The following is a 59,230-nucleotide window of genomic DNA, read 5'->3' on the forward strand; positions in this document are numbered from 1 at the left end:
GCCGGTTTACGAAATAACGAATTTATTCCTTTCATTTGCACCATACTGTCGGTGGAAAATAGTGTCGCGCACGCTTGATTAGCAATTAAAAAACAAAGAAGTTTTGAATATTGTATTGCAAAAAACTCTTAGGGATTTCATCAATCGATGTTTAAAGAATATCTACCTACCTTGGCAACATTCAAATTTTCAGTTTTTCACATAGTTTTTGAGGACTAAAAATGACCGATTTCGCAATTTTTCAATTTTTATTCGCTTATATGTCAAAAACTATCATTTTTAGAGAAAAGTCACCAAAGACCTTTTCTGTTTGAAATGATCCAAAAAACCTAAAAAAACTTTTTTCCATGCAAAAAAAATAATTTTAGGAAAAAAACAAAAAAAACGTTTAAAAAATTTTTGACCACCTTTTGGTCCTGGCAACATGCAAATTTGTTAAAAGGAGTCCTTTTTGAGTAAGATTGTGCAAAAAATACGAATTAGAATATTTTCCCTAGCGGATGCGCAGTGGCTTTCTGGACTATTGTGAAAATTAGTAGATTTATTATTTAAAGTTTCAATTTAAGTCCGTATTTTTTTGTTGTTTAGTGAAAACAGGACGCGCCACAAGGAATTTGACCCGCAATGAGTGTGTTCAATCAGTGATCTGACATAGCGAAGGACTTATTATTATTATCTTATATCGGTAACAATTTTTTGCTAATGCACGAAAGTGCAACACCTCACGTTCACAAACTGTAATTGAATATTTATAACAGATAAATCTTCGGACTTTGAATTGGCCATCGCATAGTCCAGATCTTAACTCGATCGAACATATGTGTGACGTAATTGGCACAAGACTATGACTATTTGCCACCTCCTAGAACCTTACAAGAAGTAGAAACAGTAGCTCTCGAGATTTGAAATGATATTGATCAAGACAAACAAACAAAATATTAAGGCCATCGGTACATAATTCGCAAATATTTTACGGGTATCCCTACTTTTTCTGTCTTTACACGGCAAATTACGTATAGTAAAATTCACACTAGTATGGATAGGTAAACATTACTAGAATGTCATTCTACTTGAAAATGTCATCATTAATTTAAAGAGATGGCTTTTGAATGTTTTTGGATAACTGTTATTTTTATAATTGCAAATTATTAATTCAGTTAATAAATGCGATAATTTTTTCACTAACTATGTATTCAGTGATTGTAATAATTTATATGTACAACAAAAACTAAAACTCAGTCCAGAAAAGAGGAAAAGTGTTAAAGTGATTTTGTAATAATATATTGTTACTATGGAACGCTTACAATATTGAACATCTTTAACAACATAATACTTGGATCACAGAATATGTATTATCCTGATATATTTTCTGCTTGGATCTTCCACAAATAATACACAATAAATAACTTTTTATTAAGTTCACGTCTTAAATCAATTATTTATGAAATGCACTATATATCAATATTATTTAATCTTACTTACTTACTTACTTAATCCAGAACTCGCCTACCTTTCGGTGTGAGTTGTTACGGAGTTAGGTTCTCCGTCGTTTTCTTCCACATTTCCTTCCATTTCCTTCTATCCATGGCCAATGCTTTTGCTTCCTCCCATTTTATTCCTCTTTTGTCGGCCGCTTCCCTCACTTTTTCTGTCCACGTCTTTCTTGGTCGTCCTCTCTTCTTTCTTCCCATATCTCTCGCTTCATATATCTGTCTTACTATTTTTTCTTCTCCTCTTCTCAGTACATGTCCGAGCCATCTAAGTTGTCCTTGTTCGATAGTTGTTGTAACTGGGTGTATTTTCAGATTTTGTCTAAAGGTTTGATTTCTAATTTTATCTTTCCTTGTTTTTCTCTCTATTGTTCTCAAAAATCTCATTTTTGTGCTTATTAGTCTATTCTTTTGCCTTTTTGTTAATGCCCAAGATTCACAGGCATAGGTTAGAATGGGTTTCACAATCTTTTTTACTATTTCGGTTTTTATATTCTTAGGTATTTCTTTCTTTTTTAAAAAGTTACTCATATACTATTGTACAGCTTACCAGTCTCTCCAATTCTTTCATTTATATCATCTTCTAATTTTCCATTCCGGCTTATGATTACCCCCAAATACTTATATCTGTCTACCTGTTCAAGTTGCTTGCCATCTACTTCTATTTTGTGTTTTCCGTTTTGTCTTCCAATTATCATTGTTTTTGATTTTTCTTTGTTTATTTTCATGTTTCTAATTTTTAGCTCTTCATACAATATGTTTATATTTTCTTGCAATTGTTTTTCTGACTCCCCAATGATCACCAGTTCGTCTGCGTAGCATAGTTCTGTCACTTGTATCATTCTTAACTTCCAATATCCTACATTATATTTTCTCCATTTATGTTTGCAGTTTTTTATTACGTCATCTCTTACTAGGTTAAATAGTAGTGGACTCAGGACACAACCCTGTTTTAATCCAATGTTGCTGTCGAATACTTTTGATTTTTCATTTCTTGTCCTTACATAGCTTTTCGTTTTTTCATATATAAACTCTGGATGCATCCTATTAGACCTTGTTCAATTTTTCTCTTCTCTAGTATTTTCTAAATATCTTCTCTTTTAATTCTGTCGAGAGCTTTTTCCATATCTATGAAACATGCATGTATTTCTTTTTCTGTTTTAAGAGCTTTTTCTATTATTTGTCTGATTTTGAAAATCTGATCATTCGTCCCTCTTTCTTTTCTGAAACCACTCTGGCTCTCCTCAAATGTGTTCTCTAGTTTTTCTCTTAGCCTGTTTTCTACTATACTAGCATAAAGTTTTCCTACTGTGCTTCCTAGTGCTATTCCTCTATAGTTTGAGCATTCTTTGCTATCTCCTTTTTTATACAATGGTGTTATAATGCCTATCTGCCAGTCTAGTGGTACTTTCTTTTCTTTCTTAGCTTGGTTCATGATGTTTAATAATTCTTGTTGTCTTTCTTCATTTATGTATTTGACCATTTCTGCAGTTATATCGTCATGTTCTGGTGCTTTTCCCAGCTTGATTTTGTTGATTGCATTTGTTAATTCTTTTTGTGTTATATTTTCTATCTGTTCCTGTTGCTCTTGTGGGGTGTGTTGATTTTTGTTTTGTTCTAACCTATTTCCTTCTACTTGTTCCACTTCCAAGAGTTCTTCAAAGTATCCTCTCCACCTCTCCATAATCTCATTATCTTCTGTGAGTATGGTTCCATTCTTATCCTTCACGTTTTTCAATGTATTTGGTTTTGGTTTTCTCATGCTCTTAAGTGTGTTATAGAACAATTTCTGGTTTTCACCGAAAGCTTCTGTTAATTTATTTCCAAATTCTACCCACGTTCTATCTTTGTTATTTTTAACCATCTGTTTAACTTCTGTTCTTTTCTCTTTGTACTTGTCATGTCATAGCTCTCTTGCTTTCTGTCTGTTAAGTATTTTTTCCACAGTTGTTTCTTTTCTTGTACTATTTTTTTTAAGTCTTTTGTCCACCATGTCGTGCGTTTTTTGGGGTTATTACTTATTTTTGTTACTCCACAGCTCTCTTTTGCAGCTACTAACAGCCTATGTTTATAATCTTTCCATCTTTTTTCTATATTTTGGTACTTATTTTCTCTTTTCTTATGTTCCTCTAGAAAGTTCTGGTATCTATTTTTAACTTCTATTTCTTTCAGTTTGTGGCTTCTGATTTTTTCTTTTATTATTTTTCTCTTTTTGTCATTTTGTATGTCTTTTATTATATTATTTAATCAACAACTCAAAATATTCCCGATGCCATGTCAAATATTTAAAATTGTCACTGATTGTCACTGTCTGACTAACAGTATGCTGACAATATTCTATTCGTCTGAGTGCGTTGTATGACAAAGATAGATTTGGAAATGTGTGTTCATTTTTTTTCGAATCCTGAAAAAACCAATAAAATATTTTTGAAAAATTCAAACACAGAATGAAACACTATATCTATTATTACCGAGGGCCGAAAGTCCCTTAGAATAAATAAAAAGTTTATTTTGAATGATATATTTTAAATTAAATATCACACTAAATTTTCTCTTAGTTTTTCACCCCTGTAACTTATTAAAATAAACATTATAGAAGTTCTCAGGGACTTTCGCGGCCCTCGCCAATAACGTAATCTTTCATTCTGCGTTTAAATTTTTCAAAAATATTAGTTTTCTCAGGATTCGAAAAAAATGAATCCCCATTTGAATAGCATTGCAGCCGAAAATACGTACCCATCCTCTTAAGAAAGCCTAAGGCAACAATTGAATTTTAATTTCAATATTTTATATTTACTAAAATATTTCACAGGGTGTTCCTAACTTTAAGGGAAGAAAACAGTATGATTGTTATACACTCGGTATAAAATGGCACTTACCTGTCTCGCAACAATATCATTACATCGATTTTCTTAAATAATAAGGCTATACCATACTAAAAAAATCACTCAAATCGGACAACAGGTTTAGGAAATTCGAGACATCTAACATGTCGCATTTTTAAGATGTTCCGCTAATTTTGCAGCTGTGTGTATATTTACCTATAATAAAAATAAGTAATAATAACGATTAAAGTAGATACTCGCATTATTTTAGACCATTGTATCTTAAAACAGTAACAAAATTTTGTATCCAATATTTTATTCCTAAAAATTAAATCCCATCCTATTTAGTACATCCATATGAAACACGTTAAATTGAACACTGTAGGCGAAAAAAGTAGGATGGAAATATGAGTCAGCTGACCTAGACCGAGCAAGAGGTGTAAAACCAAATAAAGAATTTTCAAGGACAGACAATTTCTCTTTAATTTTAATCGATCCAATTTTGTAGGTAAGTAGATACACTCGCGGAAATAAGGCCAAATTAAGACACCAATCGATTCAACAAAAAGAAAAGGAAATATAAATACAGGATCGATCATTAATTAGTGAAATAAGTTAACTGCTCATATTTTGTCTTGTCGTATATATAGGTACTTGTAATATAAGAGAGAAAATTTTGCAGGCAATATTTTCGACTGGGAAAGTTTGTTGCCTGACAATGTTCGCGAATTATATTTTGACAGTTAAATCACGAGACGTCACTAGAAAGATTTTGTCAAAATTTCGTAAGCGAAAATTGCCAAAAGGCAACAAACTTGAATAAAACCAGAAGAAAATTTTTCCGGTAAATAATTTTCTCTCGAATGATATTCGACAAGACTATTTCACGAACAATTAATACACCATATCAAACATAATATTTATTTATTTGTTAACAATATTAAATATACCATTATTATAAGCAATAGTAGTTTGCTCATTCTTTTTTACCAAAGCATGATTTTGTGTATTATTGACCTGTAGCATTTGGGAACTCGAAGGTCCAGCTTCATTGGTTGTTCTGAGATTTTCGATCAATTTCTGGGGTGACTGGAATCCAGCTGCAGATATGGTTTTAGAGAGCTTGCATTTGAGAGACCCAATTAACTCCTGTTCAGAAACACCTTCCTTGAACAAGGCTGACACAGCTGAATATCGATGAGAATGGTTTGTTATTTTATGTTTCTTTATGTACCTATATTCCAATTTTTTCAGCTGACATTTTTGTCCACTTAGATACGGTGTTGATTCCAAGTGGACAGTTTTTGAACCAAGATCCATCCTTCCAGTTAGGGTGAACGGTAAGAAAGAGTCTGTCTGATAAAACCTTTGGTCCCTTTCTTTCCATTAATTTCAAAAATAATCTAACTGGGCATAAATTTTCGTTTGATGAATTTCTTACCAGCCATTTGCTGCTTGCCAAATTTTCGAACCGCCTTAATTTGTTTTGGAAAAATGCTGTTGTATTCAATTCGGCCCGTAAATTCTCCGATAACATCAAGTTCTTTCTGGAAAAGTTAGTCCAGGGTAATAAGCTAGAAATAGACCATGTTCGGGACACTCAAAAATCCAGGTAGCTGACTACTTTTTTATTTATTATAGACCTATAGGAAGAAAACCTACCTGTTTCCTGCCTAGAGTTCGCGTCCGTTTTTTAATTATTAACAATTTAGTGCAAAAATCGCGATTTTTTCGATTCTTTGCACCCCATTCAAAAGCTAAACAGTTGACATAAAACTACAAAATTTAATTTTTTAGAACATTGAAAAACCTTCAAAAAGCCGATTTTTGAAAGTTAAAAAGTTAATTTGTTGCTACGCAAACTGTTATTTTTTAATAAGTTTTACTAAAACTACTTTAGAATTTTAGTGTTTCACCCAAAGTTGTGTATTGGGGTACTTAACAAACCCTCAAAATTTGAGACCGACCCATTAATTAGTTTAAAAGTTATTCTATTTGTTTATCCCAAAGACCTTTATTTTGCAATAACGTAAGACAGAAAATAATGAAGATAAGGCAATTCTGCGTATGTTAAATAAAAGTAGAACAGTGATACTATCAAAATGTACTAAAAAAAGATAAAAAAATTATCTCATATAGTCAAAAATACTAATGCCAAATTTTTGAAATATTGTAGTTTAAAAACATTTAGAACAACTTTAAAAATAGTGTCCGTAGAAAAATCATTTTACATATTCGAAAAGTTGGTATTTTACACGAATTTTAAAAAATGTTGTTCAGTTGGTGACTAGTCGTGGTAAGTGAAGAAGGAGCTGGGAGCCGACAAATGCACGAGTTCAAAAACTAAAAAAGGCAACTTAAAACTACTATCATTTTCTATATCTCGGGATCTGCTGAATATATTTTGACCTTTTTTTTTTTTAATTTGTATGTAATTTTTCTGTACATTACAAATATGTAATGCGTCTATTTGCAATTTGACATTTATTAATTAATAAAAGTTTAATTTGTTTAAACAATTTTTGAAAAAATATTTTTTCCCAAAAATCCATGTTTTTAATCAGACTATCATTATTAATGATACAAAAATTTAAGGTATACTTTAAAAATAAATTATCTTCAATAAACAATTATCTAATAAAAATATTTTATTTATTAAAGTGAACTTTAACTTTTTGTATAATTATTAATGATACTATAATTAAAAAAATAGATTTTTGTAAAAAATATTTTTTCAAGTATTGTTTAAACAAATTAGACTGATTAATAATTAATAAATTTATAAACTAATTGCATATTTGTAATGTACGTAGAAATTACATACAAATTAAAAAAAGAAAGATGAAAATCCATTGAGTTGATCCGGAGATACAGAAAATTGTATTAGTTTGAAATTGCTTTTTCGGTATTTTAACTAGGTGGATCTCCTAATAGAAACCGTTTGAACTACAATTTTAAAAAATCGTAGAGGGTGCTGTGAAAATACAATGTTTATGCAAATTTTTTACAAAAAATACAAATCCCATTATTTAAAATGGCATCAATGAAATTCCTTAATTATTATAAACAAATTAGCTGTGAATTTAAAAAAAAAGACATGGCTAACTTTGTCCCTAATGAACCAAGGCTAAATTTTTTATTTGAAAATTCGTGTTAAAATACTAGCTTTTCGAATATACAGGGTGTCCAGAAACTCTACCGACAAACGAAGACAGGAGATTCCTCAGATAATTTTAAGACAATTTAACCCAATTCACCTAGTTCGAAAATGCTTCTGAAGGGAGCTAGAGCTCTTTGAAGATGGCGTCATGAAATTAGTTTTTCTTAAATAACTCCAGAAGGCTTCTATTTAGAAAAACGAAAATTGGTATGCTTATTTACTTTTCAGAGATGAATCGATTCCATCGATTGCAAATTTCTAGTACCGGTCATAGGCGTCCGTTTTGGGTAGAGCAACGGGTATTTTATCGTATTACTTTTTTGTCCTTAACTTTTATGCATTTTTGACACCGGATTATTAAATTGTGAGGTATTCTAGTACTAAAAGGTACTCTTGCTTTAAGTCGGTAGGATGCACCGTTTTCTAGAAAAATCGATTTGAAAGTTTTTCGTTTTTGGAATTTGAAAAAAAAATTGAAAGAACTTTTCAACAAAAAACGAAGTATTTTACCAACATAAAGTAAGAGTAACTGTTAGTACTCGAATACCTCATAATTTTAACAATATAGTGTCAAACATGCTCGAAAATTCAAGACAAAAACATTATGCTATAAAATAACTGTTGACCTACCCAAAACGGACGCCTATGACCAGTACTAGAAATTCGCAATTAATGAAATCGATTTATCTCTGGAATATAAATAAATGTACCAGTTTTCGTCTTTCTAAACAGTTTTTTTTTGAAATTTTTTTTTTGTAATTCAGAAAGTGAAAAATTTTCAAATCGATTTTTCTAGAAAACGGTGTGCCCTACCGATTTAAAACAAGAGTACCTTTTAGTACTAGAATACTTCACAATTTAATAATCCAGTGTCAGAAATGCATAAAAGTTAAAGATAAAAAAGTTATGCGATAAAATAACCGTTGCCCTACCAAAAACGGAGGCCTATGATCGGTACTAGAAATTTGCAATATATGGATTAGATTTATATCTTGAAGATAAATACGCGTACCAATTTCTGTTTTTCTAAATAGAAGCGTTCTGGAGGTATTTAAGAAAAACTAATTACAAGACGCCATCTTCAAAGAGCTCTAGCTCCCTTAAGAAGCATTTTCGGACTAAGTGAATTGAGTTAAATTATCTTAAATTTACCTGAGGAATCTCCTGTCTTCGTTTGTCGGTAGGGTTTCTGGACACCCTGTATAAAAAGACTGTTCCTAAGGACAATATTTGTAAAGTTATTCTAAATGTTTATAAACTAAAAAATTTCAAAAATTTGGCATTAGGATTTTTGATTATATTTATTAATTTTTTTATCTTTTTTTAATACATTTTGATACTATCACTCTTCTACTTTCATTTGGCATACTCAGAATTGGCCAATCTTCATTATTTTCTGTTTTATGTTATTGCAAAATAAAGGTCTCTGGGATAAACAAATAGAATAACTCTTAAAATTATTACTGGATCGGTCTCAAATTTTAAAAGTTTGTTAAGTACCATAATACCCAACTTTGGGTGAAATACTAAAGTTGTAAGATAGTTTTGGTAAAAGTTATTAACAAATAACGATTTTCATTATTTTGCAGTTTGCGTAGCAACAAATTAACTTTTTAACTTTCATAAATCGGCATTTTAAAGGTTTTTCAATGTTCTAAAAAAATAAATTTTGTAGTTTTATGTCAACTATTTAGCTTTTTAATGGGGTGCAAAAAATCGAAAAAATCGCGATTTTTGCACTAAATTGTTAATAATTAAGAAACGGACGCGAACTCTAGGCAGGAAACTGGTAGGTTTTCTTCCAATATGTCTACAATAACTAAAAAAGTAGTCAGCTACCTGGATCTTTGAGTGTCCCGAGAAAATCCTTGTTACCCTGGACTAAGTGAATCTTGCAGTTTACGGCCTCATTGTCTCTCCAAGCAAGTTCAAATAAGCAAAGGTGAAAAAACTTTTTTTGTGCTCCATCGGGGGTTTCCTCGTCGTAGCTTCGGTTGATTTTTAATAGTTCTTCGGTGGATAATACTTTTGAACTGAGTTTTCTTTTTTCTTGAACACTTTGAAGCTGCTTCCGCTTGTTATATCTGGCCAATCTTGCACATTTGAAATATATATCTGTGAAAGGGTCGGTTTTATGCCGTACTCCGTAATAGCTATTTGTATAACAAGGGAGGAAAGTGTAACTTTTCCTCCCGAGAATGAAGTTTACTGCCCGACGCGTAGCGGAGGGCAGTAATCATTCAAGGGAGGAAAAGGCACTTTACTCCCATGTTATACATATGGGTTTTCCACCTTCCTCAAATAACAAGTCATTTTTTCATTTTTACTTAATTTATTTATGTAACTAACCAACAAAATTTATTAGAACTAAAACAACAAGTAGGTACAATATAACTGTCAACTGTCAAATATAAGTCAAATTATTAATGTAAACATTGTTAAATCAAAATAACAATTTACTGTTTTTTACCATTCTGCAGAATACTGGATGTTTTATAAATAAACGTTAAAATGTCTAGATACTTCGTAATAGAAAATAGATATTATACAGGGCGTCAATAAGTTATATTTCATGAATGAAATACCATGACGTCACTTTTACTTTTCCTCCCTAGGGAGGAAAAATATTTTCCTCCCTAGGGAGGAAAAGTACAACTTTGCTCCCTACAATCAGGTCCGGAAAAGTATACTTTCGGTAGAGGTAGGTGGAAAAATATTTTTCTTGTATCATTTTTGCTGTAGTATTCCACATTGACTTTACAAACGACTTTTTATAGTCTTCGCCATTGCCTTTTTTCATGTTAAAGGCATAATCCTCGAGAATTTTTGCTAGTTCCGTTATGGTAGTACATCTTTCAAGCGTAAAATTTCTCACCCGTAGGAACAATGAAAATTGGGTCTAAATAGAGCTTCTGGACCTCTACGTGTTCAACGGGACCAATTTTTTTATTTCTTCACCTGACTGGCATCCAAATCTTAATTTATCGTCTGGATTCATTACCTCTGTCCAAAATTGATTTCGTTTCAATGACGTTTGTCAAACTGACAACAATAGAATTACCAGATACCTTCGTGACGGATCTGTCATAATTTTGTCGCTGAGAAATCACGGGCACTCACGGGCAGGAAGGAGTTTTGTCAGTATGTAGGGAACGTGGCGTTGCTAATGTTTTATCAAAGGTAATACCACGAGTCCTCTAAATTTTATCGATAAATTTTTTTGTTTTCACGAAAACTTCTTTATTTGGTAAAATTACGAAAACAAACCGAATGATAAAATCACGAGTCCGAAGGACGAGTGATTTTATCCATTTCGGTTTGTTTGAGTGATTTTACCCTAAATAAAGAAGTTTAAGTATGAAAACGAAAAAATTTATCAAGCAAAATTTAGAGGACGAGTGGTATTTGAAAAGATTATTTTGTGAACCAATATGTATTATTAGTAAATACGGGCATCTGTGAAATATTTTTAAGACAACTAGGATCAATGTCTTCAGTACGTTATAGATAAATTATTTTATGATTTAAAAATGAACCAATTTAGTTATTATATTGTTAATACATAAAAAACTGTTTAAATCGAAAATGTACAATTATTAAAAACACAATTTTTATAACTAATATGAAATTTTCCAATGTCGTTCGTAACGTATTATGTAAAATTTAGGGTACCTTAAGTTTTATCAGGGAAGAGACTGTTTTATCAAGGAAGAGGCTGTTTTATCAGTATTACACTCAATGATTGGCTAGAACGACGTGTGGTGATTGGCTGAAAAAGCAAAAACGTCAGAATTTGACAGGTGAAAAAAATAATAAGTTAAAAATAGTCTAGTGAGATAGTCAGAAAAATAAATAGATAACCCATTAAATGAACGGGAAATATGGCGATACCGTGTAATTTTCAGGGTCAACTCCGAATGGCATGAAAATTGGGATTTAGGTTCTACTGACCCTCCACTTCAAAGTTGAACTTGTGCCGTTGGTTGCTTTTACTTGGGTGGTGACAGTCACCTCTTCTCGGTAGTGAAAAAACGCGTATTTAAAATTAGTCCGGAAATACATAAATTGACCAATTCTAAGCAACTTTCGTTCTATAGAGTTTTTAAAAAAATTTAATAATTTTCCAGTTATCTGCGATTTAAAATGTTTATTTTTCGACAAAAAAAAACGTTTTCAAGCGGTTTTTCGCAAATAACTCAATAAGTAGTTTGTCGAAAAAAATATTCTTAGCAAAAATATAGCATAGAAAAAAATTAAAAAAATTGTGTAGGTATTCGTGAAGTCTGTAGAGCCAGTAAAAGCAAAATTGTAGCTCACGAACAATACGTTCTTATTCGTCAAATTCCAAATCTAATATTTCAACGTGAAATATCCAAAAAATGAAGCACATTTCGGCTTCATTTCGAAAGGGTTTTTTAAAGCGTTTGAAAAAAAGCCTTATTGTTATTTTTGACAAATGTTTCTATCATCAAAACTAAGCGAATTACGCTCAAAATAAAGTTGACTTCTATCTTTTTGGTAAAGAAAATCATGAAAATCTCTTAATATTTAGCACCCCACATGAAATTAATCGTGACCGCTTTACAAACAATTTACTTTAGTTATGTATTTTTTATATGATCTGTAAGTTTCACCGGTTTAAAGTGCTATTTTTTGAAAAGGTTATAGTTGAAAGGGCTTGAACGAGTCACTAATCACGAGTGTATGCAAACTTTGAACAGCCATATCTTAACAAATTTTTGTCTATCAGGAAACAAAATGAAACTAGCATACATATTTATAAAAGCAAAACCTACATGTGTTTTACTCTTAGGGATTTTTCGTGTTGCTAATACTTTTTAAGTTATTTTGAAAAAAATTTTTTCAAAACTTTTTTTCAAAACAACATTTTTTCAAAAAAACTATTTTTTTACTATAAAACCAATTTTTATCAAAAATAAGCACTTCGAACCGGTCAGACTTACACAAACTTATAAACAATACACGTATATAAAAAGTAAATGGTAAAGCAGTAACGATTATTTTTATTTAGGGTGTTAAATAGGGGGAGATTTTCACGATTTTTTTTACCAAAAAAGGGTCTAACTTTATTTTGAGCGTAACTCGCTTAGTTTGGATGCTGAATACTTTTATAAAAATATAAGTAAAACTTTTCTTAAAATTATAATAGATTTTTCCCGAAAATTGCTTCATGTTTTTATTTCACGTTGTAATATTCGATTTGGAATTTGACGAATAATGAAGGTTTTTTTCATGAGCTACAACTTTGCTTTTACTGGGTTTATATTCTTCATTAATATACTTTTTGAGTTATATGCGAAAAACCACCTGAAACCGTGGTTTTTTTGTTGAAAGATACACATTTTCACTCGCAAATAACTCGAAAAGTATTAACTTAGTTTAATTCAGACTCTATGGAACAAAAGATACTTAGAATTAATCAATTTATCCATTTCCGGACTTATCTTGAACGAGATATTTTTCACCCAAGAGAAGGAGTGACTTTCACCCCCCAAGTAAAAAACAACAAGGGCACAAGTTCAACTTTGAACTGGAGGGTATATAGAACCTAAAACAAATTTTCATGCAATTCGGAGTTGACTTTGGAAATTACACTCCAAAACGGTTATTTACTGGACTAAGGTAGGTATCTGTTGTTACTAATGGAAGATTCTTCTTTAGGTTTAAAACAGAATAAAATATTTATTTAATACTAACTTATTATTATCATTTGCTACAGTATTTCGCACCATGGAACATTAGGCAAAGCCTTGAAAGAGAGAAATACGTCAGGTAGAAAAGCCATCACAATGTTAAATAGAATTTTATGGGACTAATCCATCAGCAAAGAAAGTAAAAAGAGGATATATGAGACTATAATAGTAAAAAGTATCACTCTATAGAGCTTTGAGGTATGGCCACTGAAAGAAAGAACACTGGCAACGCTGAGAGCAACGGAAATGGACTTTAAGAGAAGAGCAGCAGGAAAATCTAGAAGAGAAAGTATTACCAATGAACGCATTAGAGAAATAATGGGAATCAAACGAACAATCATGGATGACTTATCAACAAAATAACTTATCTGGTTCGGACACATACAAAGAACGGATGGACAACGAATACCAAAGGAAATACTAAAATGGCAACCATACGGAAAAGAAAAAACGAGGTAGACCGAGAAAAAGTTGTAACGAAGGAATTAGTGGAGTCAATGAAGGTGGATATGAGTTATTACCTCAGATTTCGTTGAACCTCCATCGATTTTCATAAAAATTGGTGAGTGGTTAAAGGATACATCAAGGAACAAAGGTGACATAGCGCTAACTTGCGCTTTTTGCATTTTAGGGGTGAAATACACCCCTTTTTTAAAAATTATTTTTTAGATTTCTGAAAGTGCAGTCACTGTAGGTTTTCACTTCCTATTTTGTTGAACCTTCATCGATTTCCATGAAAATCAGTAAATAGTTAGAGGATATCTCAAGCAATAAAAAATATATAGCATCACCTTGCGATTTTGCATTTTAGGGGTGTAATATACCCCTACTTTTTAAATTGTAAAAAATGCAGATTTCCGCATTATGGCGCAAGTAATCTCGTTTAATTAAGAAAAATAAATATTTTTTTTATATTTATGTGCATGAATTACATTTTTTTTTTTATTTTTTAAACCTTATAGCAACCAAAAATCCGAAAATTAACAAGTCGAAAATCACGAAAACCTTATTCTTCTATATTTCTGAAAGTGTAGTCACTGAATGTTTTCACCCACGATTTCTTTGAACCTTCATCGATTTTCATGAAAATTGTTTAGTTAGAGGATACTTCAAAAAACAAAAGTGATATGGCACCAAGTTGCGCTTTCTGCATTTTAGCGGTGAAATCCACCTTTTTTTTTATGATAAAAATGCAGATTTCAGCATTCTGGCTCGAGCAATCTCGTTTAATTAAGTAAAATAAATATTTTTTTACATTTATGTGCATGATTTAAAATTTTTATTAATTTTTTAAACCTTATAGCAACCAAAAATAAGAAAATTAGCAAATCGACAATCACGAAAAAAATTTATCTTTTATATTTCCAAAAAGACAGTCACTGAAGGTTTTCACTCCTGATTTCGTTGAACCTCCATCAATTTTCATGAAAATTGGTAAGTAGTTAGAGGATACCTCAAGAAACAAAAATGATGTGGTACCAACTTGCGCTTTTATCCTGGGGGTGGATGTTACCCCTTCTCATGGGTGAACACTATTTTATTAAAAATAACCCCATAATTTGATAGAGGAGTAAATTCTAAGCAAACTTTCTTTTATCAAGTTTATAAATTTTTTATTTAAATAATATTTCATAATTTAATAAAATATTATTGGTACAGTAAAACCTGACAATAACGGCCACTAAAAATAGAAAACAAATTTCCTTTTCCACAAATACATAAAATATAATTGAAAATTTATTTATTTTAGTAATTAAAGCAAATCTAATTAAATATAATTCTACAAACAAACGGAACATACTAAAACTAAATTCAATTTACTACAGTATAAAACAATATCTATACGAAAAAACAACTACAAGAAAAACAGAATTTTTGTTTGTTTTACATTTTTTTAGATAAACGAAACATACTAAAACTAATTTAATATAGGTAATACATAATATAAAACAACATACTATAGCTACTACGAAAAATACGCTTATCACTAAAGTATCGTCGTGCTTCCATGCTATATTCAACAAAACCAACTTGGTAGGGCCTTTAATTAGATATCGCAAATCGCTTTGGCTGATTTTGTCTGCATATATATTATGTTTGAGGAATCCCTTTTTTTGTGAGACTGGATATAGGACATTTCTCAAGTATGAATTCACATTCATGGTATATCGTTGCTATACAGGGATAATAATCTATGCAATGTTATGGTACAGGCTACGTTAAATATGAAGTAAATGTGGAAGATATACACTGGTTATTCATTTCAATTTAATTTAATTGTTTTTTAATCGTTTACAATAATATTTAAAATAATTAAAGACATAAAGTTAGGGATTTCAAAAATAAATTCAGTTCTCACTGGCAGGGTGGGAAATAATAAAGTGCCATACAATAGCATTTCATTACAATGCTCATTACAGGCATTACAGGCTGCTCCGTTTAAGAAAACTCATACTCTCAAACTTTGAGAAAACACTCATTCAGTTTCGACCAACCCTGTATTAGCTAAAATTAAACGTCTGGCTAGATTAATAATTTTTTAACAATAATAGATTATATTAAAAATCACCTGAACATAAATTGATTTTCTGATGTCAAATCACTACAATCGTACAGGGGGTGAATATTGCTATGAAATTTGAAAATAAAAACGTAATTATCTTTTAAACTACTTCGTATAACATCACAAAACCTGATATTTTAAGAAATAAAACATAGAGGAGAAACCAACAATGTAAAAATTTACAGGGTGTTCATTTAAACAAAAGATAATTTTGTTTCACCCTGTCAATATGGGTGGCCCTGTATATTTGGAAATGTATTTAAATTCTTATATTATCTATGCTCGAATCTCACCTAAATAAACTTTTTTCGTATCTCCTACAACAAACGACTAATTGGACTTCCCACAACCTGTATACATACAAAATCTCCGCTATAGAATTTTTTCAAAGAAAATGTTATTGATTTTTTTTTAAAAATAACTCCGTTAAATTTTACAATATGAGATTTATCCAAAAACCATTACAAAGCTAAGTAAAAGTTCTATAACACTGTATTAAACATAATTTTCTAAATCCTTCATTTTTTTTTAAATACAAGGTGAAAGGGCCCCTGTTACATGGTTCTCGCAGTAAAATTTAGGTTTTAAATGTTTCTATCTCGGTTATTTTTTGTCGTAAAAAAATATTAAAAAAGAAAAAGCTTAAATAAAGTTAAAACTAAAATTTTGTTCTCTACCATTTTTTAAGTATATCGAGTATTTTTGGAGTTATTATCAAAAGAAAATGAAATTCACGAAAATTCCAAAAATTCTAATTTTTTTAATCGTATTTTTTTTTTCAAAAATATGCATTCTAAACCGGTCAAAATTGTTGAAGTTATTACTCATATTAAAATAAATAAATTTTTAAATGGGTTACTATAAATTTTAATTTTTGTGGAAATGACGTATGTTTCATTTTTCATTCTTCCCTAAAAAATCTGAAAGGGTCCTCTTATTTCCATCATAACTTGCTTAATTTTGATGCTATCGACTTCTTATATAGCTTTTTGATAGTTGCCTTTAAGTACTTTATTAAAATGTTTAATATCTATATTTAACAAAGTGCATCGTTTTCCTGTTATTTAAGCTTGAATACTAAGATTTGAGTACTCGCGGAAAAAAAATATACATTCAATTGCATATAACTCACTTTGTATATGTAATAAAGGATTTTTCGAATAAGGAGCTTATTTATTTTTATATTTTCTTCGATTTTGGTAATAACAACTTTTTTGAAAAAACTTATGGTTTTTGAGTTATTTATGAAAAACTGCTTTAAAACATGGATTTTTTTCAGGAAAAATCAAAACTTTTGATCTTTAATAACTCAAAAACTATTGATTTATTGAAATAACTTTATATAACAAATTTTACTTATAATTTGTCCCTCTATCGATTAGTGGTATTATTTTTAATAAAATAATTTCCACCCCCGAGAAGGGGTGGCATCCCCCCAGGGTAGAAGCGCAAGTTGGCACCCTATCACCTTTGTTTCTTGAGGTATCCTCTACATACTTACCAATTTTCATGAAAATCGATGGAGGTTCAACGAAATCGGAGGTGAAAACCTTCATTGACTCCACTAAATAAACAAAGAGCTGAGAGAAAGAGACATAGAAGCAGAGGACCTATGGAACAACCGGACGAATGGCGATTGTATAAACGTTATATACCGACATGTACAGTAGTCGTGCCTATTTGTTTCCTTACCTGTGTTTTCCTTGTCAGTGTAAGTAGAACCCACGGTTTAGAAGGTTGAAACGAGTTGGGCCCTATTAAATTTTCTTCATAACCATCAATTGTATTTGATGAATAGCGTTAGGTAGGTATATAATCTACTTTCCTTTCTTCAACGAATATTAGAGTCTATATTCATTGCTTTCTTATTCCTAATTATTTTTTTTATTTAGCTTAATGCCTCGATAACTACTGGCCACTGGCATGGTAGAATTGATTTTGCAATCAGATACCTAGTGTAATGTTTAGGGTGCACTGGTAGGGTATGGGTACTGAGTAAATGTAAATGTACTTCGCAAAACAATAAACAAAGAGATCCGAAAAGACATAAGGCAACATAACATGAGAGAGGTGACAAGGGTGGTAGAGAAAAATAGAAGTCTGAAAGTTCTAAGACACAACATGTCCAAAGGAAAAAAGGGCATGCATAATTAAGAAATAAACAAGACGAAATTGCCACTGATAGTGACTGAAGAAATAGTGAGAACAGTAGAAGACAGTAGAAGACTTCTACAGACAACTTTATAAAACAAGCAAATCCGATGAAAAACACCCTTTGCCAAAAATAGGGAATCAAGTCTCAGAATGAAGGCCGAACATAACTATTGGCGAAATTAAAAATGCGCTTCAAAAAATATAAAACAATAAATCCCCAGATGAAGACAAAATAATGACTGAGAGCCTAAAACTAGGAGGAGATAAACTTTTACTGGCATTTGCTAAATTGTTCAATAAATGTGAAAATCATCTTACTCCATAAAAAGGTAGATATCAGCGACCTTAGAAACTACCGACCCATTAGCTTGTTGTCATAAGTATATAAGCTATTCGCAAGATTTATTCCCAACAGACTAGGAAGTAAGTTGGGTTTCTAATATCAGCCAAAAGAGCAAGCAGGTTTTAAAGCAGGATATGGGACGAATGATCACTTACAAGTTATTAACAAGTTGTGTGTCTAAATTAAACTGTCTCAAACGGTCGACTGGAGGAACCAGGCCACATCCCCTTTCATTTAAGGCTTTATACGGCACAGGGAGCGCTGCTGGTATGGACAGTTTATTTCTCCCATACTCGTGGTATCAATATGGAACCGTGCAAAAATTTAAAAGATTTGACCCTAGAGGTCTCGCAGGAGGACCCAACAAACACTCAAACTTCCACTGAGACTACTCGGCAGAATCTGGAAGAAAATAAACCCACCACATTGGGTAATAAAAATACTGAGGACGCAAATGCAGACTCCTTCAAAAGATACTGAGAAGGATGAGGTTTCTCGGCCAAAAATATCTGGGGCACAGAGCAGGAAGCTTCGGAAAATGAGAGAACAGGGAATTGACACTTCAAGGTCAAACTACCTCCTAGACCTCAAAATAAGACTCCTGGGAATACTGAAATCACACAAGCTCTCAAGCGGACTGTGTCTGATAGAATCACTCCTGAGGAGAAATAAAAAAAGAGCAGAACTGCTGCTGCCTCTTTCAAAGAGCTCAGCCGCAACTACAAAGCTGCTCTTACGGGGATAAAGACCACAATCATTCCAAATAATACCCAGATATATCTGTAACGGAAAAATACATTGAGGCAATAAAAGAAGCCCTAATTAAACTTATCGATGAGGTTCCGTGCTCACCTCGATACGAGGTAATCGGCTCATGGATGGATATTATGGGTTGATATATGCTGACGAGGAGTCCTTTAAGATAACAAAGGATTTCTTGAAAGAAAAGACGGAGTGGAAGGTAATTAAGGCTGAGGAAGTCCCAAAATCGATGCGTGTACTGATGTACCTTCAAGAGACTAAAAATGAGGATCTGAAGGTGCCACTGGCACGAATTGGAAAACAAAATCCTGAACTAAGGACCACTCATTGGGCAATTCTGAGTTCCAAACCAGCAACTGACGGAGGACTGCTTGTGAGTCTGCGAATTGATAAGGAGTCAGAATCACAACTAGAAAAGCTTCAATGGAAGCTTTATTACCTTCTCCAACGAGCAAGTATTAAACCATTGGAAGAAGGTAAGGCAAGACAGACAGAGAACATTCGGGAACCAAAACCTGCAACAATTACTTCCGAATCGCTGGAGGCCGAAGGGGAATCTATGCAGGTGCAAAAAATTACAAGAGGGCCTGTTAGAGACCCAAAAAATGAATTAACTGCAAAATTAATATCATACAGATCAATTTGCAGCACAAAGAAACAGCTTCGTCACTTTTGTGCCAAGAAGTAGATGGTAGGTTTAATTTAGTTAATTGGTTATTGCAAAACAGCCTGCGAAAATCCAAAATGGCCGTTTTTTACAATTGCATTATTTATTGTACAAATAATTTTTTTTTATTTTTTAAAGCTTTAAAATGAAGATCTTTCAATTCCAAACATAAAAAAAATTGTAAAGCCAGATTAACGAATTTGTTGCTTAGATATTATAAATTGTTAATACCAAGATGTCAAATGTCGAAGGCTATAACTTTTTGAAAAAAAATCGTAGAGAGTTGGTGAAACATCCAATCTCCTTCTAAAGAGTTATATTTTCATATTCTGATGTAAATAAGTGCGTAAAATATTTTTAAACCTCTAATTTTTGGGTTTGAAAATAAGGGGGCAATTTCTTTATAAACATTTAGAGCTGAAGCGGCCCTGTACATCCTATGAGTTTTCAACTTACAGATTATTGTTGCTGAAGATGAAACGAGGATTTATAAATAAATAAAAAATTTCTACGACCAACTGAAGCCGAGATAATTTTTGGGTTTGAAAATAAGGGGGCAAATTTCATATAAACATTTAGAGCTGAAGCGGCCCTGTACATCCTATGAATTTCTAACTTACAGATTATTGTTGCTGAAGACAAAACGAAGATTTATAAAAACATAAAAATTTTCTACAACCAACTGAAGCCGAAATAATTGTTTTTTTTTTCTTAAATCGTGGTGCCTTTATTTATAACAGTTAAGAAAATATTTTACAGTCATTGACTAAAGAAAGACTTATATTATCTTAAAATAAAAAGTATTATAAAATATAATTATGTTTAATTATTAAAAATTATTTTTAAAGTCGGAGCTTTTGCAAGCGGCCGAATTTTGCAAATCGCCCGGCTTGCTTCAAATCCGCGCGCTCGGAAAATTTTTACGTAACTTGTATTAAATTTTGACAGAAAACAATTTAATAATATTACCATTATAATATACAGTCTATTTACCACTGTATTTGTTTTTCTTGATAAACTTTTATATGTGAAATTTAATTTCTGAAGAAATATTATTACAAAAATTATACATATATATGAAATATATAACTATATTTTTAATTTTTTCATTGTTATATAATTATAATAATAATAATGTTACTTCTTACTATAATATACAATATAAAACTTTTTCTTCTTGTAGTGACTATTCGTTTTGGATTTCACATATAAAAGTTTATCAAGAAAAACAAATACAGTGATAAATAGACTGTATATTATAATGGTAATATTATTAAATGGTTTTCTATCAAAATTTAATACAAGTTACGTAAAAATTTTCCGAGCGCGCGGATTTGCAGCGAGCCGGGCGATTTGCATAATTCGGCCGCTTGCAAAAGCACCGATTTTAAAAATAATTTTTAATAATTCAATGAAATTATATTTTATGATAATTTTTATTTTAAAATAATATAAGTCTTTCTTTAGTCAATGACTGTAAAATAGTTTCTTAATTGTTATAAATAAAGGCACTACGATTTAAGAAACAAAAAACAATTATCTCGGCTTCAGCTGGTTGTAGAAATTTTTTATTTTTTTAAAAATCTTCGTTTTGTCTTCAGCAACAATTATCTGTAAGTTAGAAACTCATAGGATGTACAGGGCCGCTTCAGCTTTAAATGTTTATAACGAAATTTGCCCGCTTATTTTCAAACCCAAAAATTATCTCGGCTTCACTTGGTCGTAGAAATTTTTTATTTTTTTTTACAAATCTTCAGAGCCGCTTCAGATCTAAATGTTTATAACGAAATTTGCCCCCTTATTTTCAAACCCAAAAATTAGAGGTTTAAAAATGTTTTACCCATATATTTACATCAGAATATGAAAATATAACTCTTTAGAAGGAGATTGGATGTTTCACCAACTCTCTACGATTTTTTTTCAAAAAGTTATAGCCTTCGACATTTGACCTCTTGGGATAAACAATTTATAATATCTGAGCAACAAATTCGTTAATCTGGCTTTATAATTTTTTTTATGTTTGGAATTGAAAGATCTTCATTTTAAAGCTTTAAAAAATAAAAAAATTATTTGTACAATAAATAATGCAATTGTAAAAAACGACCATTTTGGACCTTTCGCAGGCTGTTTTGCAATAACCAATTAACGAATTTAAACTTACCGTACCTCAAATTGTAGGTTTTTTAATTTACTACAACTTTCTATTAAAAAGTTTTTCTCTAAAATCAATATCATAAGCTGCAAAATTAAAAATCATTAAAAATTGCAAATTTAACAAATGAAAATCGCAAAAAAAAAGAAAGCGCACAATATTTTTGGTTACATTTTAGTATAAGTTATTCCTGGCATCGTCCTTTACAACACCTGATAGGTTTCAAAAATTCCTGAATTATATCACGTTTTTTCACCCACAGCCTGGGGTATATATCTCTGTGGGTGTCGCATAACAGGACCAAATTATTCACGTTTTCGATTTTTAACTTAGTCGAGGCATTGAAGCACAAAAAAGGCCTTACTGTCGATTTTTGGCGCAGTAAGATGGATTTTAATGCAGTTTGGTGCGTTGGATTCGTGAGAATGTCAGGAAATTTTGTGAACTAATGTAATGAATAAGAAATCTCAAATTGCATTTGTGCATAAGAAAAATGCATTTCGCTAAATAGTGGGAAAAATTGACTCAATTTTCTTACTCGGGGGGTTTTTGGGGTCGCTGAAAACGAATATGAGGTCGGCGAGAGTGCGCAAACTACCTGGTGCCTGCAACGGGTGTAATTAACGTCTTCCTCTAGAGTATTATGGTAATTTGTTAAATAATTGGCACAAACTTGTAACTCGGGGGTTTTTGGGGTCGCTGAAAATTAATATGAGGTCGGCGAAAGTATACAAACTACCTGGTGCCTGCAGCGGGTTTAATAAACGTCTTCCTCTGGAGTATTGGGGTAATTTATCATATAATTGGCCTAAACTCATTACTCTGGGGTTTTTGGGGTCGCTGAAAATAAATTTGAGGTCGGCGAGAGTGCGCAAACTACCTGGTGCCTGCAGCAGGTGTAATAAACGTCTTCCTCTGAACTATTATGGTAATTTGTTAAAAAATTGGCCCCAACTTGTTACTCGGAGGTCTTTGGGATCACTGAAAATAAATATCGCAACGACTAAATTCTAATTTCATATCATTTAAAGCAGTTTGAATTAAGGCGCAAGTGGATGATGTGGTCTTGCCTTGAGAGAAAATTACTAGATACACAATGTACTTAATGGCTATTGCCAAAAATAAAAAGATTGTCATTGGAAAAATTCTTTCGTCTGTTGATGCATTTACCCAGCATTTAAAAAGGGTATATTTACAAACACAAATTTGGCTGCATGGAGAGGACAGTAACATGAACCCAACCGATTGGGGATGGGAATTACAAAATAATGTATTAATTCCTGTTAGAATGACTCAGCCACCTGGTCCTCGAAACATTTTAAATTTAATATTCTGTAGTTGTATATCAGACTGCGGCAACTCATGCGGGTGCAGGCAGCATGGGTTAGTTTGTAATTTAGCCTGCAAAAATTGTGCAGGCTCTGATTGCACAAATATTGCATTAGACTCGAGAGAGGAAGGCAATAATGAAGGAGAAAATGATAATGATGAAGAAAATGAATTTTAAAGATAAATTACGATAAATTTTGTATACCTAATGAACTTTTTTAACCATTAATATATTATAATAATAAAAATTTATGTTTATTTATAATAAAAATACCACCCTTTTCGATCACTATAGTTACATCGAAGAAAATAGATTACCCCAAAAACCTCCGAGTAACGAGTTTAAACTAATTATATGATAAATTACCATAATACTCCAGAGGAACACGTTTATTACACCGGCTGCAGGCACCAGGTACTTTGCACACTCTCGCCGACCACATATTCGTTTTCAGTGAATTTTTCAGAAACCCCATTTACCGAAATGCATTTTTGAAATGCATTTTTCTTATGCACAAATGCAATTTGAGATTTCTTATTCATTACATTAGTTCACAAAATTTCCTGATATTCACACGAATCCAACGCACCAATCCGCATTAAAATCCGTCTTACTGCAAAAAAATCGACACTTCAATCCTTCAATGCCTTGACTAACTGTTCTGACGACTTCAGTGACTTTTCCCATCCGGTGCAAAACAACTTCGTTACGAACTCTATTCACCCAACTTACTTGTAGGATTCTCCGGTATACCCAGATTTCAAAGGCTTCCAATTTCTTGAGAAGAGTATCTGTTAAAGTCCATCCTTCGACACCGTGCAAAAGAGTAGAGAACACATAACATCTCACTAATCTAATTTTAAGATTCAAAGTAATGTTGTTTCCACATAAAAGTTTCTTTCTTAAAGAATGCAGCTCTGGCCTTCTCTATACGTATTCTAATTTCTTTGCTCATGTCCCAGTTCTCATTTAGATTACAACCAAGGTAGGTGATACTGTTAGTTCTCTCTAATTGTTCACCATAAGCTGTTACTACTTCTGGTTGTATTGGCTTCTTACTGACAATCATCACCTTGGTCTTTGCGGTGTTTAGCTTGAGTCCATATTCATCACACGTTGTGGTAATCCTATTAATCAGATAAAGTTCTTCATAATTGCTCGCAATTAACATCGTGTCATCCGCGTATCTCAAATTATTAATATCGACGCCATTCATTTTGATACACATTGAGCATTATCCACTGCTTTATTGAAAACAAACTCAGAATAGATGTTAAATATTAGTGGCGACAAAATGCAGCCCTGCCTTACTCCTCTTCGTATTTGAAGTTCTTCAGACGTGTCCCGGCCAATCCTGATGTTTGCACGTTGATGCCATTTGCGTTGATTTTTGATAATGCGTAGGTCTTACCCACTTTCTGAAGAATAGCAATCATTTCAGTATGTTTTACTCGATCAAAGGCCTTCTCAAAGTAAATGAAACACATATAAACCGGATGTTAGACATCTCTGCATCTCTGTACCATAACCTGAATGTTAAACAGTGCCTCTCTGGTCCCAAGGTTATTGCGGAATCCAAACTGTGTATCACCAAGCTGCTCTTCTATTTTTTGGTACATCCTAGAGTGCAAAATTCGTAGAAATATCTTTAAAACATGACTCGATCAAGCTAATGGTTGGGTAGTCACTACATCTTTTCGCGTTTGTTTTTTTAGGTATCGTTACAAAAGTCGAGAGCAGCCAATCCGTTGGTATATAGCCAGTTTGATAAACTTTATTAAAAAGATTAAGGAGAGATCTTTTACCTGAACTTTCGAAGAGCTTTATTATTTCACTTGGTATTTCGTCTAATCCCGTCGCTTTTCTGATCTATTGCTAATCTTATTGCTTGTTCAATTTCGTCCGTAGTTATGTCAGGTCCTGTAACTACTTCGTTAATTTCAAGCTTGAGCCTTTCATCATTAAACAGTTCCTCAATGTAGTCTTTCCGTCTGTCTATTTTATCCAAATCAGTAATAATCAGGTTTCCGTTTCTATCAACGATGTTATTTGCATGTTTTTTGTTCTGACCGGTAAGTTCTTTTATTCTTTTATACATATTAAATGAATCATGTTTTCTCTGCAACTCTTCAATTTCTAAACGTTTGTTTTCAAAGTATGTTTCTTTTGCCGCTTTATTTTAGTCCTTATATATCTCTTTATTAATGCATATATACATTTCGATGTTTTGGTTCTTAAATTTGCGTCTTTTTTCCATCAAATTCAAAATCTCATCGTCCATCCACTGTTGCTTCTTTTGATTTTTCTCTTTGAAGTTTGGAGTTGAGTTGCTTATATGTATAAGCGTTTTGATTTGGTTCCAATGATCCTCGATGGATTCTTGTTGTTCGCTATTCTCAAAATTGCTCTCTAAATTGTTTGCAATCCCCTGACTGTTGTTTCTAATAAAATCGGTATCCAGTTTGTTAGAGGATCGTTGTTGTTTTATCCGTTTAAGTTTTAATTTTATTTCGGCTGACAATAGATTGTGATCAGATGGCACATCGGCGCCAGGATAGGTTTTTACAGACTTACTGCATTTCTGTAACGCTCACTGATGGTTATGTACTTAGTCAATTTGGTTTCTTACGATATTATGGGGGGGTATCGGTATCTGCTGGCTGCTGGAGATTTTCACGTATATAATATCCGTTTAAGTAGTTTGAAAAAGGTATTCATTATAGGTACATATATTATGTTCTTTGCAAAAATCTACGAAATCTTTCATTTCTATCGCCCAGTCCATAACATCCAATAATGTTACTTTGTCTTCCTTTTCCTATCTTAGCATTAAGGTCACCCATCAGAATGGTGAGATCTCTAGTCTTGAGTTGGTCGGTAACAATTTTTACATCGGCGTAGAACTTGTCAAGTTCTTCTAGTTCACTTTCCGCTGTCGGTGCATATCTACACTTGTATTAAATTTATGTTTCTGGGTTTCTCGTTCAACTGAATCATTATGACTCGTTCAGATACCTGGCATACCGCCCTAACACATTTGCTAACCTCCTTTGAGACTATGAATCCTACACCATAACGATGGATAATAATTATTACTCTCTTCTCCTGCCTAATACACTTCATGATCATCCACATGGCATTGGCCAGATCAGGGCGATCGCATTTTACTAATACCCAGAATTGATATTTGCAGCCTTTTCATCTCATTTATGGCATTACAGAGGCGTGCAATCCATGGAAGCGGGGAAAGCACCGCTGCCCTATACTTCCATATAAGAAAATACATATATTATTAATTAGTATTTAATTATCAACAATGTTTCCCTAATCTAAGTAATCTATTATAACTAATAGGCATTGAAACATTATTAAAATTTGATCGCATACGAACGATCTCAAATAAGCACACAATTCAACGATTCAGTCCGGTCCTGACGGAAGCGCATCTCAAAATCGCTGCTTGTCATGCATTTGTCCGGTTCAAAAATTGGTCAGGGTTTAATAACCTCACTCGCTAGTCATGTTCCTTTTACGCGAATTTTGATACGCCTGGAAGCGCTCGTCCGACCGCTTCCGATTCGAAAACGAGATGCGGAGTCTGTTACTGCTGCTATAAGGGGTAGGTATTTAGGTACAAATGGCTCGATTTAAATTTTTTGCTTAATATTTTTACTAATATTTTATTTGACATTTTGAGATTTTTCCTTTTACTGATATTTTATAGTACCTACGACATTTTACAGACGAAGTCAAGTGACATTGCATTTTGTATAAGACAATTTGATGACTTATGATGATTAAAAAAATGAGCTGTTTAAAAATATTTGGGATAAAGCTGAAAATATGGGCTTCGAACCTAAAAGAAAAATAATGATGATTGATATTGTCGGCGAAAGAGAGACCTATCGACGATTATACATCGAAATTTTTGATAATATTCTACAACAAATGAATTATCACTTTGAAAATTTTAAAGAAATAAAATATGTAGAATTATGTAATTTTAATATGTCTAATTATAATTCATTAAAATCTCCCACAGAGGTATGTACCTATTTAATTCAGTACGATTAAATTATGTTTTTTTTTTTGATAATCTAGCTTTGCATTCTCAGTTAAATGTCATTTATAAAACACCTGAAATTAGTGATAAAGAAATACTTAGGAATCGGTTGAATTTTTTTAATACTACTGGTTTAAATCAGTCTCTGTGTGAAGTGGGCAAGTTGTGTGAATTAAGTAGTAGGTACTAACTATCCCAGCTACAAGTGCATCAGTTGAACGAAGTTTTTCAGTATTAAAACGCATCAAAAGTTTTACAATAAATTTTACAAGTGAAGACAGACTTTCCAAGTTAGCCCTATTATCCATTGAAAAAGAGTGCATTTATTAAACAATTATCATAAAATCCAAAATTTTAGGACGATGTTATCGACAAAAAATTTGCATTGGTTGATAAGAGAATAGGACTCAAGTATAAGTAAATAAGTATCATATTGTTGAAAGTTGTGTGTTATGGAAGGTGATTCGAAATCGGAATATAAAAACAATTTTGAACAGAACTCTTCTTTTTAAGTTTAAAGAAACCAAGCCTGGAGCAGGGACTCGACCCTGAGCAAGCAGTACAGATCGATGATAAGTCACTAGATATACGATATACTAAGTCACTAGAGTCACTAACCTGCATTGATCGGGGTAGGATTTCGTTTGTGAGTCCTTGTATCGAGAACTCCCACATAATAAGCACTTTGCTGATAGAGAGCCCATATAGCGCATCAGAGTGCTATCGGAGGGGAAGTGGATAGTATGAAGCATTGGGGCGGGATGGAGTGACGCCCGCTTATAAGAGTAAATCCTCCTTGCCTCAATGAATTTGTATCACCCGAATCTCATTCTCAAGGCGTGTGCATGTCTCTCAGACTGGGTTAAACACTATACCTAATTTTTTGTAGTTCTTGTTTTTAGTCGATATAAGTTAACAGGCATTAGGTATATACCTATTAAGTAGGTATATGTTTTGATCTCGACCCTCGTAAGAAAATATTTGTTAAACCCTTATTGAATCGCTTCCTCTTCCGAAAATGTCACCGCACGCCACTGTGGCATTGTGTGTTTTTCTTGGTTCATATAAACTCCGCACATTCCATCCATGTGCCTATTCTACAACTTCGTATATCAAATTTGGCCAAGTGGGAGATTCTTCGCACCTCTGCCCCATTTAAGAAGCGTCCTATTACCTATACAACTTATTATCCACTTCATCTGTATAGTTGGTTGTGGGTTAACTCGGTATTGCCCTAAAATTGTCAGTTGTCACTGTATGTCAATTTTGTCAATGTCAAATTTAGAGCGATTTTGATTTTTGATCCTCTTAAATGTCAACATTTGATTATTAATTTAATATAGTTAGGATGGCTGTAGTTATTTTAACTGGATCAAAATTAATCAGTAAGAGTAATATAATAATCAATAAACTTTCATTATAATATCATAAAATATATAATTTCTTTGATATTAAATGTATTACATAACCTAACCTGTAAATCTTTTTAGCAAAACAGCCTGGATTAGTTGCGGTCGCATATATCCGCTCAAATAACTATAGCACCGAAGATAGGGCATACAATTTAGCCAGCTTAAAACGAGGTACTGGAGGAAGATCCAGTTTCAATGGCATTGTAGCTACAGTCTTTGGAGCCACAGGCTTCCTTGGTAGATATGTCTGCAATAGACTAGGAAAAATAGGTTCACAAGTACGTAACATTAATAAACAACCTAATAGTATTGCTAACACGAGTGTTTTAGATCATTATCCCATACAGAGGAGACAACTACGAGCCTTTCAGATTGAAACTGGTAGGAGACTTGGGTCAGGTTTACTTTCATCCATACCACTTAAGAGATGAAGAGTCTATTGCTAAGTGTATCAAGTACTCAAATGTTGTTGTTAACCTAGTAGGAAGAGACTGGGAAACTAGAAATTTTAAGTTTGATGATGTGCATGTAGATGGTGCAAGACGGCTAGCACGTTTGGCAAAACAGGCTGGAGTTGAGAGATTTATTCACTTGTCGTCTATAAATGCTGATGAAAACCCTCAAAGGGTAAGTGTTCTCATGATTGTGTCTTTGGTTATATAAAATTGTTCTTGTTTTTGTTTTGCAAGTTATGATTCCTTTTTGTTCTGCAAGTTATGATTTTTATTTGTGTAGGTTTCTCATAATCTTTGACATGTATTTCATTGTAAAATTGCTGTTTTAACTATTTTATTCCAGAAATTGGAAAACTTTTATTTAATTTCAGATTTGTATTTGCCAAGCACATATCTGTTGTTAAAATTGAGATTGTTTAACCATTTTGATAAATTTTCTGCTGTCTTGAGTCTATACAGGCTCACAACTTTTAGCTGTAAGTTATTGAAAGTACAATATTTAGCTATCCAAATATTATTACATCACACAACATTCTCTTTTTTTTTTCAATGGGCATAGGACTTTTTTAAATGTTAAAAATTTTAAAATATGGCATATTTTGTAATATACTTCTTCTTGTGATGGAGGTTAGCTAGATGAATAGTTATTATTATAATATTAATAGTTTTTGAATTAAACCTGAAAACATTGTAGGACAAACTTTAAACATAATTTTCTCGAAACTTTGCTTTTTTGACTTATGGCACTCTTTGAGCGGAGTTGCCGATATATTGGAAGGGATAGATTTTTGTTATTTATTTGATATTTTCATAACTTTGGTTTTGACAGTACAGTGGAACCTCGATAACTCGGATTAATCGGTACCGCGGCCGATCCGGGTTATCGAAAATCCGGGTTAGCCGGAGAGCATGGTAAAAATTAATAAAATATGGTATACTTATAGATAAAATCCGTTATAATTAAAACAACACGAAATATATATGCACAGTACACATCTAACTTACCTATAGTTGTATAGAGTATAGTATAGACAGTATAGAGCAGTGGTTCTCAATCTTTTTGAGTCATGTACCACAAAATACTTTTTAATATTTTTGGTACCACCTAACTGAAATAACTACCTATCTAGATAGGTAATCTAATTAACTGTAATGCAGGGACCCGGACCAAAATGAAATAAAAGGTTCCGGTCCGGTTTCGGCTCTAGCAAAATTTAAAATTTTAGGTCCGTTCCGGTTTTCTTAAAATATTTCGATTCGGTTCTGAGCAATTTTTTCGGTCCAAACGGTCTTTTTCGGTTCCTTCAAATTTTTCAATTTCACAGTCTGATAAAAAAGTAAAAATATGGCGTAATTTCTCTATACAGGGTGTCCCGAAAAATAGTGCGTTCCTTAAAGGTATAGGTAGAAGGCACCATGTAGAACAAAAAACTCTTATAACATTTTTTTCTAAATTCAACCGTTTGACCAAAAAACTATAAAACATTTTGGAAGGCAAATTCAAATCTGGCAACTCTGTGAAGTACAAAAATCTAAACGTAAATAGTCGCATGTTTAGTAAACAGATAATTAGAAGAATCCTGTTTAGTGTCAACGCCGAAAATGTGTTTGAATCATGTGTTCATGAGTAATATTATGATATTATGTTGTTTATTTATGGCAGATCAATAAATGGAGAGGCATAAGAGGTAAATGTTACCCTATGAATTCATGTGTTTGCAAAAGTGGTGGTTCAGTTAAAATATGTGTTTTCATCTTAAAATATGTAAGTATAATTCGTTTAAAATTATGCCATATTTCAACTGCATTTTAAAAAAATTTATAGTAAACAAAAAAAGTAAGTATTAGGTTTAATTATTTTAAATACTGTAAGACACAAACGAGTTCTTATTCACCAGTGCGTAACATGTTGCCAGATTATTTAATTTTCTGAAGATTAAAATTCAAGTATATGGAAACCAATGTAATCTTTTTTTTGGAAACGGTTAACTTTAGAAAAAAATGGTATAGGACTTTTTTGTTCTAAATTGTGTATTCTATCCATACCTTAAAGGAACGCACTATTTTCCGGGACACCCTGTATAAAATTTTTTTATGTAAGATATATAGTAGGGGAGGAAAATATGCTAAATTTTCATTTACTCGAGCGATATGGGGACCTATTGGGTTGTGAAGATTAGGTCCTAAAACCAAAAAAGTTAAGTAAAGTTTTCTATTTAAGTGGGGACTTTCCATTTTTTAATTTAGTTTTCCATTTCCAACAATCGTTTTTCCGATTATAGCGCCATCTATCCATAATTCGAAAAAAATATCTCGAATAAAAGTTACTTATTTTTATGAAACAAATCCAAATCTGCAATAAAAAATGGGGACTTCTATTTAAGATTTTAAAGTAACCCCCCACCTCCATGGGGGGTCGTGTTTGGTGTCAAAATATTGAATACGTGGATTTTGCACTTTTTAGATCTGATGTTCATTTCGCGGGTCCTATTTACAATTTTAAATTTATCCCCCGCTCCTATTCGTGGGGTGTCGTGTTAATCATTCGATAAATTTTTGAAAAATATTGAACACGTAATTTTTAGTTTTTCGATCTGACGTTTTTATTTCTCGTAATATTCGCCTTTTTTGTGAAGCTTTGTGACTCACCCATTTCCTTACGCCCCGCTCAAACCGTCAGATTTTTTAAATATGCACTGTTCTGCATGTACTTAACTTACCTTATCTTAATCTGACAATTTCGAGTTATTCTCAGGCACGGTACACAGAGAACCGGTATGCCGATTGTCGTCGCTAAATTTGGTTTCGGCCGCGCAGCACGTCACGTGGGAACCTAACAGATATTTCTTATTGTTTGGATGCATTATTTCGTATGTGGTGGCGTTGAAAGTGGATAGATTGAGGCGGTTTTAAAATATTAAGCTGTTAACGATTGAAGTAATTCTATATTATTTTAGTTACAAATTGTTGTTTATTAGCATAACTGTGTATTTTTAAAACTATTATAATATAACTATTAGTTTTATAGTAATTTATTAAAACCGAGACTATAATGCCATTTGAGGTGATATTATGCATGTTCAGAACACGAACATATTAGAATGAGGGATATTAACAGAAAAAAGTTTTAAAAACTGCCAGAGATCACTTGACAAAAAGATATCTAAATTTTCTAATTTTAAAAAATGATTTTATTTATAGATACTAATTCTATTATTATTAATAAAACTTTACCCGCAAATTTGTTTTTTTAATAATATACATAATATGTATTATACATAGTATTAATATTCATAATTGATTTAAAATTAAACCAGGTTAGGAATCTAAAAATTTAAAGTGCGAACATTTTATACATACATATACAAAGTGGGCCAAAGAAAACAGTCCACCTCGATATTTGGCAGTATTTATTAGATTTTAAGGAAAAAGTCGATTTTTAATCTAAGGGGCATACATTTTTACAGTACATACATCTGTCATTTGTCAACCCCACCCCTTATTTTTAAATAGGGAATACGGGTCGTGTGCTACCTCATTTGAAATGTTATTAAATTCTTTATTCAGTAATATTAACATTGACATAATTATTGTAAATAAACATTGTAAATAGTTAAAATTGTAAAAATGCCACAAGAAAATAGCTTCAGAACAACATATTTATACCAAAGAAAAATTATTTTGAATTAAATTAATTGACACAAAAAGAAGAATGTATGCAATTTATTTAAATCAAAATACATTCTACTACTGACAGAAAACAGAGAAAAATGTTTATTTGATAAATAAATATTGTGTTTCGCTTAAATTCAATCTTCAACCTACCAAAAGGCAGATAGGTGGCAGCTTGAATATTGAAATTAAGCGAAGAACAATGTTTATTTATCAAAAAACATTTTTTCTGTTTTGTGACAGCAGTAGAATGTATTTTGAATTAAATAAATTACATACATTCTTCTTTTTGTGTCAATTAATTTAATTAAAATATTTTTTTCTTGAACACCCTGTATAAATAATTATGTTTATGTTTATATTACTGAATAGAGAATCGAGTAACCTTTTAAATGAGCTAGCATACTACCCCTATTCCCTATTTAAAAATAAGGGGTGGGGAGTGGAAGGGAGGGGGTTGACAAATGACAAATGTATGTACCGTAAAAATGTGTCCCAATTAGATCAAAAATCAACCTGTTTCGTCATTTCCTTAAAATCTAATAAATACTGCCAAATATCGAGCTGGACTGTTTTCTTTGGCCCACTCTGTATATTTAATGTATATTACAGTCTAATAAAATGTTCGCACTTGAAATTTTTAGATTCCTAACCTGGTTTAACTTAAAATCAACATTTTTCTATTTTGTAAATACAATTTGAAAGTCATCAAGTAATTGGTTCTATTCATCTAAAACTTCAAATTTCTTAATTGATTTGTGGTTAAGTTTTTATTTTTAGTCAAATATTTTTCAACAATCTAGAATAACAGTAAGTAGACACAATTTTATGTGAAACATTTTTACAGACCCAGTAGTAAAGTGAATGTTTATATTATTTCTGTTTTATTTTTTTAATATACTATGGTGAATGTATATTGGACAACAGATACCTAAAATCTATTTTTCAAAGGAAATTCATGTTTAAATTAAATGCATATTGGAAAATGACAGTAAAAAGAATATAAAATACAATTTCTTATTTAAAAAGCAATGATAGGTGCACAATTTTAAAATTCAAACAATATTACCGCTTCATTTATCATTGCCGGATGAAAATTAAGGTTCCCATATGACGTCACGCGTTCGCCTTCCATGCGTGCGAAGATACCGGTTCTCTGTGTACCGTGTTCTCAGGGTAGATTTTTTTTCGGATCCCCTTAACGAACTCCCCTTTAAGATCCAATATATTGTAGGGGTACATTTACAGAGTAGTTATAATGTTTCTCCCCATGTGATTTTCTGACGCGCTCGAGTAACTGCAAAAATCCCCGCTTGGGCACCCCTACCAATATGGCTCAATTCATTTATATCTCTGTATGTCATTACATAATCTAATAATTTTTGACATTATTAAAATTATATTTTCCCATCAAAACCAACTCCAAAGATTTATCACCGATTATCAATTAGTGACCACTGATCAGGTGCAACAGTTAACAATGGATATATTAATTTTATTATTTTAGAATTTGCTAAAACGGCATCAATTTAGTTAAATAAAATATTTGACAATATTCCGAAATACAAAAAAAAATTATTTTCCTCAACAACTTCAGAAACATTTGTTGACCAGAATTAAAAGAAGAAATTATTATAACATAGTTTTTTTATGGGTTTTGAGTTGATTTTAAAAATAATAAAACATCTTGAAATGTATTTTTTATTTATTAACAAAAGTGGAAAACACTACAAAATTGTTTGCATTAACTTAAAACAAAAACAAAAATAACAATATTTGTAAGCAACAAAACCGAAAAAAAAACCGTAAAACCGTTTGAAAAATTAAGTGTTACGGTTCTGTTCCAAAAATTATATTTAATATCAAATAAGGGTTCAGTTTCGGTTCTGGTCCACTAAAAAATATCGGTTTCGGTTCGGTTTTCTATTTTTAGCGGTACGGTCCGGGTCCCTGTGTAATAGTGGTGATTTTGACAGTTTTGCGTTTTGTGTACCACCGCAAATAATGATATGTACCACCAGTGGTACATGTACCACAGATTGAGAACCGCTGGTATAGAGTATTGTTCATTTCTAGGTAAAAAACTCAGTCAGTTTCAGTTGTGTCAGTTTCGTCTGCCATCGGAACAATGTCATGTTATTTAAGAACAGTGGTTCTTTCATTGTTTAAAAGACCATTGATTAAAAAATAATTTTTTAAAAGACAGTTGGAAATAAATAAAGGAATAACAGGTGCCTGCCGCCGTTTCCAATGAGTCATTTTCACTATCGTATAGTTCAAATTACACAAATACTCATTATCTCTCAAATATTATATTATGGTCGAAGCGAAGTTTTATCAATGAAACTCGATATTTTTAAGGCATTCCAGAAGAGGCTACAGATAAAATGTTTTAACATAATACATACATTTTTATTGTTGAAATGTTTGTCTGATCACAGATTAACCCAAAATGTTGGGTTAATCTGTGGTCTGATGAAAATCGGTCCGGGTTAGCCGGACTTCTGGGTTATCGGGGGCCGACTTATCGAGGTTCCACTGTATTGATCTTCATCCCCATTTTTTCACAACCCTATTTAACAGGATCTGGAGACTATGGTCTGAATCAATCATTAAAACAGTATCATCTGCATAGCAGATTACTCTTTGTTCATTTATCCTGATACCTCCTGAAGACTGCTGTAGAGTGTTTGCAAATATTACCTCCGAGTATATGTTAAATAGTATCAGTGATAACGTGCAACTCTGACACCTCATTGTATTTCAATTGCCCTTGACGTGTTACCATTGGTCTTTATAATTGATGTCTAGAAACAATGTTATTTAGCATTTGTGTCCTAAAATCAAAATCTCTTATCAAACCATTTTCAGTTGAAACATTTTTTAAATAAGTCTATTTTTAATGTTTCGGTGCTCTCGTTGAACATAATTATTGTTTAGGTTTTAACTGTTTTGTCTTGCCTAGAAATACTGATCAAAATGTATAATTATATCACCAGTTTGACCATAATCATATTTTTTATAGTGGTTTTATGCCTTCAAAAACTCTCTCTTGTGTCTCGGTTATATGCTTTTTCATAAGTTTTATATTCCCATATTTAAGTAAATTGTTTTTTTTTATCTTTTTGTGCCAAATAAGTAGAACTTTTTTAGTATATTTGAATATAATATCATATTTACTTAAAGGCAGGGATACTAAAAGGTGGATCCAATTTTCTTAGAAGCAAAGCTAGAGGTGAAGAAGCAGTTTTGGAAGAATTTCCAGAGGCTACAATCTTCAGACCATCTGATGTATATGGACAGGAGGATAGATTTGTTAGGTGCGTTATTATTAAAATAAAAATAATACAAATTATTAAAAATTTAACAAAAATGGCAATGTAACATAATTTAATGTTATAAAACAAAAATGGTGCTACTAAAATATGCGGTCTACCCCGAGGATGAAGTCTACCTGTGTGTATCTATTATAGTGTGCAGAATAAGCCAATTTTGTGGCTTATTCCTAACTAAAATTGTCAATTGATATGACAAAGTATTAATTTGTAAAACTAAAATAATAATACTTCTGATTTATGCGTTTTATTTACTTTGAAAATATTTTTTTTTGTCGGCACTGTCTACCTGGGCAGCTAAACAACACAATAATCTTTTCTCAGAAGGGTTTTGCACACAATAATGAAAATCTCTACAAAGTGAATAAAAAGCATTTTAGTTGGGAATAAACCACAAAATTGGCTTATTCCCAACTAAAATAGTAAATTGATATGACTAAGTTTAATTTGTAAAATTAAAATAATATCTAAGTCTTCTCATTTATGTGTTTTATTCACTTTGTAAATATTTTTGGGCTGGCACTGTAATATAATACAGCTTATACACCACATCCCTCGGTAGACCACAAGCTATATAGTAGAAATGTGATGCTATACAGCGTTCCACGTTAAGAATAGAACATTGAGGAGATAGTCCCATGTATTTCTTTTGAACGACAAAAGCGCGCCGATGCCATGTCGTACTCGATAGAATGAATCAGCAGTCGAGTAGCCACCCATAACCAAGAGGTTTGGCAACACTTATTTTCATAAGCGCAATGTTCTATTCTTAACGTGGTACGCTGTATAGACCACATACTATCCCTTTCAGCACGGCAACAAAAAATGTTCAACAAATATTTCGAAACTTAATACTCTATGTTCTTATATCTAAATTAATACAGAAAAAATAATAAAATAATTCTTTATACAGGGTGTCTCGAAATACAAAACCCAGACAATTGTGTAGGTTGGGTTTTATTTTACACAAACTGTGCAAAATACTAATACATTAGAAGACATATTATTTGGTATGATATTTCCAAAAACAGTTCTGGTCTGTGGTGAGACATAGGTAAACATCACATTTAAGGTATCTAACATGGGTTTCGCCTTTACAACCTGACCTGCAAAATCTTGCTGTAGTTAAGTGGTCAATATTTGGCCAATGTTCGTACCCACATAACCTTTTATCTTCAGCTGGTTGTGCAGCTCGATCATTTTGTGGCCTGATTTATGTTTCGTCTTGTGTTTCTTCTTCCTGTTCGACCTATTCTTCTTGATCTGATCTTTTTCTTTTAGGTGAGGCTATTAAACTATCGCCGACTTCCATTTTAAATGTAAGAAGATCTCGTATTTTCGATTTCGGCATATTATTTGCCCTACAATCTTCGGGTACAGTACACTCCCGTAAGTTCGGCCTCGGTTAGTTCGGTCTCCGCTTAGCCCGGCCGGCTCTCTGAGCATTAGTCACACACATTCTTGTTTTACTTCCAATTTTTACTGTTTATATAGACAGTATACTTGTGTGTGTGGACAATAACTGTTTCGCGTCGAGCATTAAACTGCTTAAAAATGAGTGAAACGCGTAAAAGTAAGTACAAGTCAATGGAACAGAGACTAGAAGCTCTGGAAAGATTGGACAAAGGAGAATTCGTGCAAAGTATTTGCAGAGATTTAAATGTGAACGCACAAAAGAAACAAAAACGCGGCTAAAGTACAATCAACGACTGGCGGCGTAATAGAAAAACTATTGAAGGCTTTTGTACACAGATTTAAACGGAAAAAGTTCTACAGAAGCGTTGCACACTGAGAAAAGCAAAACACGAATTGGTGGAAGATACTCTGTGGTTGTGGTTCGTTCAAGAACGAAGACGAGGAACCCCGTTAACTGGACGAATCGTAAAAGAGAAGGCTATGATCTTGCACTCAAAGCTTCAACCAGAAGAGGCGTTCTTGGCTAGTGAGGAATGGCTCTCCCGATGGAAAAAGAGAAACGGGGTCTGCAAAATTGTTCTGCAAAATTTTTAAAAATCATTGGTGACCAAAACTTGAGTCCAAAGCAAATCTACAACATCGTCGAAACTGGGTTAAGTTTTAGACTTCTGCCAGAAAAACCTTTGCCACCTCAGAAGAAATATCTGCGGCAGGATTTAAAGTTAGCAAAGAGAGGATAACGGCCGCCTTGTGTTCAAATGTCTCGGGGACCCACAAGATACCCCTATTTGTCATTGGCACAGTAGAAAAACCGAGAGCGTTTAAGAACATAAACATGAAAACTCTACCAGTGTATTACCGGTCGCAGAAATCAGCACGGATGAACACATATTTGTTCAGGGAATGGTTTGTGTGCGAATTTGTTCCGAAAGTGAAAAACCATTTGACAAAATTAAATCTGCCCATCAAAGAACTTCTACTGCTTGACAACGCGCCTACTCACCAGGAAGGTCTTTAGTGTGACGATGAAAAAGAAATTAAATTGCTGTTCCTGCCACCCAATGTAACCAGTCCTCAACAGCCAATGGACCAAGGGGTCATTGAGTGCTTCAAGAGAAAGTATCGCCGAAAACTGCTTTCTGAAGTTCTTCAAACTGGAGGCTGATGACAACTTAGACCTCTTAAAAGTGCTGAAGTCAGTTAATATGAAGGATGTTGTGTACATGTCGGCCGAGGCATACGTCGAAATACCACCATCGACGTTTGTAAGGTCTTGAAAAAAACTTTGGCCAAATCTTGCAGATGAGCCAAACAACATTCTTGTTAACGAACCTGATGACAATGTAGCTCTATTGCACGACCTTCAGAAACTACCGAACTGTGGTCCCATTGTTGAAAAAGATGTTTTGGAGTGGATCGACTTTGAAAAGGAGCTACACAACGAGGTTTTGGACGACGACGAAATCGCCGAGTGTGTCATTCGCCAAGAAAATGAGAAGGATAACGATACAGATGCTGCTGATAATGAGGATGAAGGTAAAGAAAATAAAATGAGCCTCGCTGAAGGCAAAACAGCTTTGCAACTGGCAGCTACCTACGTCAAACAGCAAAAATAAGCAACTGTCATCGATGGAATGATTATTAAAAAGTGGCGTGACTTTGCACATCAAAAATCATTAGAAAAAAAAATTCAGAAAAAAATGACTGACTTTTTAAAGTGTTTAAGAAGCCAAAAAACCCATGTGCAATACTATTTTTAAATTTTATTAGGCCTAGAGTTCTGTAACTATTGTTTAATAGTATTTTTGTAACGGTCTATCTTTTCATATGTGTTAAATATATGTCAGAGTATTCCTCTGTGTTGTCTTCAACTTAATGTACAATCTTTTTGTTTTTGCTAGATCCATACAAACAATAAATGGACATTTTTTAGATAAGCATCGGTTAGTTCGGCCGCTTTTAAGTTCGGCCTAGGGTCCGGTCCCGAGGAGGCCGAACTTACGGGAGTCTACTGTATTCCTTCCAAGCATTTACTACGGCTAAATCTAAAAAAATCAAGAATGACTTTTAATGTCAATTTTCTGATGTTTATCCAGATTCTATAATATTCCTGTTCCTGGTCGCAGATATGTCATTTGGGGAAGATGTGTTTTTGTTGTAAATTAGGGAATTCTCAAGAGTATCTTCTCCTTTTTGGCCAAAATCCGAAAAATGGCTGTCTCAGAGGCTTTTGCCAAGGCTATTTGGCTCCTTATTCCACGTCGTATCAGAATCTGAGTCATCATTAAAGCCTTCTAGTTCTAAATCTTCATTAATAGTGTTCAGTACCTCCTCGATATCTTCTGGTTTGTTCAGGCGCGGATCCAAGGGGGGTCAATAGAGTCAATTGCCCCCTCCTTGAGACCTCGCCTTGTGTCTACTGACTCTTTTTTAAGAAATAGATTACGATTGAACATAAATAGTGAGTTTTGTGTCCTGATGATAACTGAATAACTGAAACATAAATATGGCAGAATTCCTTGGAATCGAAAATTATTAAAAGTGTTTGGAACATAATAAATGAAAAATTCCCACAATAAATCTATTTATTACCATCTATTCAATTCAATGCCAGAGACCGGCCGACTCTGAACATAGTAGCGAATACTGTTTTAAAATCGAGCTGCGACAATAAATTAAATAACTAGTGAAATACTAAATATTATTTCAATAAATAGTGATATAAAGTAGTGTAGTACCAAAAACTAAACAGCAAAACAGTAAGTTATTTTAAACAATAACAATTTTTAGTTTTATCAATACTATATTCAAACATAAACAGATAACCTACAAAAGCTCTAGAACCAGTTGGTAAACTTGTTCCGAAACCGCCACAGCGGTCTACGGAGGTTTGCCAGGACCGTACTCCAATTAACTGTACACAAATAATGATTATTAAAAATGGATGATTCAAGTCACTATGAAAATCCTACAGATAATAATATACCAAACAACTCCTCCACAAATCAATTAAATGGATCACCTACATATTCTTCCATAGCCAATCAAGCACCACAAACCAATATGTTCCCATCAAGAAAACAAGCAATTATATTCGATTCAATTGAAAATACCAAAATAGAAGATTACCTATCCGCTCTGAGTCTTCATATACAACCAACCCACATTATCTTCTGTTCAAAATTATCAAATAATAGAGTATGTATATATTTAGCAAACGAAAAACTAGTTGAGGATTTTATAAACAAAAATGAAAAAATTCAAATAAACCAACAACTCCTACAGGCTCGTAGACTGATTAGCCCTAGTCAACGGTTGATATTGTCCGGTGTCTGCCCCTCAATCCCACACTCAGTCCTAACATCTGCATTAAAATCACATGGATTGAATCTTCTATCACCCTTAACATTCCTAAGAATAGGCACATCAACACCACAATTCCAGCATATTTTGAGTTTCAGACGCCAAATATACATATCTCCAGTAATTAACCAGACCCTACCTGATTCATTCCTTATCACACATGAAGAAACGACATACAGGATTTTCCTATCGTTAGATAACCAAGCTTGCCAAACATGTAAGCAAACCAACCACTTAACAAAAAACTGCCCAATGTCTACTGCAAATACAACGGATAATCCAACATCAAATAATACATTTCCAAATACAAACCTGATTGAAAAAACAACTAATCCACCAATCCAAAAAACCCAGACAAACACTCATCAACAACAGTCGAAAGAAGAAAACGTACAACAAAAAACCCAATCTCTAAATACCCAACAGCAAGAACCACACCTACACCCTACCAAAGAAGATTCTCAAACAACAAACGAACAAAAAATTGATCTAGAAAATAGGGAAATGCATATAAACACAGATAAAGCACAAAACAAACGCACAATATCCCAAATCTCTCCAACAACTAGCACATCTACAGAGGAACCTATTTTCATTACACCAAAAAATAAAGAGAAAAAAATAAAATCAGATCAAAATGTCACACCAAAAAAAACACTGAAGGAAATGCTAAGTTACACTAAAATATTATTTGATAATCCAAACTGCAACTACCCTATAAATTACGAACAATTATTAGACTTTTTTGAAAACTGCGAGAACTCACCAGACCCTTTGAGTATCGCAAAAATGTATACAGAAGAGATAGCAGAAGTCACAGATCTATTATCCGATATATACCCTTACCTGAAGGATCGAAAAATTAAAGGCAAATGCACCAGAATAAGAAACAAAATATTAAAGCAAGACATTCACACTGACATAGACAGTGACGCATCTACAGATACTTATTAATACATCATCTTCAACTCTCTAATTCAATGGAATATAAATGGGTATTATACCCATTTAGAAATGTTAAAATTATTAATTTCAAAACATAAACCTAGTTTAATATGTTTACAAGAAACCAATTTCAAAAATAACAAAACTCACAACTTAAAGAACTTCAATTGTTTCTTTAGAAACCGAGAAAATGCGAAAATTGCCAGCGGAGGAGTAGCAATCTATATAAAAGATAACTTTGACGCTAAACCAATAAAACTCACAACAGACATCGAAGCAGTTGGAATTAGAGTCACAGACACAATTTCATTTTCAATTTGCAATATTTACATTCCCCCCAATAAAGAACCAGATTCAAAAGAAATCACAAACCTATTAAATCAACTACCTGCTCCACGGATAATAGTTGGAGATTTCAATGCACATAACCCGTTATGGGGTTCAACAAAACTAACATCTCTAGGTCGAAAAATGGAAAAAATAATACAAGAAGTCAACCTAAATATCCTTAACGACGGACAACATACGCGCTTCGATATAAGAACAGGTGATGGCTCCACTATAGATCTAAGTATTTGTGAGCCATCAATGACTCACGCTCTTACTTGGGACGTGTTACCAGACCTATATGATAGCGATCACTATCCTATTATAATAAGTAATGAACCGCAATCAACAACCCCACAGCAACCAAAATGGAACTTAAAAGGGGCAAATTGGACAGAATTTCAAAATTATATTGAAAATAATCTGCAAAATTTAAATGAAAATGTAGATATAGACAAAATAATACATTCTCTGACAAACCTAATCACAGAATCTGCAAATAAAAACGTTGGAACAATTAAATACGATCACAAACATCCTTCGGTACCTTGGTGGAATCATGATTGCAAAGAAGCATTAAATCAATCGAAAAAAGCTTTTAATAAATTCAAACGACACAAAACTCAAGAAAACTCTATTGAATTTAAAAAATTAAGAGCAGTTGCTAGGTACACTATTAAAAAAGCCAAACGCGACTCTTGGAAAGAATATGTCACCACAATAGATAGTTCAACCCCTATAACAACTATATGGGAAAAAGTCAACAAAATGTCTAGATCGAAACCTCATAAGTCAATCAACTTTTTAACTCAAAATAACATCGTTTATAAAAGCCCAGGAGAAATATCCAACATACTAGCATCTACTTACGAATATAACTCAAGTAACTTAAATTATACCACCAACTTCTTCAGTGTCAAAATAAAAGAAGAAGAGAAACCTATAGAATATTACGATCAGAACAACAACGATCTAAATATACCTATAACAGATGAAGAATTAGAAAATATACTTCAGAATGGTAAGAAAACTTGTCCTGGACCCGATAATATACCGTTTATATTTCTTAAAAATTTAGGCCCTCAAGCTAAAGAATATCTACTCAAAATTTATAACATAATCCTATCCAAGAACGTGTTTCCAAAGGCATGGAAAAACGCAATCATAATACCTATTCCAAAACCAACTAAATCAAAATCAGATCCACAGACATACCGACCGATATCACTCACATGTAGCATAGGTAAGATATTAGAAAAGATAATAAACAACAGGCTTATGTGGTACTTAGAATCAAACAAATTAATTATTCCAGAACAATGTGGTTTCCGAAAACACCGCTCAACTTTAGACAACCTTGTTGATTTAGAATCAGAAATTCACGAAGCATTCGCAATAAAACAGCACTGTGTTGGAATATTTTTTGATATAAGCAAAGCATATGACACAGTTTGGAAATATTCAATCATTAAATCTCTCAGCAACTGGTTAATAAGGGGTAACATATTAAAATATATTGCAAACTTTCTTCAAAACAGACAATTTCAAGTTCGAGTTGACGGAACATACTCTCAAACAAAAATTCAACAAAATGGTATTCCACAAGGATCAAACTTAAGCACAACTTTATTCTTAGTAGCAATTAATTCGATCTTAACACAAATTGAAAACCCAGTTAAAGCTAGATTATACGCTGATGACCTAGTTATTTTTTGTAGAGGAAAAAACATAACAACAATTCACAAGCATATTCAAAAAGCATTAACACACATTGAAAAATGGTCAGCCACAAATGGTCTTCAGTTTAACACTTCAAAAACAAAAGCAATCTGTTTCACAAAAAGAAATCAAATCCAAATAGAAGAATTATATCTAAACGGACAAAAACTCGACTATGTAGAAGAAATCAGATTTTTGGGTATGACTTTTGATAAAAAGTTAACTTGGAAGACACACATCCAACAGCTAAAAAAATCATGTCTACCAGGTATAAATTTACTACGATCACTTGCCTACAAAAACTGGGGTGCTGATTATTCAAGTTTAATACTTATTTACAAATCCATAATTAGATCAAAACTTGATTATGGATCCATTGTCTATAATTCTTCCAAAAAAACCCATTTAAAATCACTAGATACTATCCAAAATACTTGTCTACGTATTTCTTTAGGCGCTCACTATACAAGTCCTATTCAAAGCCTCTATTGGGAAACGGGAGAATTTCCTCTTCGTTTTAGAAGACAATATCTGAGCCTATTTTACGCAGCTGCAGTGTCATCAAACCGTAATAATACATAACGTTTTCGCTGATCGATTTACAAATAAATTTCAACAATCACATCAAATTGATCATCCTTTTTACTTCCGTATACAATTATACTTATCCAAATTAAACTTCCAATTTCCAAAAACTTACGATACCTCTTCAATCCAGATTCCTGCACCATGGACAATACCTCTTCCTACTATCGATATCAGTCTAACAAACCTAAGAAAATCAGAGATATCATCAATCGTCATAAAACAAAAATTTCATACACTATTAAATAGATATGGCAATACCTACAACGTGTACACCGATGCGTCAAAAAATGAAGACAGAGTTGGAGCGGCAATTTATACCGAAGACTCCGCAGTAAGTTTCAAGTTGCCGTCAACTACCACCATTTTTTCGGCTGAATTATTCGCAATCCTAAAAGCACTATCGTTAATACAAAACAAAAACAGAGAAAAGTGCATAATAATCACAGATTCTCTAAGTTCATTATCCTCACTAACTCAATTATATTGTGACAATCCCCTACTACTTCTGATTAAAAAAGAGCTTAAAAACATTTCAAATAAGAACATCCAAGTTCACTTTTTATGGGTCCCTTCTCATGTCGGAATTGAAGGTAATGAAGTAGTAGATAAATTAGCTAAAAGTGCCTCAACTAACCCTGTGTCCGAAGAAAGTAACAAATTGGTAAAAAACGATTTAAAACCACTCTTAAAACAAAAAATAATTCAAAATTGGCAACAAACTTGGAACAACACCCCATCAAGGTTATACGAAGTCAACAAACGCCCACATCTTTGGAAACCAAAAATAAAAGACAGAAGAGAACAAGTGATACTTACCCGTCTCCGAATCGGCCATACAAGACTTACTCATGACTATTTACTACAACGCAAAAATAAACCAGTGTGTGAAGTGTGCAACAGTGAACTAACGATAAAACATTTTTTAATACAGTGTCCCAAATATAACAGTGAACGACGGAAGTATAACATACCCGACTCCCTAAAAGATGCCCTAGAAGAAAATACACATACAAAAAAAATATGTTCGTACCTTAAAGACTGTCAATTACTTCAAAAGATTTAAAAACCATATTGTAACACACATATCTTTATTAACTTATGTATACACATTGTTTATATAAATTATAGTTACATTAACCTAAATGCGCTAATGACCCTGCGTGGTCGATGCGTTATAATAATAAAAAAAAAAAAAAAAAAAATGCCAGAGACCAGATAAAAATAGTAATTGGCGCTGCTATGTTATGGTAATTTGATCATTTAATAAAACCCCCCGAATAAGAGTTGCTTTTAGAAGGATGTCCAAAATATTATGTAACAGAGACCTAAAACTGGCATTAAGGATCCGCCTACTTCTCTGCTACGTGTCATCGGTATTACTGTATGGTGTCCAGTCTTGTACTGTAAATAAAATCGATCTAAATCGCCTTGAGGCTCTCGAGATGTGGTGCTATAAAAGAATTTTAAGAGTTTATTGGGTGGAGAAGATTCAAAGCTCCACAATACTAGAACGTCTCAGCAAGACTACTGAGATTATAAAGAGAATCAAGAAGAGAAAGCTGGAGTATTTCGGACATGTAATGAGAGGTCCCAAATATAGGTTGCTACGAAATATTATGCAAATGAGAATAGCAGGCAAGTGCAGTCCAGGACGAAGAAGAACTTCATGGTTAATTTAGGGTGGCAGTGAATAAAATTAAGATAGCTATGCTGGTGCCAACGTTCTGAAAGGACATTGTATATGAAGAAGAAGAAAATAACAGCTCATCCCGAAAAAGAATCCTGCGTAGGTACGGCAGTGACGAGAACATTTTTATTTCATTGCCCCCACCTTGCGAGGTTGCTGGATCCGCCCTTGGGTTTGTTAAAGTCAAAATCTGCAAACGGAGAGAACGACAATAACGATCCCCCAACCCACACAATTGTGTTGGTAGTGTTGTAATTGGATATTTGAAAATTCTTAAGATCATTTTTTAAAATATATATGTATAGGTGCTTTTGAATAAACATGTGTTAGTAATCTACAGGCATTTGCATTTTATTATTGACATTTTTTAATAACAAAAATCTATTTACAGTTCTTACCGAATTGACGAGCCCCCTTAGTTACAAGACAAGTTGTGACTGTCGAAACAAAATAAATTTAACAATCGCGTAAGGTAGCGCAAAGTACAACACTGAACCTACACAACCATCGTCGTTCGTACTGAACGCTAGATTTTACTATTTAGCAGTTTTACATCAGTTACACACAATTGTGTGGGTACTTGCTGAAAGGGCTATAGTAGCACCACAAAAATGTTATGCATTATGTAAAAACACATTTTTTTCTTCAGATTATTTAGAACTAAAAAAAAAATAAACTTGCGTGCATAGAAATCGGCCCACTTAAAAATTTGGTCATTTTTGATGTCTCGAATTTCCTAAACCTGTTGTCCGATTTAAGTGATTTTTTTAACATGTTATGTTTTTAAACCAATGGTGAACATATATTTCTTAATTGTATGTCAAAAAATGTGCAATAACTACATCTTAAAATCTACCAAATTTAATTTGCGTATCTCAACCGGTTTTAACGCCAGTTATAAATCGCCAGTTTGTAGGAAAAAAGTCAACATCCCGTATCTCGGAAACGAAGCATTTGCGGACATACGATTATAAAGCAAACTGTCATTATTTTTTATGCAGAATTACCCTTAAAGTATGTCACACTTATTTAGAAACGCCCTGTACTGATAAAGAACATAACTAGTTGTTAAAGTACGTAACTTTTTTATTATCCAACATAAGCGAATGAATCAAAAAACAAAATGTTAAGAAAACCTTATAGCATCAGGTAAAAAATCACTTAAAACGGATAACAGGTTTAGGAAATTCGAGACATCAAAAATGACCAAATTTTTAAGTGAGCCGATTTCTATGTACGCAAATTTATATTATTATGATTTTACAGTACAATATTCTTAAATGAAGCAAAGAAACACAGACTTACTCACAATCATTTAATAATATGTACTTCGACGACCGGTTTCGATCTCTACACTATTCAGATCATCTTCAGGTCGGCGTTACAAGTAGTTAAATGATGCCGTTACAAGGGATGCTTTGTAAGTTCATCGATAACATGTTTAAACGTCCAAATTATGCTAATAGGATAGCTAGGTGAGGGACTGGGTAAGCGGACATGCTTCGTAGGTCAAAACACAGTGAATTGGAATGGATCCTGAAGGCAGATGTGTGTTGTGAAACAGAGACAAATGTATTAGTTATGTGAAAGACAACGTTCGGGTGGGAATGTTCATAAATGCAGCTGAGGTGTAAATAGACTTATTGTAAACACTTGTACGGTTGTGAAGGTCTTTGCTCTTAGGTGTTTTGAGCTATGGGCAAAGGTCGAAGTAAGAAAAATGACAAATAGGAATAAATATTCAAGTTTGTATTGTTCCCGGTCACAGGACTACGGGATGTCAGTTATTATGTATCATGTATTCAATAAACTTGAATATTTATTCCTATTTGTCATTTTCCTTACTTCGACCTTTGCCCATAGCTCAAAACACCTAACAGCAAAGACCTTCACAATCGTACAAGTGTTTACATGTAAGTATATTTACACCTCAGCTGCATTTATGAACATTCCCACCCGAACGTTATCTTTCACATAACTAATACATTTATCTCTGTTTCACAACACACATCTGCCTTCAGGATCCATTCCAATTCACTGTGTTTTGACCTACGAAGCATGTCCGCTTACCCAGTCCCTCACCTAACTATCCTATTAGCATAATTTGGACGTTTAAACATGTTATCGATGAACTTACAAAGCATCCCTTGTAACGGCATCATTTAACTACTTGTAACTCCGACCTGAAGATGATCTGAATAGTGTAGAGATCGAAACCGGTCGTCAAAGTATTATTAAATGATTGTGAGTAAGTCTGTGTTTCTTTACTTCATTTAAAATTAACTCACATATCGTCGGCTTACTGCCAAAACCCACTAACTCCATTTTTAAAATTTTGAGAGATCTACTTTTTAAACTTTAATTTGAAATTGAAGATCGACTGAATTTAAAAAAATTATTTAAGAACTGAAAAATATGACAAAAATATTTTTCAGTTCTTAAATAATTTTTTTAAATTCAGTCGATCTTCAATTTCAAATTAAAGTTTAAAAAGTAGATCTCTCAAAATTTTAAAAATGGAGTTAGTGGGTTTTGGCAGTAAGCCGACGATATGCAACCCATTCAACATTACAATATTATTCTTATATTTTTGACCAATAAATAACACATCTCTTGGTAACAGATATTATGCCCATCCATGGAGGAGATCTGCCAACTATTTCCCACTGTGGCATAAAGGTGAAAGAACTGTAAAGCAACCTGTGTATGTTAGTGATGTTACCTCAGGTATTATAAATGCTATAAAGGATCCTGATACTGCAGGGAAAATATATCAAGCTGTCGGGTAAGTACATTTTAACTTTGTCACCTATTGTGAGACTTTGTAATAGCAATAGCAGCTGAAATACCAAATGTTTCTGTATTTAATGCCAAAACTAATCCATTGTTGATACAAAGCCAGATGAAGGAAGGCATATACAAATTACCAAAAATGGTTGTAAATGGTATGTGAGTAGGTATAATACAAATAATCATTTAAATGTAAAAATTTCTTCTTACTACACCGTTAGGGGCAAAATTATTAATAATTGAATGCACTTGGTGCTTTTTTTATCTCTTTCTTTCATCAGTATTTTTTTTCTATCTTTAGAATAGACAACTGTCGTTGTCTACTTTTCCTGCTTATGCTGCTCTTCAACTTTCCTGTGTCGAGATCAATCCTCCTTTTATATGTTCTTTTTATTCATTTCTACTATGAATTATTAGAAAGAGTTTTATACTTCCAAGACTTCTAAAACCACGGCAGATAAGTGAAGATGGGGAAGACCCCCAACGCAATGGACCGATAACCTAAAAATAATTGTGACCAATTGAATAGCAGAGCCGCAGAACAGAAGAAGATAGAAATATCTGGAGGAGGCCTATGTTCAGCAATGGACAAATCAGGGCTGATTGATGATGATGATGAAGTGAAAATTTCTGTTAAAAATGAAACTACACTCACCGGCAGAGAAAACGGGCACCCCAAAAAATGGGTCATTTTTAATGTCTTGTATTTCCTAAACCTGATGTCCGAGTAATTTTTTTAATATGTTATAGCCTTATTCTTTATCAATATCGCTGTAATAATATTGTTGCTAGACAGGTACATTGTCATTGTATACAGGGTGTACGAATCAAACTGTGTTTTTTTCTCAAACTTTGGAACACCCTGTGGAATGGTCTAGCTTTTATAAAATACTAAAATTAAAACCCTACTATAGCCACAGATTTTCTTAACATTCTGTTTTTTATTCATTCGCTTATGTTGGATAATAAAAAAGTTAGGCACTTTAACAACTACACCTGTTTTTCGTCATTACAGGGTGTTTTTGAATAAGTACGGCAAGCTTTAAGGGGTAATTCTGCATGATAAAATAATGACAATTTGCTTTATAAACTTATGCCCGCAAATACTTCGTTTCTGAGATAGGGGGTGTTGAAATTGTTCTTACAAACTGACGATTTATTTATTGCTCTAAAACGGTTTGTGATATGCAAATGAAATTTGGTAGATTTTAAGAGCTAGTTATTGCGCATTTTTTGGCATACAATTGAGAATTTTATATTCACCATTGGCGTGCATACGGGATATATCTAAAATATTTATACCCGTATGCACGCCAATGGTGCATATAAAATTTAGTTAATTTTGGCTAGAACATTCCACAGGGTGTTCCAAAGTTTGAGAAAAAAACACAGTTTGATTCGTACACCCTGTATACAATGACAATGTACCTGTCTAGCAACAATATTATTACAGCGATATTGATAAAGAATAAGGCTATAACATATTAAAAAAATTACTTAAATCGGACATCAGGTTTAGGAAATACAAGACATTAAAAATGACCCATTTTTTGGGGTGCCCGTTTTCTCTGCCGGTGAGTGTATTTCGCTAAAAATTCGAATCAAAAATCTTTTTGTTCCTGCATTATTGATAGGCTCATGTCTGTTTTTATTTAGGGTTTTAACCTCAACTGATGTTGTCAGACAACATTTTGCTTGGGCATCCTTTGCCCTTCTTTCAATTGGTGATCTGTGTCTTGCTATTTTTACTTTTCTGTTTTCTGTTATTCTTCTTATATGTTGATTCCTTTCTATTTTGCTGCTTTTTGTTCACAGATTTCTTTTCTTAACTCCACATTTCGCACTTATTTCCTAACTTCTTACTCTATCTCTTTGCATGTGACCTATTTCGTTAGTAGTATTAAAAAAAGTCAATATTTTGTGACAGCAAAACTTTGTGGCAGCATGTTTGATATCATCTTCTTAAATTGATGTACAGTGGAGTCCCAGTAATCCGAAATAATTGGGACCGAACCCATTTCGGATTAAACAGATTTTCTTAAAACACTCCTTTAATAAAAAATAACATAAATAATATGCCTATCATTAAGTACAGTACTTTCGTTTTGAATGCAATAAGAGCCTGTGATAATAATAGGAAGGAAGTAATGAACCCTTTAATAGAGAATGCATTCATCTGAGACGCATGATCAAACAGCGTTTTTCAAAACAAAAAGTTGGAGTCAATAGCGGAAATTGAGGCGACCAATCAGTGATGAAGATAATTTACTGCCATTATTAGAACAACTCAAAAAAAAAATAAATATAACAGACATCATTTACTGGGTAGCAGAGGCTTGGGAATCTGTGGATGAGAAAGCTATAAAAAACTCCTGCCAAAAAAATTGACCAAGCCTTACTTACGAAGAAATGCCAGATCTAGAGGCTGAAGCAACCAATTTATTAAGGGACCTTGTGCAAAATATCCCTGGCTGTGAAGAGGCGAACAACAATGATGTAGAAGAATGGGTGCGCGCTGATGATGATGTCCACGAGATATATATGAACACCAAATCATTGAAATGGTCACAGAAGAACCTTCAAAACCCTCTGATGAAAGTGATGAGGAAGAAGATGCCAACAGCGAACAGTGGGTAACCCTCACATAAGTACGGTTCAGTACTTGAAATAATATTTTATTGTCATTTTTAGATATACACACACCCAAACTTATATGGAATCATCTGATGTTTCTTACTATTTCGTGCGAATTTAAAAAAACAAACACACGAAGTTAAACAATATTTATTTTAAAGCAATTTAATAATAAATATTAAACAATCTAGTTCAAATTAATGTACAATTTCCTTTTAATCTTATATACCTTTTACAATCAAACAATCTAGATGTTTATAAAATTTTGTACAACCATGTTAATTGTTTAAAATTAAAGCTCTGAGAAAAAAAAAAAAAAATTAAAAAAAAAAAAAAATTATTAAATAAAATAAAAAGTTACTAAGATCTAAACCTCCGCGAGGTTGAATCGGGTTTAGGTCTTAGCGCGATAAAAAAATATACAAAAAAAAAAAAAAAAAAAAAAAAAAAAAAAAAAAAAAAAAAAACTAAAAAAAAAATAAAAAAAAAATAAAAAATGTAATAAAAAAAATGTTAAAAAATATAATAAAAAAAATAATAAAAAAAACAGAGTAAAAAAAACAGTAGTACTAATAGTTTTAAATTTAGATACTAAGCATATATTTTGTAAAAGAGAGAATTCAAAACACATTGACTGGCCAGTTGGTTGCTTAAACCAGTGCCAATAAAACATAAACACACACACACAATAATAAATACATAACAACTAAATAAAACAATAAAGTATTCAACAAACAAATTGAAAGTAGTTGTTTTAAAGTCAATAGCATACAAAATTTCAATGTAAAACGAATAATGTCTAAATTGTTTTTATTTTTTTTTTGTATTTTGTGGTAGTCAGTGTTATCACCTCTAGTCCTTATGCAAGCTTCAGTTTGCGTGGGCACGCTCCTAATCAAATTATCAACATTTTGTTGTGGTAGGTTGCTCCATCCTTTAAGAGCAGCTTGTATTAGCCGTGCGGTGTTTTGTGGATTATCCCGGCGAGCTCTAATTTTTCTTTTAAGCATATCCCACAAATACCCTATAGGATTAAGCTCGGGTGAGCAAGCAGGCCACTCCAAACAAGGGATACCTTCTGCTTCAATTATGTCTGTAGTCACTCTAATGCAGGGGTGGGCAAATACTTTTAAGCGCGGGCCAAAATGAAATTTTCAAAATGTCTCCCGGGCCGAAGGACTATACCCAGTATGTACGCTAATATTTTTGGTGGAGGTTTTTCTCTGCTAAAGAAATTTTTTTGACAAAAATACTATAAGTATCATTTTAAAGCATTTGGAGAAAGACATTTGACTGTTAATAATAATAAATTGTCTTTCTGGTGTGTACATGCGAACAATTTGTTCCCAGTAAAATTACGAAATTTTTAATATGGTCCATTATAGAGTGCGCTGGAATATAAGTTTTACCCCTCCCTATTAACTTATTTATTTTTAGCACATAAGCAAAACGCTCAGACAGGTCGATTTTTAAAACAATCGTAGGCATCAATGTTTCGAACTTTACGTGAACCCTCTTCAGGTGACAGGCATAACTTTGATTTTTTTAAATGGGAAAGTACATCATGTGACACCTCATTTAAAAGCTTTTGAGATACTGATTACAAAAATGTATAATACTTAAATCTTTCTTAAGAGCGTAAGCGTAAAATTTCGGTCGAATTATTTTTAAATGCATTCATTTTTTGTGATCCTGAGAAAACTAATAAGCATTTTTGAAACATTTAAACGCAGAATGAAAGATTACATTATTACCGAGGGCTGAAAGTCGCTTTGAATAAACAAAAAGTTTCTTTTGAATTATATATTTTAAGTTAAAAATCACTCTTAATTGTCAATTTTTTTCACCCCTGTAACTTAATCATCATTAAAGAAGTTCTCAGGGACTTAAGACCCTCGGTAATACCGTAATCTTTCATATTGCGTTTACATTTTTCAAAAATACTTATTAGTTTTCTCAGGATCCGCAAAAAAATTAATGCATTTAAAAATAATTCGACCTGAAATTTTGCGCCTACGCTCTCAAAAAGGATTTAAGTATTATACATTTTTGTAATCAGTATCTAATAATAATAGTCTCCCGTTTTATACCGCTCACGTGGCTTTGGGAGTATAGCAGGGTAGTCTGCTATATCTAGGGCCTACGGTATACAAGGAAGGTAACAGGGCCAGTGCTACGCTTCAACCGCCTATTATTACCCCTGGTTTTACCCAAGGTATTCATTTTATTCAGGCTGAGTCGACCTGGGGCCTATAAACATTTTTAAAAATGTCTAGTTGTTCTTGCCGGCGCGCGGCGGTAGGATTTGAACTCCGGACCACCGGCACGCTAGCCTAGCACACTACCACTCGGCTACGCCGGCCCCCGTCAGTATCTCAAATCAGTATCTCAAAAGCTTTTAAATGAGGTGTCACATGATGTACTTTCCCATTTAAAAAGATCAAAGTTATGACTGTCACCTGAAGAGGGATCACGTAAAGTTCTAAACATGGGCCAGAATATACTATGACTGTTTTAAAAATCGACCTGTCCGAGCGTTTTGCTTATGTGCTAAAAATAAATAAGTTAATAGGGAGGGGTAACACTTATTCCAGCGCACTGTATTAAGCCATAACAAGGATCCAGATAAAAAATGAACTTCAGAAATTCGATCAAGAATAGAGTAATCAAGAGCAGCCTGTTTGAAGATGAGGAAATTTCTGAGTAACCAAAGATTAAATCTGCAAATCTAATATCGGATGGTAAAATGTTATGTCAAGTCAACCATCATAGACGAAATTCCAAGGAGACATCTGATTTGGTATGATCATGTACGACGTCAATGGACGACGACAGGCTGCCAAAACAAATTTTAAAATGGTCGCCAAGGGAAAGAAGGAACAGAAGAGCGCCGAAATAATCCTGGATAGACGGCATTCAGAAGGCAATGTCGGAAAGGAACCTTCACCCTGACGAATGCAACGATGGACAAAGCTGGAAACTGGCAACCGGAAGACGGAGAACGCTATAAAAAACCGGGATAATAAAAAGAATGTTATGTCCACTCTCTTCTTCTTTATTGGATTGTTAATGCTGACCTAATGAAAAAGCATCAAGCTTTTGAGATGTGGCTTTTTAGGGGAATTATGAAAATACCATGGACCGATCATATTACGATCGAAATTGTGTTGCACAGAATGGGAAGAGACAGAGAACTTTTGACCATCATTAAAAGGAGAAAGACTTAATTTGAAATTAAAAATCACACTAAATTTTCTCTTTTTTTTACCTCTGTGATAAACATTATAGAAGTTTTCGGGGACATTCGACCCTCGGTAATAATGTAATATCTATTCTGCGTTTAAATTTTTCAAAAATATTTATTAGTGTTAAAAAAATGAATGCATTACGCTCTTAAAAAAAATTGCTTGCGCGATTTCTCAATGGGCCGGATAAAGTAAGCAAAAGGGCCGGATCCGGCCCGCGGGCCGGCTTTTGCCCACCCCTGCTCTAATGGTATGTAGAGGTCCACTATCATGCAATAAAATTAAATTTTCTCCTGTTGCACCTCTCCAGAGCCTGACTACAGGTTATCAACATACCTGTGAGCAGTTAAAGTTGATTGGATGAAAATTAAAGGAGGTTTTTTACAGATCACAATTTCTCTCCAGAACATTACACTTCCCCTTGTATATTTGAGAACAGATCTGACAGTTTTCGTTCTTGCTTGTCTTCCTCGACCTCTAAGTACACGATTTCATGGGTCATCTGATTTTACACAAATCCTGGCTTTTTTGAAAATAGCACATTTTGTCAATTCCCAATGTTCCAATTTTAGTGGTGAAGACACCAATTTAGGCGATCAATCTTATGCTGCTTGGATAACTCGGGAACACATAACTCTCATGCTGTATACTTCTTGGTACGAACTCTTCTTCTTATCGTTTCAACTGAAACAGTTACACCTGTAGCTTCCAAAATCTGCCTTTGGAGCTGCAGGTGAGAAATGGTTGGGTGTCTTCCAGCTGATTGGACAATTAAACGATCTTGGAGAGCCGTTATTACTTTTGGCGACTTTCCCTTGCTTCATTTTTTGAGCTTTCCTAGTTTCTGTTACCTAGCACAGGTTTTGAACAGAACGCCCTGTATTACGCCTAGCTCTACAGCTATGTCCCTCTGAGAACATTACTTTCTCCACAACACCAATAATCTTTCCTCGTTGTAAGTTCTATAAGCCCACATGAGGCATATATTCGTTTTTGGACGCAAAAGTTAGTTTATTTATTTTCATTCAGTTTGCAACTCAAGCAAATACCCTATACCATACCGAGTTGTACTATCCGATTGTCTTATGTACTTGTTTATTTTCAATAAAAACGTTTATTCTTTCCAACAATAAGAAGTTTTTTCAAAAGAAATAAATATTACTTTGAAATACATGGTGATTCCATATAAGTTTGTGTGTGTATTATAATGTTTTGGTTTGTAGAGTAACTGCATATTTATTTTCCCCAAATATATTGCCAAACTCTACTGTACTTGTCACTGTCTTCTGATTTGTCCTTCTTCATCTGTTTATAGTTTAGATCACGGATAAACGAGTATATCAAAAGAGTGAAGCCCTATTTATAACTATGCGTTAACGATCTGCAACAAAATTAATTAAAGCAACTTTCTCATTCTGTTTTAGCCCTAAACGATACCTTTTATCAGATTTGGTCGACTATTTCCACAGAATAATGCGCAAAGATGACGAATGGGGTTATAAACGTTACGACATGCGTTGGGACCCACTTTTCCAACTTCGTGTTTCTCTAACAGAGAAATTCTCCATAAATTGGCCAATTGGGCATTTGCACTGGGAAAAAATAGAAAGGGAGCACTTAACGGACGATGTTAAAAGTGATATTCCAACTTTGGAAGATCTAGGAGTCAATTTAACAGCTGTAGAAAACCAAATGCCATGGGAGTTCAAACCTTGGACATGGGGTATTTATAGAGGACAAGATCCCGACGAACCTGTCGCTCCAGCTGCTCCGCCAAAGGCTCTTGTTTAAATGTGTAAAAATCTTTGTATGAGTTAATAAAAAATAATTGTACTGCGTTGTTAATCCGTTTTCGCAATTTAAACATTAGATCATTATTTCAATATTGAAATCTTAAATCAATTCTATCAATGTATATATTATTTTATAGAACTAATTATGGATACAAAATAAAAATATACTATTTGAAGGTTTTTCTTTATATATATATAATCGGTTCATAACGTTCTACGACGTCTTCCGATTCCCAATCGCCATTGCTCTCGATCGTAGCACATGTCTTCGTTCAAGCCTCTTTCTCCGATTTCCCTATGGATTCCTTCTATCCAGCTTTTCCTAGGTCTTCCTCTCTTCCGCCGTCCTTTTGGTGCCCATCGTAGCACTTGCTTGGGTAATCTGTCTTCTTCCATACGTTGTACGTGGCCAAACCATCTTAGTTGCTTTGTTTTTATATCGTCCATTATTGTATGCTTTACATCCATTATCTCCAATATTCTTGTATTTCTGATTTTTTGTATTCTTGATATACCAGCAGATCTTCTCCAGAAGTCCATTTCAGTTGTTCTGAGCATATTTTCGGATTTTTCTTTAAGTGGCCAAACTTCGCTGCTGTATGTTATAATGCTCTTAACAATGATGTTATAGATGTTACGTTTATTTTCTTTGGAGATACTTTGGTCCCATAGGATTTTGTTCAATAATGCGATAGCTTTCCTTCCTTGTGTGCACCTTTCTTGGATATTCTTGTCCAAGGTTTTTCTTTAATTACGAATATTACTTTGTATCACAAAAATGGATGAACAAAGGCTCTGTTGCTCAGAATCGGAAGAAATGTGGGTGTGGCTCTTGGATCTTTCTTACTACGGTTTATTTTTAAACCAAGAAGAGTAAACTAAAAAGACATTCACACCCAAGAAAGTCACTAGAAAAATCATACATCTTCTTTTTTGGTTGATCATGTCGGGCTTTGACGTTAATTCATACATATTATATTATACTAATACGTCGTTAAAGAGTTCTAACAACAATTGAGGCGTATAAATGCAAAACTCGCTTTTTGCAAAAAATACCAAATATGACTTGACTGTAGTTTAAAATTCATTCACCAACGTACATTTAGAAAAACTTACCAAATATTTGCAAAACTGTCTCCTTACTGGCTATTTTGTGACGTAAAAATCAGAGAAATATGCAAAGCTCTCTTTTTATAACGTTAAAGAAACATTTTTATTGATTATCTCACAAGAGTATAGAATCCATAAGGCGAGTTTTGCATTTACACGCCTCAATTGTTTTTTATATAAGAGTAGACTAAAAATCTAAAAATTAAAGGAATAACACAGAAAACACAAAAAATCGCCGATATACTTAATTATCCTATGAAATGCCAGTAGTGTCAAAATTTCATAAATGCCATTAGTGTCAAAATTTCATAACAGTGGATTAAGTTTGCCTATGGTTGGACCAATTACGAACAAGCATTACGGCGCGGTAAATTTGAATTACTCCTCTTGGTTCAAAAACAGACCATAGCCCAGAAATAGATGTTAGATAGGTAAAAAAGAAAATATTGGGGATTATAGCTATGGGCCATTCCACGAACATACGCCTGTTTTGGATTACTTCTACAACGAATATTTTACTGTGCAACATAAGAAGTACGAAAGTAAATGGCGCTAATAATTATTCCAATAAACAACAATGTAATTTGCAATTTACTTTCGTCCTTCTTATTTTGCACAGTAAAATATTCGTTGTCGAAGTAATCCAAAACAGGCGTATGTTCGTGGAATAGGGTATACTAGAGTTAAACCAGATATTTATGATCGATAAAGAAAATGAAAAAAATCAATGTATAAACAATTTACCAAAAAGGACGCTATACCTTGTCTTTTCTCAGAGAGACAAACATAAATATAAACAAATAGTAAATAATAATTGCACCTACCTTATTTAGTTTTGCTCAAAAGGATGGCCAAGAGAAATAAATATTGATTAAAAAAAATAAACAATAAAACATTGTTACAAATAAACCATATTTTTATTCAAAAATGAATAACCATTTTCAATTTCGTTGCAACACGAAACTACAGCCGCATCATTATTCCAGTTCAGTCAGAGAGTGCAGCAAGCACCTCTACCGGTTTCGAAACTTATTAGTCTCTTATCAGGAGGCACATATGCTGCTCTCTCTGACCCAACTCGGACAAACCTCGGCGTGCAGTCACGGATTGCAACGAACGAAATGGCAGGGATGTCCTAGCGGCAACTGCTAGGAAAAGACTAAGTTCTCAATCTAATAGCACATAAAACAACACCAAAAAATGTTGTTCCACATCCTACCAGACTGAAAACAATGGGAATCTTCTCTGGTAACACCTCCGAGGCTTCTACAATTTGCAAGCCATAACAAATGCTGAGACTAAGAAAGATGAGGGAATTTTACAATTTATAATTCACGTCCATCTGCTCAGCGCGGTAAAAGTTTCAACGAGAATGGTTCCCTTCGTACTCCAATCGGAGTAAAGATATAAATAAAAAATGAATAACCATTTTCAATTTCGTTGCAACACGAAACTACAGCCGCATCATTATTCCAGTTCAATCAGAGAGTGCAGCAAGCACCTCTACCGGTTTCGA

The 59,230-nt window shown here is 33.1% G+C and overlaps 1 protein-coding gene across 1 annotated transcript; it reads left to right on the plus strand.

Moving 5' to 3' along the window:
• The first annotated feature begins 28,450 nt into the window (after window positions 1-28,450).
• On the plus strand, window positions 28,451-56,780 carry LOC114329732 (NADH dehydrogenase [ubiquinone] 1 alpha subcomplex subunit 9, mitochondrial). The gene is made up of 6 exons (XM_028278928.2): window positions 28,451-28,608; window positions 28,714-28,913; window positions 28,966-29,262; window positions 35,949-36,082; window positions 48,766-48,927; window positions 56,236-56,780. Exons 1-6 carry the CDS (start codon window positions 28,572-28,574, stop codon window positions 56,600-56,602), a joined length of 1,197 nt encoding a protein of 398 aa, XP_028134729.1. The 5' UTR covers window positions 28,451-28,571; the 3' UTR covers window positions 56,603-56,780.
• Window positions 56,781-59,230: the final 2,450 nt, after the last annotated feature.

Source organism: Diabrotica virgifera, chromosome 1 (genome assembly GCF_917563875.1).
Source record: "Diabrotica virgifera virgifera chromosome 1, PGI_DIABVI_V3a".
Lineage (NCBI taxonomy): Eukaryota > Metazoa > Arthropoda > Insecta > Coleoptera > Chrysomelidae > Diabrotica > Diabrotica virgifera.

Excerpts from the sequence above, each read along its gene's own strand:
- LOC114329732 (XM_028278928.2), top strand. The coding sequence starts at position 28,572 with ATGGCTGTAGTTATTTTAACTGGATCAAAATTAATCA. Across the intron at positions 28,609-28,713 it reads AACTGGATCAAAATTAATCA|CAAAACAGCCTGGATTAGTT; the intron begins GTAAGAGTAATA and ends AAATCTTTTTAG. Across the intron at positions 48,928-56,235 it reads AAAATATATCAAGCTGTCGG|CCCTAAACGATACCTTTTAT; the intron begins GTAAGTACATTT and ends ATTCTGTTTTAG.